The sequence below is a fragment of the Cottoperca gobio genome, chromosome 10 (genome assembly GCF_900634415.1).
Source record: "Cottoperca gobio chromosome 10, fCotGob3.1, whole genome shotgun sequence".
Classification (NCBI taxonomy): domain Eukaryota; kingdom Metazoa; phylum Chordata; class Actinopteri; order Perciformes; family Bovichtidae; genus Cottoperca; species Cottoperca gobio.
The window spans coordinates 11,819,976-11,887,475 of record NC_041364.1 but is presented as its reverse complement, the minus strand read 5'-3'; the positions used below and the strand labels follow the sequence as shown (position 1 = coordinate 11,887,475).

Here is a 67,500-nt window from a genome sequence, read left to right as displayed (position 1 = left end):
AGGGCCCATATGATCGGGGCAGCGATCAGGCGAGATGGTAAGATGCCCTCCGGCTCTTCGACGCACTCCGGCGCGTCATGGATGCGAGAGAGAGCGTCCGCCTGGATGTTCTTGGGTCCTGGACGGTAAAATTAAATCGGGTGAAGAAGAGGGCCCACCTGGCTTGTCGGGGGTTCAGACGACGTGCCTGACGTATGTACTCTAAGTTCTTATGATCTGTGAGCACGACGAAAGGATGACGCGCCCCCTCTAGCCAGTGTCGCCACTCCTCTAACGCTAGTTTTATTGCCAGGAGCTCTCGATTCCCAATATCGTAATTTAGCTCCGCCGAGGTGAACTTCTTTGAGAAAAAGGCGCATGGATGGTGACGAGGTGGAACGCCCGAGCGCTGAGACAGCACCGCACCCACTCCCGTGCTGGAGGTGTCTACTTCCACTAGAAACGGAATGCTGGTGTCAGGCAGGGCGAGAATGGGTGCGGACATGAAGGTTCTCTTCAGCAGGGCGAATGCGGCGGCTGCCTCAGGGTTCCATAACAGGGACTTCGGCTTACCTCGGAGAAGTGTGGTCAGGGGAGCAGTAATCTGGCTGTAGCCCTTTAGGAACCGGCGATAGAAGTTGGCGAATCCCAAGAATCGTTGTAGCTCTTTTACCGTCTTAGGTGGGGTCCAGGTGTTGATGACCTCCACTTTCCCCTCGTCCATACTGATTCCGGAGGCAGTGACGTTGTACCCTAGGAAAGACATGTGATCAGAGTGGAAGGAGCACTTCTCAGCCTTGGCAAAGAGGTGGTGTTCACGGAGCTTGTGAAGAACGAGGGACACATGATGGGAATGTTCGGTCTCGTTCCGAGAGTAGACCAGGATGTCATCAAGGTACACTATCACAAACCGATGCAAATACTCCCGGAACACCTCGTTCATAAAACCCTGGAACACAGAAGGGGCGTTGGCCAACCCGAAGGGCATGACGCAATACTCGTAGTGGCCACTAGGGGTGATGAAGGCCGTCTTCCACTCGTCCCCCTCACGTATCCGGATCAGATTGTATGCACTCCGGAGGTCGAGCTTCGTGAACATCTGTGCTCCTTGTAGTTGTTCCAGAGCCGATGGAACGAGGGGAAGAGGGTAACGATTCTTGATGGTGATCTTATTTAAACCACGGTAATCAATGCAGGGCCGAAGTCCACCGTCCTTCTTCACGAAGAAAAAACTAGAAGCAGCCGGAGAGGTGGAGTGACGAATGTAGCCCTGCTGAAGAGCCTCAGTCACGTACTCTTCCATGGCCTTCAGCTCAGGCAAAGCGAGGGGGTAGATTCTCCCACGAGGCACAGGCTCACCGGGCAGCAGGTCAATGCAGCAGTCCCCTGGTCGGTGTGGGGGGAGGTGTGCTGCGCGCAGAAGACATCTTTAAACTGGGAGTAGCGAGGAGGAATGTCAAGGCTGACCTGGTCGACGGGACTCTCGATGGAGGTGGCGTGCAGGCCAATACGTGCAGGAACAGGTGCGTAGCGTGAGGAATGGCGGCGTGCAGCAGTGCGGCGTGGAGTGACAGCAGGCAGGCACCGGCCGAAGCATCTCGGACCCCACCGAGTCACCTCTCCCGTCTCCCAGCACAGCGATGGAGAATGCAGGATCAGCCAGGGTCGCCCGAGGATGACGTCAGCAGTTGACCCCTCCAGTAGGAGAAATTGTATCTGCTCCCTGTGGAAAAGGCCGACTTCGAGCAGGACTGGAGAGGTGCCGTACTTGCTTAGTGAGGGGGCGACCAGTGATGGTGTGGACAGAGAACGAAGTGGGGCTCGAGGACTTAGGCAGACCTATCTGCTGGCAGAGAGCCCCGGAGATGAAGTTGCCGGCGGACCCCGAGTCGATGAGAGCCTTGGCTGGAAAGGAACCAGAGGGAGTAGTCAGGGTTACCGGGACCAACAGAGGTTTACAGACAAAGACATCTTCTTGAAACGCACTCACCCGGGCTTGTGGGGGTCGTAGAGGACATGTCACCACGACATGTCCTCGCGCTCCGCAGTAAAGGCATAAGCCCTGAGTGATGCGGCGGCTTCTCTCCTCAGGGGTGAGTCTCAGGGAGTCCACGCTCATGGGCTCGGGCTCCTCTCCCTGGTAGGCGGGGTACCGGGCTGGCGCAGGGAACTGGGCGGTGGGCAGCGCTCGGGACTGGACAGTATGCAGTGGCTGGTCTTGTAGGCAATGTTCACGGCGGTTGGCGACCCGAATGGCGAGCTGGATGAAACGTTCCAGCCCGACCGAGTCGTCATAACCGGAGAGATGGAGTCGGAGGGTTGGCTCTAATCCTTGCCTGAAGACGGTCAACAGGGCCGCCTCGTTCCAGCCACTTTCGGCCCCCAGCGTGCGGAACTGCAGGGTATACTCCAAAATCGGCGTACGGCCTTGACGAAGTCGGAGAAGGCGCACCTGCGTCGAAGTATCGCCTGGTGGTGCGTCGAAGACCTCCTTGAAGTGCTGCACAAAAGCAGCATAGGAAGCAGTGATGGGCCCGCTCTGCTGCCACACGGATTCTGCCCACTGGAGTGCTCTACCCTGGAGTAGAGAGACGACGAACGCCACCTTCGATCTCTCGGTGGGGTAGCGATTGGGTTCCATCTCCAGGATGAGGTCACATTGGAACAGGAATCCGCGGCACGCAGATGAGGAGGTCCCGGTGAACGGAGGCGGTCGCACGGCTCGGTCGGTGTGGGCGACCGGGGCAGGAGCAGGCGCTGGAGCGGGCGGAGCGGGCATGGTGTTGACTGCGGCGAGGAGACCGCGACGCATCTCCTCGACGAGACCCTGGAACGGGTCTCCCGTGGCGGTGGGAGCGGGGGTGACAGAGGAAGCGGAGGTGGCTCCGCTGGCTGAATCCATCGTTTTGTAGATCTGGCCTTCTGTCACGGACGTCAGGACTCAGAGATGGAATTGACAATAGTTTATTAGGCTCAGCCAGCGAGCAGATGGAAACACCATACAGACAGGGGAGGGGTGAACACAAGGATCAGGAACTCAGGAATACTCAGGCTCTAAGCACTGGAAAATAAGGAGACTGGCGTAAAAGCACAGTGAACTAAAAGTACAAAACAGGGAGCGTCAAAACAAGGTACACGAGTCGAACTCGGAACAAACGAGAACCAACGGAGCAAACAGAAAACGGTACGATACCGGGATCAGGCAGACAGACGGGCAAAAAGCAGGAAAATCGCGTTGCAGAATCTGGGGAGGAAGTCCATGGGGTTTAGTCCACTTTGTACGAGGCCAGATGCGGAGTGAAGGGAGTGAGGAGACTTTATGCTGTGAACACAGGTGCTGGCAATCAGTATTCCGGTGATTGTGGATGCAGTGCAGGTGAGTGAGTGGAGACAGAGGGGGGGCGTGGCAGGTGCGAGTTCAGGCACAGACGTGACAATATACATATATATATACATATATATATACATATATATATATACATATATATATACATATATACATATATATACATATATACATATATACATATATATATATATATACATATATATACATATATATACATATATACATATATATATACATATACACATATATACATATATACATATATATATACATATATACATATACATATATATATACATATATACATATATATATACATATATACATAAATATACATACATACATACATACATACATACATACATACATACATACATACATATATATATATATACACACATATATATATATACACATACACATATATATATATATATACACATACACATACACATATATACACATACACATACACATATATACATATATATATATATATATATATATATATATATATTCACAATACAAACCATATACTAAGTAAAACTATAATTATGTACTAATAAAACCTATTACAGAACCCACTCTATTAAACCCCTTAATAAATACATACTAATAAAATCCGCCACAACAAAACCACACACACATCAACACCTCACAAATGCTTCAGGGATACATCAAGTGTAGATAGATTATTTCCTGCTTTTAGTTTTTTCCCCTCGCAAAAGTACAGTGAACTTTTTTCATTAAAAACATTTTTTTTTTTAATTATGCATTAAAATGTTGTAGGTGAATTTTAAAATCTAATATAAGAATCATCAACCGATGGATACATCTTTGAGATTCAGACTTTAGACAGATGAAGTCTGTGTGCCACCTTAAATTGAATGAGGTCATGTGCGGCAAATATTGATGAATGTATTCTTGAGAATAATTCTGACCTCTAAATTGTACTTTCAGATCAGCCTGCCACGCCTCTCTGAATGCATTTTAAAGAGTTACATTCTACATATTCCAAAAAATTAATTCATGTGAGAATGTGGCAATAAACCAGATTCTCATTCTGCTGCATCAAGAAATTCCATCTGCACAGATGAAGTTTCATATACATAACAGATATTGTGTCTTTGAGAGATGGGAGTGTTGGGAAATTAAAATAAAAATGATTTTAAGGTTTGGAGGACTCTTTTGCAGAACACTTTCTGGTATGTGCTCTTTGCTAGAAGTGCTTGAAAATGCAACAGAGCACTGCAGTTTACAGTAAAAGTCAGTATACTCAAGCAAGAAAGACGTCTTGGGTGTGGATGTAAAGTCTGAGTGAAAATGCATAATTAATTATCAAAGAACTCCCACAATGCCCTCAGTCTGTAGCTCACACATTGTGACCTTTGACCTTTGCCAGGATGACCTGCGGTAAATCAAAGACTCTGATCTCAGAGCTGACAACAGCGAATGGTAACTCACTGGACGTCAACAAGGACGTCCCTGTGAAACAAGGTTTGTTCACTTTACTGTGCTTTACTGTAGTAACATGGTTTAATATTACAGAATAAAGTAATAAGAATCCTATTTTCTTCATCTTTGTTCTTTACTCGTCTCTCTCAGAGAAGAGTTTCCGTGAGTGTGTGATGTCCAGGCTCTTTGTGTGGCACGTGCTTTGGCTGTCGGTGATGCAACTCAGGCATTACTTCTTCATCGGCACCCTCAACCCCATGCTGCAGCGGCTGACGGAGGGAGAGCCTTCACTAGGTACACACACACACACACACACACACACACACACACACACACACACACACACACACACACTACTGTTAGAGCCATTTACGCAATAGAGAAGTAGTTGTAAATAACTTATATTTTGCTGTATCTGATTTTCTAAAGATAAGCAGCTCCATGGTGTCATTGCAGTTTGCTTCATTAGGACCAATAATGACTGCAGTCAGCCCTGGCTTCTGATTGGTTAAAAGCTATAAAATGCTGTGTTTGCTTGCTAGATGAAGCTATGGAGCCTTGAGGGCACACTAATCTTTGACCGAGCTTACGGTTTGTCATCATGCTTGTGTAGTAGAATTTTGTTACTATTTTTCATTTTGAACGAAGGTTTTCCAGTAAACGGTTGAAACAAAGAACGTAGATTTGGGAGTTTTATTGAAGCAACTATATGCTTGGACCCTCAAGTGGGCACACGGAGCAACATTAACAATAATCAAAGGCTGTGTTCAAAGTTGCATACAAACGTACTGCCTACTAAACTAAGGATTAAGTACGCCATTACCAGCAGACCGTTCACACTGAAGTAAAGCAATACATCTTCTCTTCATCACAACGTTACCGGTCCGAGTAATCAATTCATTAACATTGTTTATCACAAATAAAATCAACATTATCTTTTCTACTCAATTTGATATTTTTCAGTGTTATTTTCCAGCAAATTAAAACGATTAAATATGTATTTTCTACAGTACATTATATATGTGAGTTCCTGTGCTTGGGGTGCATACATTTATCCAATAATTTCACTACCCATAATGCTCCAGTACACATCCAGGCATTTCTCACGTAATCCACATACTATGTATTACATACTCAATTTTACGTCATATGAATAGTTTGTTTGTATTCGATTTTGAACGGAGACAATGACTACAGTATGCTTATAAAGGATACAAAGCATATGGACAGACTCCTCGTTAGGGAGAATAGGATTATGGAAGCAATTCTTCACTTATCAAGGAGTAAAAGAGCCATGTTGACTTTCATTGCAGCGCACTAGAGGAAAGTTTGTACATGAGTATTTGAGTAAGATTAAGTGTCTCAGTGAGCGTGACAGTGAGCAAGCATGCACGATACCAGGAAGCTCAAATCAAAGCATGCAGCTAAATGGAATTCAGCCGGCATTCATTTCATTATCTACACCTGGTCTATTCAGCCTGAAACTGTAATGTAATTAAGCTGCAGTAGTCTTTAGTTAAAGTTTAAACTCTTGAAAATCTCTGTCCAAATATTGTAGAAGAGTGAGAAGCTGTCGTTTTGGAGAAAATATGAGTTTTTGTGTATTAAAAATTTAAGAAGAGAGTGCCACCGCAGGAAATGTAAATTACAACAGACAGCCAGAAGAGGATGCCAAAGCCCAGGCAAAAACTGGAGAAGAAAAACTGAAGTCTTGAGAATGAGAGAAAAGGCAAGCTAGCTCAGCTCCACAAAAGAAGGATTTTCCTACAAGCAATCAAGGAGGTAAAGGCAATGACATTGGTTTGGGTGTTTGTCAAGTTGATTCCATCTGGGGGCCTACAGAAAATAGCTACATGAATGAATAGCTACAGAGATTTTTAGACCTACAATTTCAGAAATACATTCGAAGAAAGATTGCCAGAAGGTAGATAATTTAGGGCACAACCAGAACATGTGAGTCAGGTCGCAGGGGGCCTGGGAGCATCTATCCCACCTGTCATCCAATCTATCTGGAGAGCTTAGCCTTGCTATAATGTAGTCTATGGAGAACTTTAAACTGTATTAGGCTAAGTCTAGCGCAACTAGAGGATGAGTTGACGGCTCTCAGGGCCTCCCTCCAAAAGTCATCAGAGAGGGTGATCTGTAGTTCATTTTCCCAATTAGTTCTAATCTTATTAATGGCAGATTCATCAACCGGAGAAAAAAGATCATAAAAATAAGAAACATGGCGCCTAGATAAAGTTCTTGCTTTAAGTACCAGATCCACTCCACTGGGAGGCAGAGTTTGGGGGTATTGTGGAGAGTGGGTCTTAGCAAAATCCCTTAGTTGAAAGAATCTGAAAAAATCAGATCCTTTTAAATGAAAGCCAACCCGTAGTTGGTCAAAACTGGCAAACAGGCCATCAATGTATAACTCCCCTATGCAGCGGAGGCCTTCCCTCTGCAGTAATGGTCTACTAGCTCTAGCATGTTTACCAGCCCAAATAAATGAGGAAATAATATTATCAATAGAAATGTAAAAAAAAGATTTAGGCAAAAAAATAGGTAGGCATTGGAAGATGTATGCTATGTGATGCTTTTTAAAAGGGAAAATAAGAGATCCAAATGGAAAAGTGAGCTTAAAGGCACAAAAAGAGCAGTTGGAGCGTGGAGTATATTTTAAATGATGCTGCGCGATATAAAACTGTCACATTCCTATGGAGTCGAGGGTTAAGGGCAGGTCATAAGCTCGATGTAATCAGGCGTACATTTACCACAGGCCACAGAAAACAGACAACAAAGACCGGTGCCGAATAAGCAACACACAAAACAATCTACATATACTAAATCAAATTCACAGCTGTTCAACTGGTTAAAAACCAAAGGAAAATACAGGTGAAACAAATACCTGCCTATTTATATTGATTAAAGGCACAACAACAATGTTCAATAATAAAATGACAACACCCAAAACAAACTAATCCCTGCCCAATCCTTAAAACAAATCCTAAAAACTTCCGATTGGAGCCGGTCTGGGAACGCCTGACCAATCCAGACAAAGGAATCCCCAATAAGCAACACACAAAACAATCTACATATACTAAATCAAATTCACATCTGTTCAACTGGCTCAAAATCCTAATCCTATCTAACAATCCTAAAAACAAATCCTAAAAACTTCCGACAAATCCCAGTGGGGTGAGGCTGAAAAGTGCATCCCTGACAGAGGCTGTAGAAGAAACACTTGAGTCTTATTCAATAAAAAAGCGGAAAAGCCTTCTCAGTAGAAGTATATGAAAACAGCAGACAACCCTGCAGATCAGGCTAGACCGCATGCGGCCTTCGCCCTCACTTTGTGCAACCCGCGAGTCAATTTCCAGAAATCAATATGTCGGAGCTCCGCAATTCTGGCGCATTTACATTCCCTCCTCCCCTCTGTTTCGCTCCCACACACAAACACACACACACACACACACACACACACAGACAGACACACACAGACACGTGCAGAGCGGAGGAAAGGAGAGGAAAGAACTACGCAGCAAACAGGCGGGTTTTGTTTGAGGGGAATATGGGTCCCACTCGCAGTGAGGGAGTGGCGAGCCGATTGGCCGATGCAGAGCAAAGTGAACTCTCTGAGGTGTATGGTTCGACCATGGCCTGGATGTAGGAAGGGGCTGATCCATTCACAGCACAGTGGACCAGTACCAGAATCTTGAAGCAGATTCGGGCCACCACTTAAGGGAGCAGAGAAACAGTGTAGTGTGGGAGAACTTGGGTAGATTGAAGACCAATCGGGCTGCTGCATTCTGGATAAGCTATAGAGGTCGGATGGCACATTTAGGCAGTCCAATCAGGAGGGAGTTGCAGTAGTCAAGGTGTGAGATTACAAGAGCATGGACAAGAACCTGAGTCAGTAGGGGATGTATCCTACTGCTGTTGTACAGAGTGTGTCTGCAGGAGCAGGTTGTTGCAGCGATGTTGGCACTGAAGGACAGTTGGTCGTTCAGTGTCACACCCTGATTCCTTGCAGTCCAAGTCGGGGAAACAACAGAGGTGCCGATGTTGATTACAAGGTCTTGTATGGGAGAGCCCTTTCCCCGAAGGAAAAGGAGCTCGTTCTTGTCAAGGTTGAGTTTCAAGTGATGTGAGGACATCCACCGAGAGATATCAGCCAGACAAGCTGAGAACCGTGCCTTCACCTGGGTTTCAGATCTGGGAAAAGACAGAAGCAGTTGAGTGTCATCTGCCTAGCTGTGGTAGGAGAAGCCATGGGAGAGAATGACAGAGACAATTGAGTTGGTGTACAGCAAAAAGAGGAGGGGACCCAGGACGGAGCCCTGATGTACCCCGGTGGTGAGTTGACAGGGGTCAGACATAGCCCCTCTCCAAGTTACCCTGTAGGTGCGGTCCTTTAGGTAGGAATCGAGCAGGGAGAGAGCAGAGCCTGAGACTCCCAGTTCTTGGAGGGTGTAGAGGAGTATCTGGTGGTTCACTGTGTCAAAAGCAGCAGAAAGGTCCAAAAAGATGACGACAGAGGAGAAGAAGGCTGCTCTAGCAGCACAAAGTTCCTCAGTGACAGCAAGGAGAGCAGTCTCAGTTGAGTGGCCTGCCTTGAAACCAGATTGGTGAAAACAGACCCGAAGCAAAGGTGAGGCAATGTTTCACCTTCAAGCTGTTCCCAAGACGTGACATGGTAAGCATTGTGATTAAATGAGAAGGACCAGAGCAAGTAAGTGGGATGTTGTGTACTCACATATAAAGGGTCTCCACCCAGAGGGCCATTCACCAGGGCAAAGAAGGGAAAGAGAAAACACTGCAGACAGAGCCAGGTCCAAACCACACAGCTTCCCAAAGTGGCAAGGCATGAAACTACACACACACACACAGACACACACACACACACACACCGCCGGCACCGACGTCGGAGGAGCAACTCTACACTGCAGTTCTAAGCCATGATGCTACAGTGCTTCGTCACGAGGCTCTCTTGTCCCACCAGCAAGGGGTTCTGCAGAACCTCCAACAGTTCCTTGTGGATCTACTTGCTCGTCTACCATCACCTCCATCTGCTCCACTGACGCCAGCAGTTCAGCAGTCCAGCTCCACGGGTGCCCGCGGTCCGCTTCCGTCTGAACCACGGCTCCCTGCTCCCGAGAGATATGGGGGTAACCACAAGGACTGCCGGGCTTTCCTAGCCCAATGCTTTCTCACCTTTGAGCTTCAACCTTCCTACTTCCCTTCAGAGCGCTCTCGTATCGCCTACATCATCACTCTCCTGACTGGAAAGGCCCGGTCATGAGCTACAGCCGTCTGGGAACAGCAGGGCCCTTCCTGTAATGACTACAGGGCCTTTACCGATGAGATGCGCCGGGTTTTCGACCATCCAGTAGGAGGTAAAGACGCTGGTAACAGACTGTTCCAGCTGCGTCAAGGCGGCTCTAGTGTGGCAGAGTATGCTGTGCTCTTCCGAACCCTGGCTCCTGTGAGTGGGTGGAATGAGAGGGCCCTGATTACAGCGTTCCGGCATGGCCTCTGTGGCGGAATCAAGGATGAGCTGGCAGCTAAAGATCCAGTGTCAGACTATCCGTCTCGATAACCGTCTGTGGGAGAGGCGTCGTGAACGACAAATGGACAGTCGCCCCAGTTCCGGAGTCACAGCTTCAACCTCCGTTCCGCTTCAGTGGCCTCGGGAACCTCAGAATAACCCACCTTGTCCTGAGGAGCCGATGCAGCTTGGCGGTACTCACCTGTCCCAGGCAGAACGGAACCGGAGGATGAGGGAGAGACGCTGCCTCTATTGTGGAGGTCCTAACCACTTTTGTTCCTCATGTCCCGAGCTTGTGGGAAGCCCAGCCCCGTCCAGGAGAGGGAAAACTGACGGGTGCGACCCTTACTCCCTCAGCCTCGACTTCGTGCCTGCAGCTCCCGGTCACCATCTCCTGGGGGAACCAACATCATCCTCTTCAGGCCCTCATTGACTCTGGCACTGCAGGGAATTTCTTGGATCTCACCCTTGCCAGGGCCCTTCACCTGCCCATCTCCAGGCTGGACCATCCACTCTCAGTGACCGCCTTGGATTGTAGGCCCTTGGGACAGGGTACTGTGACTCATATTTCCTCTCCTGTTGTCTTGTCTATGTTTGGCAATCATCACGAAAAGATTCAGTTTAATCTTATTCATTCTCCCGAGTTCCCTGTTGTGCTAGGGTTCCCCTGGTTATCTCACCACAGCCCTCACATCAATTGGTCTTCAAGAACTGTGGTTGAGTGGGGTCCCAATTGCAAGTCCTCCTGTCTCCTCACTAGGGCTGTGCCTCCAGCCCCTAAGCTTCCTAGCTCTCTCGAGTTGTCCCGAGTCCCCTCAGAGTACCACGACCTAGCTGAGGTATTTAGCAAGAGGAGAGGCCACTTCCCTGCCCCCTCATAGGCCCTTTGACTGTGCCATTGATCTCCTTCCAAGGCTCTTTCCCTACACGAGGTAGGATCTTCTCCCTGTCACCCGCCGAGACCCAAGCTATGGAGGATTATATCAAGGACTCCCTGACTGCTGGGATCATTCGCCCCTCGTCCTCCCCGACTGGTGCCGGATTCTTTTTTGTTGAGAAGAAAGACGGCGGCCTCAGGCCATGCATAGATTACAGAGGGTTAAACAAGATCACGGTGAGGAACCGTTACCCCATTGCCTTTAATGACCACCGCTTTTGAACTCCTCCAACGGGCAACCGTCTTCACCAAATTGGACCTCCGTAACGCCTACCACTTGGTCCGGGTCAGGGACGGTGACGAGTGGAAGACGGCGTTCAACACACCAACGGGCCACTACGAGTACTTAGTGATGCCGTTTGGCTTAACCAACGCCCCGGCAGTGTTCCAGGCACTCATCAACGAGGTATTGAGAGAGACGTTGAACCGTTTTGTCTTTGTTTATTTGGATGACATTTTGATTTTCTCCAAGTCCCTCCATGAACATGTCCATCATGTCAGAGTCGTCCTCCAGTGCCTGTTGGAAACCCACCTCTTTGTCAAACCTGGGAAGTGTGAATTCCATGTCTCCGAGGTGTCCTTTTTGGGCTTCATCCTGTCCAAAGGGAGTCTCAGCACGGACCCCAAGAAGACTCAAGTTGTCCGGGATTGGCCCCAACCCTCTTTGGTCAAGGAGGTACAACGGTTCATTGGCTTTGCCAATTTTTATAAGAAGTTTATCAGGAACTTCAATGCTGTTGCCGCCCCCATGACCGATCTCACCAAGAAGAAATCTGCCCCCTTTAAGTGGTCTCCAGTGGCAGAGCGGGCCTTCCAGGATCTGAAGGGGAGATTTTCCTCCGCCCCCATCCTTACCTTACCCGACCCCTCCCTCCCCTTCATGGTTGAGGTGGACGCTTCGGATGTGGCAGTGGGGGCTGTGCTCTCCCAGCGTCCGGCTGATGGCAAACTCCATCCCTGTGCCTTCTTCTCTGCTCGCCTTTCACCTGCTGAGAGGTAACTATGATGTTGGAGATCGTGAGCTCCTGGCTATCAAGATGGCTTTGGAGGAGTGGCGCCACTGGCTGGAGGGGGCCCAACACCCTTTTGTTGTTTGGACCGACCACAAAAACCTCGAGTACATTCAGAGGGCCAAACGTCTCAACCCCAGGCAGGCAAGATGGGCTCTTTTTTTTAATAGATTTGATTTTGTTTTGTCCTTCCTCCCCGATTCGAAGAACCAGAAGCCTGATGCACTCTCTAGACTGTTTCACAGGTCAGATGGTGAGAGAGTTCCAGTACCCATCCTCCCGAGCTTGCAGGATTGTGGCTCCTGTCCGATGGGGAGTCGAGTCACTGGTTCGCCAGGCCCAGAAGAGGGAGCCAGACCCCGGGAATGGACCCTCCAACCGGGTATTTGTCCCAACTGTGGTGCGATCCCAAGTTCTGCAGTGGGGGCACTCTTCACGCCTTACCAGCCACCCGGGAGCACGCAGGACTCTGGAGTTTGTCAAGAGACGGTTCTGGTGGCCTGGCATGAATGCGGATGTGAGGTCCTTTGTTGCTGCTTGCTCTGTCTGTGCCCAGAGTAAGAGCGCCCGTACCCCGCCTCATGGTTTCCTTCACCCTCTACCCATCCCCAAGCGGCCCTGGTCCCACATCTCCTTGGACTTTGTTACAGGCCTTCCCCCCTCTCAGGGAAACAGTCATGTTGGTTATTGTCGACCGCTTTTCCAAGGCGTGTCGGGTCGTTCCCCTGCCCAAACTCCCTTCGGCACTAGAGACCACCGAGGCTGTGTGCCAGAATGTCTTCAGGTTCTTTGGTCTCCCCCTGGATGTGGTCTCGGATCGTGGGCCCCAGTTTACCACGCAGTTTTGGAGGGCCTTCTGCAAGCTGATTGGGGCTACGGTCAGTCTCTCCTCAGGGTTCCATCCTGAGTCCAATGGTCAGACTGAGAGGCTAAATCAGGACCTGGAAACCACCCTCCGATGCCTGGCCTCCTCCAATCCATCATCATGGAGCAGGTTTGTGATCTGGGCTGAATATGCACATAATACCTTGTGTTCTTCTGCTACAGGTCTCAGTCCCTTCGAGTGCCAGTTTGGTTTTCAGCCTCCACTCTTCCCTGACCAAGAGACTGATGTGGGTGTTCCCTCGGCCCAGAGCTTTGTCCGACGGTGCAGGCGGGTTTGGCGCAAGGCCCGGTCTACCCTGCAGTGGTCCGCACGCCAGTACCAGCGCCATGCCAACCGCCGCCGCAGACCTACACCACCGCTACGTCCGGGGCAGAGGGTCTATCTGTCGACACGAGATCTTCCTCTGCGGGTGGAGTCCCGCAAGCTGGCGCCACGGTTCGTGGGGCCCTTCAAGATCTTGAGGAGGATCAACCCAGTGGCTTACCGTCTCCAACTTCCCCGGTCCATGCGGGTCAATCCCACCTTCCACGTCTCTCGCCTACACCCTGTCGCCACAAGTCCTTTGGTTCCTCCAGCTAAACCCCCTCCGCCCCCCAGAATCATTGATGGTGGCCCTGCTTATTCAATCCACCGCCTAATGGATTCTCGCTGGGTGGGGAGGGGCCTTCAATACCTGGTGGACTGGGAGGGCTATGGTCCTGAGGAGAGGTCCTGGGTCCCGTCTCGGCATGTTCTCGATCCGGGCCTCATCGAGGCCTTCCACCAGAGCCACCCTGATCGCCCGTGTGGGAACGTCAGGAGACGTTCATAGGGAGGGGGGTCCTGTCAGGGTTTTTGGACTGCAGTTCCTCTTTGGACCATGTGGGGTCGCCACCATTCATTTCTGTGTGTCATGTGCTTGTCTTTATTGTTTCATTGGTTGCACCTGTTCCTTGTCTGCTAGCCTTTATAAGCTGCCTGTTTTCTTCTGTTCATTGCTGAGTCTTGAATTGTTGCCGGAGCCCAAGTTTGTGAGTTTTTGATCCGTCTCTTGAAGTGTCCGTTTTTGTGCCCTTGTCTCGAGTTCCTAAGTTGACTGCCTTTTTGCTCTTTAGCTCTTAAGATCCTTTTGCTGCCTGCTTTTCGTATATCCTCTGTTGATCCTGTTTTTGCCCAGACTTTACCTGTTAGTTGTCTGGAGGTATTTTGAGTTTTGTCCTGCCACCTGTTTGCTCTAAAAGTAAAGACTCCTTTTCCAACCTACTCCGAGCCTGTGTCTGTCTCTGCATCTGAGCCTATCACCCCTGTGGCTAGCACAGTGGTAGAGAGTTTGCCTACCACGCAGGAGACCCGGGTTTCGATTACCCAACAGACCCTGTCAATTTTGAGACAGGATGTGTCTTATTTTTGAAATGTTACGTAGATGAAAGAAGGAGATTTGAGATTTGTTTTATGTGTGAGTTAAACGACAGATTTTGATCAAAGATGACGCCAAGATTCCTTACAGTGGTGCTGGAGGCCAAGTTAATGCCATCCAGAGCTTCTATGTCATTAGAAAATGCGTTTCGGAGGCGTTTAGGGCCAAGTATAATAACTTCAGTTTTGTCTGTGTTTAACATCAAAAAGTTGCGAGACATCCAAGTTTTTCAAATCAAATCAAATCAAATTTATTTGTATAGCCCAATATCACAAATTATACATTTGTCTCAGTGTGCTTTACAGACTGTACAGGTTACGACATCCTCTGTCCTTAGACCCTCGCATCGCACAAGGAAAAACTTCCTAAAAGAAACCCCAAAATTAAAGGGGGAAAAATGGAAGAAACCTCAGGGAGAGCAACTGAGGAGGGATCCCTCTCCCAGGACGAACAGACGTGCAATAGATGTCGTGTGTACAGGATAAACAACATAGTACAAATACAACATTTGACAGAAATTATGTTGTGTTGGAAAAAAAAGAAATAGAAAGTATGGATAAATCCAGGAAAATGTCAATAAGGCTTCCCGGTGTCCAGCAGGACCAGGTCAGCAGGCGCTGTCACGATTCATGATCCTGACGTAAACTTTATCAGAGGCAACCTGCCACATGAGAGACAGACACTCCGGGGATGATACCCCGGATGGTGAGTTAGTAACATACATTTACATAAATGCATACAGATAGAGAGGGAGAAGAAGAGAGAGGGAGAGAAGGAAGAGAGCAGGGAGGTGCCTTAAGGCATGCTTGAAGTTTAGCCAATTGATTGGTTTCATCTGGTTTAATTGATAGATATAATTGGGTATCATCCGCATAACAATGAAAGTTTATAGAGTGGTTCCTTATAATATTGCCCAAAGGAAGCATATATAAGGTGAATAGAATTGGTCCAAGTACAGAACCCTGCGGAACTCCAAGACTGACTTTGGCTGTCATGGAGGATTTATCGTTAACAAGTACAAATTGAGATCACTCAGATAAATAGGACTTGAACCATCTTAGTGCGGTTCCTTTTATGCCAACACAATGTTCCAGTCTCTGTAGTAGAATGTCATGATCAACAGTGTCGGAAGCAGCACTGAGGTCTAACAAGACAAGAACAGAGACAAGTCCTTTGTCTGATGCCAATAGAAGGTAACTTTCACCAGTGCCGTCTCTGTGCTATGATGAACTCTAAATCCAGATTGAAAAACCTCAAATAAACTATTATTATGTAAAAAGTCACACAACTGTTTTGCGACTGCTTTCTCAAGGATTTTAGCGAGAAAGGGTAGGTTAGATATCGGCCTATAGTTGGCTAAAACCTCTGGATCAAGACTAGGCTTTTTAAGAAGTGGTTTTATTACAGCTACTTTAAAGGATTTTGGTACGTAGCCAGATAATAGAGACAGGTTGATCATATTTAATAACGAGGTGTTAATTAAGGGTAAAACTTCTTTAAACAGTTTAGTTGGAATCGGGTCTAAAAGACAGGTTGATGGCTTTAGACGATGAGATTGTTGAAGTTAGTTGGTTAAGGTTGATTGGAGTAAAACAGTCTAGATATATTTCAGGAGTTACAGATGTTTTTAAAATTCCAACAGTTGAAGTTAAGTCATTACCAATTGAGGTCAGGAGGAGATTAATTTTGTCTCTAATAATTATAATTTTATGGTTAAAGAAGCTCATGAAGTCGTCACAACTGAGAGATATAGGAATAGAAGGCTCTGTAGAGCTGTGACTTTCTGTCAGCCTGGCTACAGTGCTGAAAAGAAACCTGGGGTTGTTCTTATTTTCTTCTATTAAGGAAGAGTAATAAGCTGCTCTGGCATTACGGAGAGCCTTCTTATACGTTTTAAGATGATCTAACCAGACTAAACGAGATTCTTCCAATTTAGTGGAACGCCATTTACTTTCAAGATTTCTCGACTTTTGTTTTAGTTTGCGGATTTGTAAATTAAGCCATGGAGCTTTCTTTTTCTGTTTTATGATCTTCTTCTTTAGAGGAGCGACAGAGTCGAGTGTTATTCGCAGTGAGGCTGCAGCGCTATCAACAAGATAATTAATTTGTGAGGGACTAAAGTTAGCATTGGAGTCCTCCATTATATTGATATTGAGTCCTGGTATTGAATTAAGTGCTGATGGAATCACTTCCTTAAATTTAGTCACAGCACTTTCAGATAAACATCGAGCGTAGGATATTTTGCCTACTGGCTTGTAGTCCAGTAACAGGACTTCAAAAGTTATTAAAAAATGGTCTGATAAAAGAGGATTATGTGGACACAGTGATAAACTTTCAATTTCAACACCATATCCCAGAACAAGGTCCAGAGTGTGGTTTAAACAGTGAGTTGGTTCATGTACATTTTGACTGAACCCAATTGAATCTAATATTGAGATAAATGCATTATTAAGGCTATCACTATCAACATCCACATGAATATTAAAGTCACCTACAATAATTACTTTATCTGTTTTAAGGACTAAATTTGATAAAAATTCTGAGAGAAATTCAGATAGAAATTCAGAATACGGACCAGAAGGGCGGTACACAGTAACAAATAAAACTGGCTTTATTGTTTTCCATGTTGGGTTTGAGAGCGTAAGAACAAGGCTTTCAAAAGAGTTATAGTTTAGTTTAGGCTTATGATTAATCAAGAGGTTTGAGTCAAATATGGCTGCAACTCCACCTCCTCGGCCAGTACCTCGAGGAATGTGAGTATTAATATGACCAGGTGGAGTGGATTCATTTAGACTGACATATTCTTCATGTCTCAGCCAGCTTTCAGTGAGACAAAAGAAATCAATCTTATTATCTGATATTAAATCATTTACCAATCCAGCTTTCGTTGATAAAGATCTGATGTTTAAGAGCCCACATTTAATTTTTCAATTTAGTTGCACTTTTGCAGCGGTGGTGTTTATTTTAATTAGGTTTTCATGTATAACTCCTCTTCTGTTAACCATAGACTTGATTAGTTTCAGTGGTCGTGGGGCAGACACAGTCACTATGGGGATTTGAGTGGGTACTGCCCGGAAAGAAGCACAGAGAAGTGTGTAAGACTGCAACTCTTTGTCCAAAAAAAGGAATCAATGAAAATTTACAAACATGACTTTTTAACAAAGTAACCTCCTGTGAAGCAACACAAAATAAACAGTTGTAAAGTTGTAATATTCTCCAGTCTACTTCTGTCTAGTACTCACAGTTCAGCCTCTGTAGCTCTCCCCGAATGTTCTCACAAACCACACCTCTGTACTCTTGCTCCACTCTTTCTTAATACAGGCCAGTTCGTCCTCCCTTTTCCTCACCAGTTCCCTCCTTCTCCTCACTCCCTGATAAGAAAATCTGCATCTTTCTCTGCGTGTCATTGCTGGATGTATTGGTACAAAGCATTGTAGTTTTGGATACTGCGGAATAAAAGTCTGCATTCCTCGGTCTCAGCTGTGAAGACTTTCCACACTCTTTTTTAAATCTGTCTCTCGCAGGTCCCAAAAAAAAAAATGTATTTGTAATAGTCCATTTTTATAATATTTTTGTACAAAGGGAATCTTTTTTACCTTTTTCAGTTATAAACATAAACATCTTCATAAAACATTTGAACACATCAGTATATAATTAAAGGAAAACATTTATTTTATAATGAAGTCTGGAGAGATATCCTGGGATGAACAAATGCCCTGATACAGTTTATTACTATGTGCAATAGACCTTCATTACCGTCTAAAAGAACTGTTAAAATCGGTACTCTGTCTCACATATTTTAACCACACATGCCCAGTCAAGCTCAGCTTTCAAACCATCATGCTGGTTATTGTCTTCCTGCCCGTCCGCCCTGCCTCCTGTTCCCCTCCAGACTCGCTCCACTCCATTCTCCTGTCCACCAGATGCTCTCATACTTTTTTAACCAGACTTCCTCTTTCACCTGCTCAACTGTTCTTACTTCCCTCATCAGTCACTCAGTGTCCTGGGCCAGGCTTTCAAAATTATGTTACCTGTTACCTGTGTGCCTATTCACAGCCTGCTCTTCATTTGTATGACTGCTTGTGAAATCGTCCTGCTGCCTCGACTGCCATAACTAATGGAAGTTATGGTACTTATTTGTTATGGCCCTAGACACCTCAAAAACACATCACATAAAAATATAGTTACTCTGGATGGCATTACCTCCAGCTCCACCGTGAGGAATCTCTGTGTTATCTTTGATCAGAATATGTCCTTTAACTCCCACATGAAACAAACTTCAAGGACTTATTTTATCTATGTAACATTGCAAAAAGCTGGCGCATCCTGTGTAGAAGCCGTTTTGCGTTATTGTTGGCATTTATTATTATTAAGCCCTGCAATATTATTTTGGACACTTGGTGGCAGTGTTTAAAGGCACTATGCTGTCAGTATATAAGGGTGCACAGGTGACATGGGAAATGGGTGAGAGGACACAGGTAGCGAGAGCTAACAGTTCTCACCAGTGAGCGACCCGAAAGAGTCAGTGAGCGACCCAAACGAACCGGTGAGCAACCCAAAGGCATCAGTGATAGATCAGTGACAGTGATCTACTAATATAACCGAACGAATCAGTGATAACCTAAAACCGAACCAGGAACTCAACCGGAACAGTGACAGACTACAACAGCAACAGACAAGCAGACACGAACAGACATCCATAGAACTGCAAACCATCCATATCTACAACCGGAAGCTCCATCTGAGTAAGACACCACACACCTACCTGTGTAGATGGCATAAGAACATTGGAACATTGGGAATTGGAAATTTGCCATTAAATCCTGTATCAAAAAACTGCTGAAAACTAGTTCATGCATGTGTTACTTCTAAGCTGGACTATTGCAGAATGCAGAGTTACTTGTTGTTCCTAGAGTCTCTAAAAGTAGGAGAGCCTTCAGCTATCAAGCTCCTCTCCTGTGGAACCAGGAGGGAGACACCCTATCCACATTTAAAAGTCAGCATTAAGATTTAAAGCTCATATTTTGGCTCAGACTTGCATGGAACCAGCCCCTAGTTATGCTGCTATAGACTTAGACTGTTTGTTTTCATTCACATAATTGAAATTATTTTTTCCCCTTTTCTTACACATGCTCATAGGGTGTTATGTTTATGTTTTTTAAATTAAAGAGTACAGTGTAGATATGCTCTTTATGAAAGGTGTCTTGAAATAACGACTGTTTTGATTATGAGCTATATTAGTAAACTGAAAAGATGTATCCAGGAAATCTCACATGAGTTCACGTTATATGCAACCTGCAGCAGGCTGCATACCAGAAGCTTTATATTATCATGAATGCATTTAATTTGACTGTGAACATGATTCGAGAGTGTGATGAATGCGCTATGACGCTACACGAAAACCACACTTCATAGCAATCTGAATAGCACACGATACATATGGCAACACAACACAGACATATGAGTAGTACAGTAGTACACTACAGGTCATTTAGCAGACGCTCTTATCCAGAGCGATTTACAGTCAACTAACTACAGGGACAGTCCCCCTGGAGCAACTCAGGGTTAAGTGCCACTAGGCCACCACCACCCTGCACTTTTAATCAAACAAGCTGAACTTTAAGAGGAGGCATTGATGGCTCGCTGGGAGGCCAGACTTCGACAGTGCAAGAAGACAGAGAGGGGATGGATGAAGGCGAGCAGGCTGAGCAGCGTCAGACCGATGTTCACCTACAGACACATGAAGGGAGAGAGGAGGAAGCAGTGAGAGGAGAGTTAATAAATAAACATTATGATAAAATGAGAAGGACCAATGTATAGTTGTATCAGTTATATGTTGTGTACTCACATATAAAGGGTCTCCATCCAGAGGATCCATTCACCAGGGCAAAGCAGGCATACTGCAGCAGAGAAAACACTGCAGACAGAGCCATGACTACACCATAAACCTTCCCAAAGTGGCACGACGGGAAACTACACACACACACACATGGTGACATGGCAAAGAGAAGGAAGTGTTGAAAAAGACGTATGGCATAGAGTTTTTAAGTATTTAAAACATTCTTTAACCCCATCCTACCAATTTATTTAACATACAAGGACTAACGTTACCGCCAAGAATAAACTACTATAAGAGACAATCATCATCGGCTAATTACCTGTCATCTATCTAAACCTATACTTGTACTTCCTAAGCACTTACAACTCTCTCCTTATCCTCCTTCTCTTAGCGACTCTCGCTAAATCCTCAATTCTTTACGCTCCTTTCGGCTCTGCTAACGTTAGCTGCTGTAGCTCGGCAGCTAGCGAGGGCATCTTCCTCTTCCTGTTATGCTCTCTCCTGCTCGGTGTGTTTCAAGTTTAGCTATTACTCTGCCTCCTTTAGTGATAATGGTACGTGTATTAAATGTAGTTTATACGCAGGGTTGGAGGCAAGTTTTAGAGGGATAGATGAGCGGCTCCGCACCATGGTTAGTCAGCGGTTAGCAAGTGTAGCTGTTAGCAAGCCCCCTATAAGCCGGTGCGGGTTGACCAGTGGTATCTCCTGTTAGCTGTCCCCCGGCGGGGCCCGAGCAGCAGGGAGACTGGGTGACTGTCCGAAAGAAGTGTTATCAGAAGCCCACGGTTCACTAACAACCGCTTGCTGTTTCTAACAGGTTCTCCCCACTCAGTGACACACCAGCTGAGAAGCCAACTCCAGATTATCGGTAGCTCAATTTTGAGATACGTTAATTTTGAGACACCAGCGACGACAGTCACGTGCATTCCTGGGGCCAGAGCGGGCGACATAGAAGCACATTTGAAACTGCTGGCTAAGGCTAAACGTAAATACAGTAAGATTGTTATTCACGTCGGCAGTAATGACACGCGATTGCGTCAATCGGAGTGTACTAAAGTTAATGTGGAGTCGGTGTGTACATTTGCCAAAACAATGTCGGAGTCCGTAGTTTTCTCTGGTCCTCTGCCAAATCTTTTGAATGATGACATGTTTAGCCGTATGTCATCATTCCGTCGCTGGCTCTCATGGTGGTGTCCAGATAATGATGTGGGCTTCGTAGACAATTGGCGGACTTTCTGGGGAAGACCTGGTCTGATTAGGAGTGACGGCATCCATCCTACTTTAGCTGGAGTAGATCTCATATTCAATAATATTACAAAGTTTATTAGTGGACTTAATCCATGACAACCCAGAGTTGAGACCAGGAGAAAGAGTTGAAGTCTTACACACTTCTCTGTGCTTCTTTCCGGGCAGTCACCCACTCAAATCCCCATAGTGACTGTCTGCCCCACGACCACTGAAATTAATCAAATCTATGGTTAACAGAAGAGGAGGTATACATGAAAACCTAATTAAAATAAACACCACCGCTGCAAAAGTGCAACTAAATTGAAAAATTAAATGTGGGCTCTTAAACATCAGATCTTTATCAACGAAAGCTGGATTGGTAAATGATTTAATATCAGATAATAAGATTGATTTCTTTTGTCTCACTTGAAAGCTGGCTGAGACATGAAGAATATGTCAGTCTAAATGAATCCACTCCACCTGGTCATATTAATACTCACATTCCTCGAGGTACTGGCCGAGGAGGTGGAGTTGCGGCCATATTTGACTCAAACCTCTTGATCAATCCTAAACCTAAACTAAACTATAACTCTTTTGAAAGCATTAGTAACTCCTGAAATATATCTAGACTGTTTTACTCCAATCAACCTTAACCAACTAACTTCAACAATCTCATCGTCTAAGCCATCAACCTGTCTTTTAGACCTGATTCCAACTAAACTGTTTAAGGAAGTGTTACCCTTAATTAACACCTCGTTATTAAATATGATCAACCTGTCTCTATTATCTGGCTACATACCACAATCCTTTAAAGTAGCTGTAATAAAACCACTTCTTAAAAAGCCTAGTCTTGATCCAGAGGTTTTAGCCAACTATAGGCCGATATCTAACCTTCCCTTTCTCGCTAAAATCCTTGAGAAAGCAATTAGCAAAACAGTTATGTGATTTTTTTACATAATAATAGTTTATTTGAGGTTTTTCAATCTGGATTTAGAGTTCATCATAGCACAGAGACGGCACATGGTGAAAGTTACCAATGACCTTCTATTGGCATCAGACAAAGGACTTGTCTCTGTTCTTGTCTTGTTAGACCTCAGTGCTGCTTTCGACACTGTTGATCATGACATTCTACTACAGAGACTGGAACATTGTGTTGGCATAAAAGGAACCGCACTAAGTTGGTTCAAGCCCTATTTATCTGAGCGATCTCAATTTGTACTGTGTTAACGATAAATCCTCCATGACAGCCAAGTCAGTCTTGGAGTTCCTCAGGGTTCTGTACTTGGACCGATTCTATTCACCTTATATATGCTTCCTTTGGGCAATATTATAAGGAACCACTCTATAAACTTTCATTGCTATGCGGATGATACCCAAGTATATCTATCAATTAAACCAGATGAAACCAATCAATTGGCTAAACTTCAAGCATGCCTTAAGGACATAAAAACTGTGTGTCTTCCAAGAAATTGTTAGAAGTGTTTTAATGTATTTAACATGACATAGTTGTAGTTTCCTCTGGTTTCCTTCCACAGTTCAAAGGCATGCAGATCATTTATCATTTTACAAATAAACCACAGTATCAACACAGTAGATAAATGAACTGAACTAGAAAACATAGTGTTCTTTGCAGCGCCTTAGCATTATTTATAAACATGTGTCTCTATGTGCTGCCCGCCTCATGAACATACTTAAGACAGTGTGTGCTGCGTGTATTTGTTTGTGTGTTTGATACTCACGCCACACTGACGAAGGCTGCGTGGCCACCAAAGAGGAAGGAGCGGTTGATGACCTGCAGGACGAAGGTGAAGTACTGAAGTGGCAGGTACGGGATGCACGCACAAACTGAGAACAACACACACTGCAGCACCGTCACGAAGAGAGAAAGCACAGAGGCGCGCAGATCTGCTTCCTGTTCACTCTCTCCTACGAACAGACACAAAGAGAAACATTGCTGACATGTCCACACAGACAGAACAGAGCATCTATTTGCTGCACTGTTTGTAGGCTTTCATTCCAACTAAACGCTAGAGATTAGGCTTCAATGGTTTCCTGGGTAATGTGTGCACATTTCATGATATGTATTACCACATTTAACACACATTCTTTATTATTCAAAGTGTAAAATATATTTGGTTGAGGTGTATGACATTAATGTTGAAAACTAAATAGTGACTTTAAATTTGTGTAAATTAATTATAATAAACATTTGAGTTCCACTTTCTAATTAGCCTTTTTTATTATTAATGAGTTTAACGCTTAATAAACTATTTATTAATGCTTTATAGGTCAGTAATAAGTCATCAATAAGAATGCCAAGCTCTGAAAATTACCTTTGGCTGTAGTTTATTTTTCTCCACCTGTAAACTGTGAATGTTTCATGAGTTTCTCACTTTATAATGAACCATCAGTTGTGCAGTCAAAACATTTTTAATTGTTTGGTTTGGTGTTGCCAGTATTAATAACTTGTAGGTAAATGGTCCAGATGCTCAGCAGATGAATAAAAGAGCGAGATAAAAGGATAACGTTTTTCAATGACAATAAATATGAATATTAATTTTTCACAATTTCCCAATCCAAACGTTTTCCTAAAAATGACTTGTTACTGTTCTATAAAGCATTAATAAAATATTTATTGACCATTAACCATTCATAAAGTAAGCCTTATTTTGGAAATATGGTCCCAAACTAAAATCATTATACCAGTCACAGCTCTCAAAGTAAAACCTTTTCTCACAAAATTTAGTTTTGTACACTAACTATTAAAGGGAACATGACGTGACATACATTTGGACCGCTGTTTATCCATAACAGTTAGTAATGGGACTTTCTCAATGAATATTTATTGTATCTTTAGACATGCTAGAGCCCAGAGAGCACACCTGGGACACACTGATTAGGTCTGCCAGGCTGTGTACCTTTGGATTAATTACTCGTTTTTATCAGCATTAGATTTTTACCTTCAGCACGAGGTTTGCCCTTTAGTCTGTCTATGATGAGACCGTTCCAGGGAGCACACAAGATGCCACACAGCTGTGTTATAGCAAAGGCATTGGTGTACTGGCTCACTGCAGGGACACACAAGCAAGGACAAGATGGTTAGAGACAAAAGGCTCAACAACAGAATATGGCTACGTTCAGACTGTAGACGAATCAGATTTGTTTCTCAAATCTGATCTTTAAAACAAACTCTCTACACTGTTATTTGCAAGTGATCAGATCAAATGTGTGTGTCCAGAAATCTTGAACCTATCTGCATGGGTTGCTGTGGTAACGAGGTATAAGTGACGCAGGTTTCCAATGTGGAAGCATTCACCCTCCAAACAACCGGGCTGTCATGTGCAGAACTCCTCCGTCGCACCAGACAAACTCAACAATGGAGGTGGCTGGTATACATTGTGATGTTACGGGGAGGGAGCAGAAAGTGAAAGCAGACCATTTATTTCAACGTCTGTCCAAGGACTTTTGTTCTTCTCCATGTTGTCCTCCATAGGGCTTTGCTAGTAAAAGAATGGAACTTCTGTCATTGTAGATTTGACGTTGTCCTGGTGTGTTGCAAAAAACACTTATGATCCGTACTAAGACGCATCTGTAGAAATCATTGGAAGCGCATTTCACACAACCTGTAAAAATGGTTTGGATCTGATTTGCAAACATAACATTTCATTAGCTGTTTTGCTGTCCAGACTTTCTAAAATCAATCTGGATATGCAAAAAAATAATTTTGGGCAGTCTGAAAAGGTCTATGAGATAACAGTCTGTTTGAAAGATATTCTTAAAGAAACCCACAATGTCAGGTTTAAAATCAAATAAGGGTTTTAATCATATTGATATCACATGCATATTCTTGCAAGGAGCTGAGTTTATACATACACAAGATGATCAAACTCACACATGTAATGCTATCGTGTTACTCAAAGGAGTGACTGTCCCCTCCGAGATATATATATGCATAGATCAAAGGAAAGAACTGATACAGATCAGTTCTTTCCTTTGTTTATTCCTTGTTTACAGTAAAGACTTCTTCTATGATCTATAGTTTAGCAGCAGTTCACACTCCTGTCCTCTGCTGTGGCTATACACTCAGTATTTTTCCCATCACAGTCCTTCCTAGTTGAAGTGGTATTCATGAAACTTCATGGACCTAAGAAGGAAGTCTTGCTCAAACTTCCATTTTTGCTAAGACAGTCAGACATGTTGTACTGTTAGTGTGCGTTTACCCAGTGAAGGCTCTCCAGCCGTCAGACGCAGCAGCATGGGGTTGAGGGTGCCCATGAAGAGGTAATGTCTGAGCTGCATCACCGAAAGCCAAACCGTGTGCCACACAAAGAGCCTGGACATCAAACACTCACGGAAACTCTTCTCTGAGAGAGATGAGGGGAGAACACAGAGATGGATAAGTGAAGAAGAAAGACTAAAGATGAACAGAAATAGGCATAATGTATAATTATTTTATTATGTTACATTTAACTATGTAGGCTATTAATCCATGCCACAGTAAAGTGAACACACCTTGTTTCACAGGGACGTCCTCGACTTCCTCTGCCGTCGTCTGTGAGTTACCATTCGCCGTTATGTGCTCTAAACTCAGACTCTTTGATTTGCCGCAGGTTATCCTGACAAAGGTCAAAGGTCACAGTGGATTAGCCGTTGGATTTAACCGTTCTTTGATAATTATTTACCTAAAAAAAATAGGTTTCAAGTCATAACCAGCTATAATCACATAACAGGATATAAAGGATATTTATAAGTAATGTGGAACGACGATGATGTGAAAATTAAATGTGCTGGTAAGATATTAAACATTTGATTGTTTTTGCTAGAAACTTTAATTCGACAGTTGTTTGTTTGCCTTTCAATATTTGCAAGTTAATTTATTAACTATTAACAAGTTTTTTTGGATGGAGGAAGCTCAGTGTTGGTTAGACTTTGTTGGGTTTATCACTGACGACGTGTCCAGGTTGGACCTCATGATATCAAAGAACTAACTAAGTGTACCGAAGCCAGTGACACCCAGGAAGAGGCTGGATGACAACTGCAAATAGTATGTTGACGACTGGAGAGACAATGAACAGACGGCAACCGGAGCAGGATGGGTTAGCAGCTCTCGAGAGGGAGCACCCACAAATATGCTACAAAAAGCCTTTCAGAGATAAAGGGGGAGGTGTAGGGTAGGATTAGCACCCTGTGCTGTGGCTGGATCTTGCTACACCCAAAACTTGTTTTTTTCAAACTGTAAGAGTACACTGAAAATAACATGCCCTATTTACATTTGATGTATCCCTGTATGTATGGTGTTGATGTGTGTGTGGTTTCTTGGAGATTTGTACCCGTATGTGTAGTCATCAGGCAGCGGGTAGGGAATGTGGTCTCTGGGGAGCAGGAAGAAAGTCCTGAGCAGGTGAATGACACTGCAGGCGGACAGGAAGAGGAAGGAGGGAAGGAGAAAGACGCCAGCTTCATCTAACAGCTGCAGAAGACATTAAGATCATTGATAAAAAATGTGATGGGACAAATATATTTCATATTAAGAGCAGTGTGTGAATGTTTCTCACCTTGATGACAAGGAAGACTGCTGAGGAAGAGTCAACGGCCCCGTTTAAGAAAGTGATGACGGTGGAGCGACGTGAGCCGAACAGGTTTCCTACCTTTAGGAGAGAATGTTGCATTTAATTTAAGTGTCTGTTGTTTTTTGTTTATTGCATCTATTTTTATGTCATTCAATGTCAAATTAGTTCTTGTCGAGTTGCCTGTTTGAACATGAGGATGTGGTCCCAGAGAGGGCTTCGTATTTCTTTCCCCACAAGATTATGAGCTCAGTTTAAGAAAAGCGCTGCAGCTAACAAAAGTGCACTGAGGGCAGACCCTCTGTTTTTTATCCAGTGAATATTGCGACCTTGAACATCAAACTTCTGCATTTTCAAAGAAAGCTCTGACAACTCAGTCTCAGCTTTCCTCAAAAATGGGGGATAGGACAATTGACAGAGAATGTATAGAAGAAGGTAAAAAAAAAGGTTATGTGACAGAATCTTACAGATTATTTATTTTTTACAGGAACAAATAATAAAGGTTAAAAGTTAAATAGGACATAATTCAAAGAATCAAAACTTTCTCTTGCAAACATTTCCAGTTAAATTTTAGAGCAAATATCAATCATCAAGTGTTCCTTAAACCTAAACATGTATCGATTAATCAATCAAAATGAATCAAAAATGTTGGTTTGATTTGATTAATCGCTAATCAATTATTATGAGCAAATATTTTTCAATATTTGGATCCAGTTTCTCCAGTTTGAGGATTTTCTGATTTTCTCTGTTTTCTATAATGGTCATTGGGAATTTTTTAACTTTTACATTTTTCTGACATTTCAATTGAATAATCGGGAAAATAATAGATTAATCAAAACTGACAATAATCTTTTTAATCTTATTTTTTAACTCAACAGCTTCAGTACCTGCATGTTGGTCAATATAAACAAGTTTCCACCCGCTGCCAGGAGGGAGAGAGCTGGGAAGAGCAGGCCGGACAATGCTGATGGGAAAAGGAAAATGAGCATCCACAGCTGTTAGAGTCACTGTTACTTCTTGTCAGTATTTCTTTAAACAATGTGGATCCTGAGAGAGCACAAAACAACGAGACAGAGAATTTTTTTTCACCTGTAGTTGAGAAGGCCACCATTAAGGTCCCCGTGGTGTAAAGAAATCTGGAGGGAAAAGAAATTCCAGAGATTTCATGTCATTTTATTGGCATGAGACCGAGACATTTTTCCAAGAACAAGATATTACAAAACAAAGAATTTGAGATGGCAAAATTAATATAAATAACGACACTTTTAGCAATTCAATTAAAAGAAAAAGTGACATTCGATAAAATAACAAACGTCTTATCACAGTAAATATAGTAAATACATATTCAAATGTAGCTTGTCATTCATTTCCTTTTCTTGGCCTGTCCTAAGCAAAGATCTATCCTCATCTTCACTTGCCGCATCTTGTCCAACTATTTGCGTTCCTTGGCCTTTTATTTTTCCTTGACCCTCTTCAAGTGGAAACTAAAAACTAAACTAGTGAAAGTTTGCTAGTATGGATTAAGATATATATAGGGCAACAAACTGGGCGCTCTGTGGTGTTAAGTTATATGAAATTCTCTGAGGCTTTGGGGGGGCTTCTGCACCAAAACATTTCTTTCTGGTATTCCTCAATCCTCTGGAAATTAATGGTCCTGACCTTTCTGTTCTCTTAATTTTCCTCTTTACAGTTCTATTGCCTTTTACTGCTTTGTTTTCTGTCTCTACATTTTCTTTTGCTAAGTGTCGCCTCTGATATGTAGGCGTTTCTATTGCTGTCTGGAGACACAGTGGCGGTTGTCGACCAATATCACTAGGGGGTCTGGCTGGGGCCAAGTGTTTTGTTAGAGGGGCACATTCAACCTGAGGTACATTCAACCCGGGACAAAAGAGACAAAGCAGTATTCTAGCCTTCAATATTTTTAGTTAGGTATAAATGATAGCGCACAACGTGTACCTGACGTGTACCACTACACTCGCTGTCTTTGGAGCGTCCGCCACCGTTCCTTCTTTTACATAATGGTATGATCCTAGTCTGTCCTTGCATGTGATTGACCGCATGGTGTGCTCATCAAAATAAAGTCCCACCCCTGCCTGGATCATCGCAAAAAAAATCAGTACTTTTTATTATTGTACAATCGTTTTTCGTAGGGGGGGCCCCCCACCCCCCAGAACCGCCTCTGTGGAAACGTCAGCGACTTTACACCCCTTGAGGGAGCTACTGTGATCTCTGTATGTCTTCTTGCTTCTATCTGTCATACATGCCCCTTTTTACTTCACAAGAGCATGTATACTTATCCACATACACACCAACATTTCACATAAACACAAATAAAAATAAATTCCATATGAGAAAACAATTGTTTTTGTAAGCAAATAGATGTGGGAATCCCTCAGAGGGATCAAATCAAATCAAATCAAATTTATTTGTATAGCCCAATATCACAAATTATACATTTGTCTCAGTGTGCTTTACAGACTGTACAGGTTACAACATCCTCTGTCCTTAGACCCTCGCATCGCACAAGGAAAAACTTCCTAAAAGAAACCCCAAAATTAAAGGGGAAAAAATGGAAGAAACCTCAGGGAGAGCAACTGAGGAGGGATCCCTCTCCCAGGACGGACAGACGTGCAATAGATGTCGTGTGTACAGGATAAACAACATAGTACAAATACAACATTTGACAGAAATTATGTTGTGTTGGAAAAAAAAAAAAGAAATAGAAAGTTTGGATGAATCCAGGAAAATGTCAATAAGGCTTCCCGGTGTCCAGCAGGACCAGGTCAGCAGGCGCTGTCACGATTCATGATCCTGACGTAAACTTTATCAGTGGCAACCTGCCACATGAGAGACAGACACTCCGGGGATGATACCCCGGATGGTGAGTTAGTAACATATATTTACATAAATGCATACAGATAGAGAGGGAGAAGAAGAGAGGGAGAAGAAGAGAGAGGGAGAGAAGGAAGAGAGCAGGGAGGTGTCCCCCGGCAGTCTAAGCCTATAGCAGCATAACTAGGGGCTGATCCAGGGCAAACCTGAGCCAGCCCTAACTATAAGCTTTATCAAAAAGGAAAGTCTTTAGCCTACTCTTAAATGTGGAGAGTGTGTCTGCCTCCCGAACACAAACTGGAAGCTGGTTCCACTGGAGAGGAGCTTGATAGCTGAAGGCTCTGGCTCCCATTGTACTCTTAGAGACTCTAGGAACCACAAGTAACCCTGCAGTCTGGGAGCGTAATGCTCTAGTTGGTTTATAAGGTACTATGAGATCTTTAAGATATGCTGGAGCCTGACCTTTAATTGATTTGTAAGTCAGGAGAAGGATTTTGAATTCTATTCTGTATTTTACCGGGAGCCAGTGCAGAGCAGCTAATACAGGAGTAATATGATCCCATTTCCTTGTTCTAGTCAATACACGTGCCGCTGCATTTTGGATCAACTGAAGAGTCTTAACCGACTTTTTTGGACAACCTGATAACAATGAGTTGCAGTAATCCAGCCTTGAAGTAACAAATGCATGGACTAGTTTTTCTGCATCATTTTGAGACAGGATGTGTCTTATTTTTGCAATGTTACGTAGATGAAAGAAGGCAGTCCTTGAGATTTGTTTTATGTGGGAGTTAAACGACAGATCTTGATCAAAGATGACGCCAAGATTCCTTACAGTGGTGCTGGAGGCCAAGTTAATGCCATCCAGAGCTTCTATGTCATTAGAAAATGCGTTTCGGAGGCGTTTAGGGCCAAGTATAATAACTTCAGTTTTGTCTGTGTTTAACATCAAAAAGTTGCTAGACATCCAAGTTTTTATGTCCTTAAGGCATGCTTGAAGTTTAGCCAATTGATTGGTTTCATCTGGTTTAATTGATAGATATAATTGGGTATCATCCGCATAACAATGAAAGTTTATAGAGTGGTTCCTTATAATATTGCCCAAAGGAAGCATATATAAGGTGAATAGAATCGGTCCAAGTACAGAACCCTGCGGAACTCCGAGACTGACTTTGGCTGTCATGGAGGATTTATCGTTAACAAGTACAAATTGAGATCGCTCAGATAAATAGGACTTGAACCAGCTTAGTGCGGTTCCTCTTATGCCAACACAATGTTCCAGTCTCTGTAGTAGAATGTCATGATCAACAGTGTCGAAAGCAGCACTGAGGTCTAACAAGACAAGAACAGAGACGAGTCCTTTGTCTGAAGCCAATAGAAGGTCATTGGTAACTTTCACCAGTGCCGTCTCTGTGCTATGATGAACTCTAAATCCAGATTGAAAAACCTCAAATAAACTATTATTATGTAAAAAGTCACACAACTGTTTTGCGACTGCTTTCTCAAGGATTTTAGCGAGAAAGGGAAGATTAGATATCGGCCTATAGTTGGCTAAAATCTCTGGATCAAGACCAGGCTTTTTAAGAAGTGGTTTTATTACAGCTACTTTAAAGGATTTTGGTACGTAGCCAGATAATAAAGACAGGTTGATCATATTTAATAACGAAGTGTTAATTAAGGGTAAAACTTCTTTAAACAGTTTAGTTGGAATCGGGTCTAAAAGACAGGTTGATGGCTTAGACGATGAGATTGTTGAAGTTAGTTGGTTAAGGTTGATTGGAGTAAAACAGTCTAGATATATTTCAGGAGTTACAGATGTTTTTAAAATTCCAACAGTTGAAGTTAAGTCATTACCAATTGAGGTCAGGAGGAGATTAATTTTGTCTCTAATAATTATAATTTTATCGTTAAAGAAACTCATAAAGTCGTCACTACTGAGAGATATAGGAACAGAAGGCTCTGTAGAGCTGTGGCTCTCTGTCAGCCTGGCTACAGTGCTGAAAAGAAACCTGGGGTTGTTCTTATTTTCTTCTATTAAGGAAGAGTAATAAGCTGCTCTGGCATTACGGAGAGCCTTCTTATACGTTTTAAGATGATCTAACCAGACTAAACGAGATTCTTCCAATTTAGTGGAACGCCATTTACTTTCAAGATTTCTCGACTTTTGTTTTAGTTTGCGGATTTGTAAATTAAGCCATGGAGCTTTCTTTTTCTGTTTTATGATCTTCTTCTTAAGAGGAGCGACAGAGTCGAGTGTTATTCGCAGTGAGGCTGCAGCGCTATCAACAAGATGATTAATTTGGGAGGGACTAAAGTTAGCATTGGAGTCCTCTGTTATATTGATATTGAGTCCTGGTATTGAATCAAGTGCTGATGGAATCACTTCCTTAAATTTAGTCACAGCACTTTCAGATAAACATCGAGCGTAGGATATTTTGCCTACTGGCTTGTAGTCCAGTAACAGGACTTCAAAAGTTATTAAAAAATGGTCTGATAAAAGAGGATTATGTGGACACACTGATAAACTTTCAATTTCAACACCATATCCCAGAACAAGGTCCAGAGTGTGGTTTAAACAGTGAGTTGGTTCATGTACATTCTGACTGAACCCAATTGAATCTAATATTGAGATAAATGCATTATTAAGGCTGTCACTATCAACATCCACATGAATATTAAAGTCACCTACAATAATTACTTTATCTGTTTTAAGGACTAAATTTGATAAAAATTCTGAGAATTCAGATAGAAATTCAGAGTACGGACCAGGAGGGCGGTACACAGTAACAAATAAAATTGGCTTTATTGTTTTCCATGTTGGGTTTGAGAGCGTAAGAACAAGGCTTTCAAAAGAGTTATATTTTAGTTTAGGCTTAGGATTGATCAAGAGGTTTGAGTCAAATATGGCCCCAACTCCACCTCCTCGGCCAGTACCTCGAGGAATGTGAGTATTAATATGACCAGGTGGAGTAGATTCATTTAGACTGACATATTCTTCATGTCTCAGCCAGGTTTCAGTGAGACAAAATAAATCAATCTTATTATCTGATATTAAATCATTTACCAATCCAGCTTTCGTTGATAAAGATCTGATGTTTAAGAGCCCACATTTAATTTTTTGATTTAGTTGCACTTTTGCAGTGGTGGTGTTTATTTTAATTAGGTTTTCATGTATAACTCCTCTTCTGTTAACCATAGACTTGATTAGTTTCAGTGGTCGTGGGGCAGACACAGTCACTATGGGGATTTGAGTGGGTGACTGCCCGGAAAGAAGCACAGAGAAGTGTGTAAGACTACAACTCTTTGTCCTGGTCTCAACTCTGGGTTGTCATGGATTAGGTCCACTAATAGACTGTGTAATATTATTGGATATGAGATCTGCTCCAGCCAAAGTAGGATGGATGCCGTCACTCCTAATCAGACCAGGCCTTCCCCAGAAAGTCCGCCAATTGTCTACGAAGCCCACATCATTATCTGGACACCACCGTGAGAGCCAGCGACGGAATGATGACATGCGGCTAAACATGTCATCATTCAAAAGATTTGGCAGAGGACCAGAGAAAACTACGGAGTCCGACATTGTTTTGGCAAATGTACACACCGACTCCACATTAACTTTAGTACACTCCGATTGACGCAATCGCGTGTCATTACCGCCGACGTGAATAACAATCTTACTGTATTTACGTTTAGCCTTAGCCAGCAGTTTCAAATGTGCTTCTATGTCGCCCGCTCTGGCCCCCGGAATGCACGTGACTGTCGTCGCTGGTGTCTCAAAATGAACGTATCTCAAAATTGAGCTACCGATAACCAGAGTTGGCTTCTCAGCTGGTGTGTCACTGAGTGGGGAGAATCTGTTAGAAACAGCAAGCGGTTGGTGGTGAACCGTGGGCTTCTGATAACACTTCTTTCGGACAGTCACCCAGTCTCCCGGCTGCTCGGGTCCCGCCGGGGGACGGCTAACAGGAGATACCACTGGTCGACCCGCACCGACTATAGGGGGCTTGCTAACAGCTACACTTGCTAACCGCTGACTAGCCATGGTGCGGAGCCGCTCATCTATCCCTCTAAAACTCGCCTCCAACCCTGCGTATAAACTACATTTAATACACGTACCATTATCACTAAAGGAGGCAGAGCAATAGCTAAACATGAAACACACCGAGCAGGAGAGAGCAGAAGAGGGAGATGCCATCGCTAGCTGCCGAGCTGCAGCAGCTAACGTTAGCAGAGCCGAAAGGAGCGTAAAGAATTGAGGATTTAACGAGAGTCGCTAAGAGAAAAAGGATAAGGAGAGAGTTGTAAGTGCTTAGGAAGTACAAGTATAGGTTTAGATAGATGACAGGTAATTAGCCGATGTGATCAAGAATATAATAACATTAACTGGGTCAAACTGGAGCTGCCGAAGTATGCTACCAACAACACAGAAACATTAACAACCGGAAATGACGCGCTTACCGTAACCATACACGCGGATATACCAGACAGATGAAATAACAGCAATAATTGCCTCTTTGCACTGCAGCATTAGTTTAGGCCCACAGGCAGAGACAGTCACAGCCATGCCTGGAGGTGAAGAGGACAGAAGCCTAATTGTCTTTAATGAAAATATGTTTGGTTTACTAAAAGGTATTTTATATTATTTATTATGTCATGAGTTAGCCTGCTTTGAGGTAACCTTTTTAAAGTCAGCAAACTAAATTGGTTGGAAAGTCTGAAGTGATTCAAATAAATTAATATTACATTTAAGTGTGTTTTTTAATTTTATTGAAATGCTAAATTCTGGCTACTGTCTGCACAGTTTAGAGACACACCGACTTTGACTGAATTTCTCTGTTCTGCAGTGCTACTAAAGTATCTTTGAAGAATCTTGATGTTTGATTGTCAGTTATTACTCTTCTTTTATATTTGTATGTGATATTTGATGATGCAGAGTTAGGCGATGCATTAAATCTTTGCTGAAAGAACAAAAGAATTTAATGTATGTTGGATTAAACCATCACACCTCGAGTCAAGTGCAACCAACCAGGAGAGGTTCTCACTGCACTTTGCATTAGTTCATTAATAATGAAAAACCTCTTGTTGTTCTTTAATAGTCAATATTTTCCATTTCATTCCTGTTAACTACCCAGCTGTTGGGCTTTTAGTCCTCTTGTGCCACCTATTTCTATGTTTATAGAGTTGGGACATGTTTTTTGGCTCAGAGTGAGCGCTTACTGCTTTGCAAGGATCTTTGTAAACAGAGCATGGAGATCAACACGTGGAGCAGAGACGCCATGTAAACTGTGTTCGTGTCTGTGATGCTTGAGTCTTGGAGACTATTTGTCTGAGAGTTATTCATGTGCAATTTGGATGTGTTGGAATGTTTGAAGTTTGTAACTTTTGGTCTGAAACTAGTTTAATGTGTGCTAATTTAGCTAATGGTGATCTGTGCTATTTATAGCTAATTGTGATGCAAATGATAGCTAATTCTTTTAATAGTAGTATGTGTGTCGTTTGTACAGTGCTACTTATATGTTATGTAAAGCCTGCATACTTATATGTGTTTTATTTCTGTATTGTTACAGTTTTACAAAGTAAAAGAAGAACAGTAAAGTCAAGAAAGCAAACCTTGCATCTTTATTGGAGGACTTATGAATGTTAGCTAACTGTCTAGCTACGCATAGGGATACGCGCTATAAGGGCAGAATAGTAAAAAGACAAGAGCACGGCGGGTCCAAGTAATAGTACACTACACAGCCAATATGAGTCTACACTCAGGGAAAAACTATAATAATGAAGACACCACCACGTACAAAGAAGCAAGTGGAGAACAGCAATCAGAGACTGTGGATCAAACAGCCAAGTGGCAAGAACATCCTCAAGCCTCTGATACTAAGTCATATTCATCCAGAGCAGCCTCTAGATCGTTTCAGCGATCATCAGCAACAAGTTTGTCAGCCACGAAAGCCTATGCCAAGGCAAAAGCAGCTCATGCTCAATTAGCTTATGCTAAAAAAGAAGCCGACGTAATGAAACAGAGGGCAGACCTGGAAGCAGGCATGCTAAAGCAAAAAGCAGGAGCCTTCAAAAGGAGCCTTCAAAAGGAGCCTACACAGGAGCCTACACAGGAGCCTTCACAGGAGCCTACGCAGGAGCCTACGCAGGAGCCTACACAGGAGCCTACACAGGAGCCTTCACAGCAGCCTTCACAGGAGCCTACACAGGAGCCTTCACAGGAGCCTACACAGGAGCCTACACAGGAGCCTTCACAGGAGCCTTCATAGGAGCCTTCACAGGAGCCTTGACAGGAGCCTACACAGGAGCCTACACAGGAGCCTTCACAGGAGACTTCACAGGAGACTCCAGAAGAATCTTCAGAGGGTCAAGAAATGGTGACAAATGCTGAACCACAGGTGGCAAATGTTGAACCACAGGTGGCAAATGTTGAACCACAGGTGCCAATGGAGACGGAAGTGGTGAAAGAACCAGTTGTTGAGGAATTAGCTGTCATAGTGGAGCCAGAACCAGAGCCTGAACTAGAAGAAGTGTTTCACAAGAGATTTTAGGAGAACCTCCCTGCTCACCTGCCGCCCTGCCGATACAACCCCCACTCTCTCCTTTTCTAATCAGAGGAGAACCCGCAGCTGCAGTTCTAACCCCTCAATGCTCCTGACTCAGAAAATGAGTGCAGTTTCAGCACCTCCTGGAAACTTTGATACGGCTCAGTGCTCGGAAAGCAATGGAAGAAAGTTCAGTGCCTTGCTGACACCTTTTGGAAGAGATGGAAAGGAGAGTATGTGTCTACTCCGCAGAGCCGCAGGAAGTGGACACAAGCTGAACGTCAAAGAAGGAGACGTCGTCCTTCTCAAAGACAGTCAAGCCTATAGGAACGAATGGCCAATGCGGATTGTGAAGGACGGGACAGCCAAGGTGTTCCTTAAGCCTGTAACAGAAATGGTTGTCGTTCTTGCAGAGTCTTAGAGAAAGAACTCTTAATATGTTGTTTTCAGAGGACATTCCCTTTCAAGTTCAATTGTATTTGTCGTGATATAATGTTATTATCTCAAGTGGGGAGTGTGCTGCATATCTCTATGTTTATAGAGTTGGGACATGTTTTTTGGCTCAGAGTGAGCGCTCCTTGGTTTGTTGGTTTGCTGGGGGCGTGTCAGAGTGAGCGCTTGCTGCTTTGCAAGGATCTTTGTAGACAGAGCATGGAGATCAACACGTGGAGCAGAGACGCCATGTAAACTGTGTTCGTGTCTGTGATGCTTAAGCCTTGGAGACTATTTGTCTGAGAGTTATTCATGTGCAATTTGGATGTGTTATGTGCAGAATGTTTGAAGTTTGTAACTTTTGATCTGAAGCTAGTTTAATGTGTGCTAATTTAGCTAATGGTGATCTGTGTTATTTCTAGCTAATAGTGATGCTAATGATAGCTTTTTATAGTAGTATGTGTGTCGTTTGTACAGTGCTACTTATATGTTATGTAAAGCCTGCATACTTATGTGTTTTATTTCTGTATTGTTACAGTTTTACAAAGTAAAAGAAGAACAGTAAAGTCAAGAAAGCAAACCTTGCATCTTTATTGGAAAACTTTTGAATGTTAGCTAACTGTCTAGCTACGCATAGGGATACGCGCTGTACGGGCAGAATACCTCTCCTGAGTCACTGTTTTGATGAGACTTTACATGGGTAATATTATAAATCCACTGATCATTAACGTATCATATATTGTTGGACTTACATTCCAAAGAGCCGAGCCACTGTTGTACCAAACTGGTCTAAGAGGAAACCATTTGGCAGCGTCAGGAAACCAAACAGAAAGGATGCGATGGTGAAAACAAGAGAGAACTGTTCGTCCTGTCCACTGCAATCTGTGGACACATCGAACATAAAGAAAGAGAGCATGCCATGGTTGTGAAATATTTTGTTAAACAGGAGACAATTAAGGTCAGAGAGGCCTGCATAGAGAGATGTAATCAAATAAAACTCTTTATGCATGCGTTCAGTTTCTAAGCACCTTGATATCTAAAATCAATTACAACTCTTCATGCCGTCCTCTCTGACCTTCATTGTCGTCTGTCTAACTAAGGGTGACAATGAAGGTCAGAGAGCGCTGCATACATAGTTCTGAATGAAACTTGCCTAATTCCTGCGTTGCATTTACTCCTGTAGTGTTGGCGCCTGTAGTGTTGGCGCACAGAGAGCTGAAGTAGCCCTCCTTCTTCAGGACAAAAACAAGAGAAGCCCATCCGAAAACGACTCCGGAGAAACACAGACACTCCAGCAGACCCGTCACTAAGGTGAGGCAACGTTTCACCATCAAACTGTTCACGAAACCCGGCATGGCACCTCACACACACACAAACACATACACACAGGTGGTTCTTGTCAGTCAACCTGCCAAAAAAATTAAAAAATGAATGAATGAAATATTATTGAAAGAGTAACCTCCATCAACCCGCGGTGCTGGATTATACTCCGGCCATATCCGAGCCGGATTCGTTCGCTCGTCTCTGCTGTCTAGAGCCAAGCCAACATACAAACTATTGTTGGGTTTTGAAGCCCAAAGGGCGCTGTGATAGTCTTTCAATTGAATCCAGTAAACTTCTAGTTGATCAAGATACTTATTTATTTAAAGTGATGATGACAGCATTTCAAAAAATACCCACAGTCCACAGTCTGAATCAATAAAGAGCCAGTTAGCTGTCTGTTGGTAAAAGTGAAAGTGGTACAAAAACATCATAAACATTTTGCCATATTCTCTACAGAAGGGTGTCGTCGTCCCTCATTGGTCCATGTTGGCGCGGTTATGCCCCTTGGTGGGCCGTCTTGTTGTGGCGAGATGGAGGTAGACCTGAAACTCTTTGAAGAGAACCTACAGTGCTTCACATTCATAACTAATATAGTGCTCATTATACATTTGTGCAGAAATACATGTTGTGCAATAATACATTTTGATTGAGGTGGACGAGTACATGTGATAATCATTAAATGTGACACAATACAATCAGGAGTTTATTTACTTCACACTATCAAAACACAACGTTACACAGACCATAGAGCCCCGAGTGCCACAGTAAACGTATATGATTAAGCTACACGTGAAGATGATGAGATAGCAGTGATATTTAGATGGGCTCTCAGAGTTTCAGTAGCTTGGTGTACACAGGTTTACACAGGAGTGAAGAAATACACAGTAAATATGTCAACACTAGAAGAGAGAGATGTATAGCTGTAGAATACAAGAAACAATATAAAGAATACACTATAATACTCTAAAACTTAGAATACAATGAATATAACAAACAACTACAACTAAAATATAAACAGGTTAATTTCGGACATGCACGTGAGCCCACAGGTACGTGTTGCTGCTGTTCTTCTACGCAGACACGGTTGGCGCCAAAAAGCTAGCTAAAATCAGAGTCAAGTGCACTGTAGCAGCCAAAGATATATCTAAGCTTAAACAATTCTAAAAACTGGACTTTCAATCAAAACAGGAGGTGATAAATAATGGAAGACCAACGCAGGAGTTAAAAGGTTTGCTTCAAACTTTGGGACATGCTGGACAATATCAATAAATGACAGCTAGGTTTGATCATTTCGGTGAGCTAGCTTTCCTTAGTTTGGTCAATTGTACAAAATGTAATGAAATGTCACAACATTTTGATGACACCAAACTGCAGAGCCTGTCAAAATATGCTAAGTTCTTTGACTTTGTTAGACTAAAGGCTGATCTCATCGGACTGTTTAGCTCACAAACGGTGAGGAATGAATGTAAATCTCCTGGACAGCTTCTCAACCTTTTGGCCCAGAAGGATGTGATGCAGACTGGTCCTGAGGCGACAAAGTTACTCCAGCTGGTGCTCACTGTAACAGTGTCAGTGGAAAGGTCATTCTCGGCATTGAAAAGACTCAAAACATATTGTCGGAATAGGACTGATCAAGGAAGACTTTCATCCCTGGCAATAATCTCCATTGAGACGGGGAGACTTTTAAAACTAAAAGAAGATAAGGAGAACTTATACTAAAAAGTAATGGAGATTTTTGTCCAGAGGGATAGGTGCATGGACTTATTTTTTAAGTAAAGGTAAGACCACAATTTTTTATTGAAAATGGGATCTGACAAAGAGAAAACAATCAAATATTTAAATAAAAGTTTAAATTTTGACCTTAAATAAAATTGTATTTTGTTTTTTGTCTGTATTCAAATTTATCAAAGCATCAGACTAAAAAAGCTTTTAAAAATAACTGAAAGTTTTGATTAAGGTTAAAATTGAAATCCATTTTTTGGCACACCACTCTATGTTTAAATTGTATTGAAGGAGAATGATTTGTGGAATTGCGACAGAAAATTTTGAACAAATGGAGGGTGCAGAGCAAATACCTCTCTGAGCTGCTATACATGTAGCTTATTTTTTGGCTAAATATGTACCATACCTGTGTGTTGGGTTCATATATTTGTAAATCTGCCTCTGAAAGAGTCAGTGCCTCACCAGCCATGAACCTCACCGCACGTCACTGACTTACACTAGTTGTTTTTTTAATTAATAACTGATGGTTTTGATGATTGATGAATTTAGATTGTATGGACCCAGTAGAAGAGATGAAATACTGCTCTTCTATTTATTTGGAGCAGGTGGCTCAGAATTACACATTGCACCTTTTAAAAAAATTACCTTTTAAAATATAAAAAAACAACTTGCATGGCACGTCAAAAGCACTTATATGGAAAATCTTAAACATAAGCTAAAACATCCAGGCATAAAATGTCCTGCTTGAGTCCCGGCCAGTAGGTCAGTCCTGTTCTGCATAGATTCAGATTCATCGGATAACAGGAACACGTTATCTTTGTTGAGACAATGGTAGGTCATAAGACTCCCATTTTAACATCAAAGTGAATCAATTAAAATGTACAAACATGACTTTTTAACAAAGTAATCTCCTGTGAAGCCACTAAAAACATGCAGTTAAGTTGTAATATTCTCCAGTCTACTACTGTCTAGTACTCACAGTTCAGCCTCTGTAGCTCTCCCCAAATGTTCTCACAAACCACACCTCTGTACTCTTTCTTTATACAGGCCAGCTCGTCCTTCCTTTTCCTCACCAGTTCCCTCCCTCTCCTCCCTCCCCAATAAGAAAATCTGCATTTTGCTCTGCTTGTCACCACTGGGTGTTTATGTACAAAGCATCCATCGGCCTGATCACACACAGCCCGTCAGAAAGTGTGCTGCAGTAACTCATGACTTCCCATGATGCTACAGGCTTCTCCAGAGGAAAAACTCACAATTGTCTTTTCTTTATCCTCTGAGAAGGTAAACATAAGTTAAGTTAAAAGTTAAAAATAGGTTAAAAGTTAGAATGAGAGACAAGAAGTCTGCATACCTCAGCAAGGCAACTATTCAACACACTTGGTTATTAAAACAACATTGAGTTTTCACATTAATCCAATTTCACAAGTAAAAGATTAGACAAGGTGAAAATGAGTGCAGTGCTAGCAGAGTGTGTAATAGTGGCATGTTGTTGCTCTATATTGTAAACTGGACATTATGCATCTCTGTAAAATATCATGTGAATTGAGTGGAGACTTTTATTTTGGCACGTATAGGTTAATTCAAGCATTTAGGTTCATCCAAATATTTGGGAAGATGCTTGATGCTTGAAGGCAATGTGCCTCAAAAAAGTGGTTCCTTCTATAATTCACATAAACCGGGTGGGTTTCATTGCTGGCCTTCATGCCTCCAATATGAGGAGACGTTTCCATGTCATGTTTAGATCTACATCACTTTAGCATACAGCAGTAGCAATGTGACTGAATGCTAAAAAGGCATTTGGCACACTAACACACTTTGGTTTTGGTCCAACTGGTCTTGCTTTGATTCAGTTCAGTGGTGCAAACTGAGGACGAAGGTGTCGGCAAGACTTCCTAAAGATGAGCTGCTGAATGTATTACTGCGCAGTGGCTTTCTATTCTGCTACCAGCCTGTTTGCAAGCTGTTGCAGTAATCTATCCTAATAGAAATGGGGAAATCAGCCCCTTTTTTATGGGCTCTAAATGTCAAGTTTGTGTTCCTGATGCTGTAATAAATATTATGATAACTTCTGCTCCCAACACATAACAGCTGCACTTAGATCCAGCTACAACGTAACCATTCTGCCCAGCTCTAACATTTATGTTCATAGAGCCTCACCTTTACACCCAACTACGTTACTCCCATTAATATATTTGGATGATGAGTTAATTATGTGTGATTATGAAACACTAATAAACAGTTACATCACCTAGGCTTGAGTGGATGCAAACTCCTATTCCAAATGTTGATTACATTTTATTTTGTGATGGCTCAGCAATGACACCCTCAAACACCCATTAAATTAAAGGTTATGCTGTCACTATAGACACAGATGAATCGTCGGCCTGATGGAACATCAACAATCTGATCAACAATCTGAGTTGTATCTACTAACACATGCCTGTATTTTTAGCTGAGAGCCAGACTGCTTCTCTTTATACTGATTCACGATATGTGTTTGGAGTGACCCATGTCTTTGGTTGAACGTGGAAACATAGAGGTTTTTATCTTCCCGGGAAACTAATCGAACTGTTGAAAGCCATTTTCTTGTCTGAAGGTAAGGACCTATGAATCATGTGATTCATTGTCATAAATCACTGTCGTTACTGAATCGTTGGTAAATAAATGCATGTTATGCCTGCAAAACAACGAGGATAAAGTAGCTGTAAAACATGACCACATAAGGCAACCATCAGGACCGTTGGTAAATATGTAAATATATTTTGTCCTCATGAGGGTTAAACATTGTCTATCTTCTTGTGTCCATTGTGTTTTTATTTTAATTGAATTTGCATGTATATGTATAAACTTCAAATTAAAAGTATTTAACTGGAGTAAACTGAATTAGGTTTCCATTTGATATAATTAACCTGTTGAATCCACACCTCCACTAGCAGACTGTGAACAAATCAATCTGACTGGGGTTCACACACCTGGAAGGACAACCTGGTAGATGTTTTAAAAGTTCAAGAGCAACACATTTCAACCCCAGAAAAACACTTCTGTTAATGAGTCAGTTTATTTACATTACTTATATAGAGTGTGGCTTCACCAGCAACAGCCACAGAGACTGTCCACCTGCAGAGAGAGCAACAGAGGAGCTTAATTCTCATGAGGAAAACTTACACTTGAATAGATTTCCTGTAGAGCATGGGTCTTCAACAAGAGGTCAGTGACCCCCTAGGGATCCTCAGAGCCTGTAAAAAATCAGTCTATTAGCCTACATAAGAAATACTAGAATGTATTTCTTACCGTGTGAGCGGCCCGCCAGCGGGTCGTGTGTTTCGTTACATTTTCACAGAGGTTGTATCAATGCATACATCGTTACAAAGCTTAGTATCTCGTCTATTTAGTGAGCAAAAAGGTTCTGAGATCACAACCACAACAGCAGATACAAACAGCTCCTCAAACTAGCAAGCAAAATCAAAATCATAACATTGAGCCAACTCACCCATGAAGCCTCAGCATAATCCTGTAATCAGTAATAATCCAACAAAAACCCTCCTGTGTCATTGCCAAATGTCCAATAGATCGATTCCAGTAAAAATATATTGATCGTCAACATCATCACATCATAAATGCCCATGAAAAGCTGTTGCAATCTTTGAAATCAGCTGATCGATGTGTGTTATTTTCCGTTTATACTGGTAAAAACTTTATTTCCCGTGCATGTAGCACTGATACCATGACTATGATGATCCAAAATGGCTACCGCACTCTAAGCTATTGATTGACACCTCATTTGAGCCAATAGGAGCTTCCATGCCTTATCTACAGCCTTCAATAGCCAATGAGTGTCAACTTGATAAGGAAGTGCCAGCCCCTCTTCTTTTGTTTACAGACCGAGCTAATACCAACCAAGTCTCCCGGTGACTGACGTATCGTGTAGCCAATGAAATTCTGAACAAGTAGATATGCTACTTCAATGTTTTTCTTTTTTACAAATGTTATTTTCTTGTCGTTTTTAGGTATTTTCTGGTAAATTACCCCACACTGTAAGAGGTTAACAGTTAATAAATTCACTTGCAAATATTGAATGGCAAACAAACAACTGTCAAATTAAAGTTTCTTGCAAAAACAATCACATGTTTAATATCTTACCAACACATTTCATTTTCACATCATCATCGTTCCACATTACTTAAACTTAATTTGTTAAGTAAATAATTATCAAAGAACATTTGTGGCTAACCCACTGTGACCTTTGACCTTTGTCAGGATAACCTGCAGCAAATCAAAAAGTCTGATCTTAGAGCACATAACAGCAAATGGTAACTCACAGACGACGGCAGAGGAAGTCGAGGACGTCTTTGTGAAACAAGGTCTGTTCATTTTACTGTGGCATGGATTAATACATTGTAAAATGTAACTTATCCATCTCTGTGGTCTCCCCTCATCTCTCTCAGAGAAGAGTTTCCGTGAGTGTTTGATGTCCAGGCTCTTTGTGTGGCACACTGTTTGGCTTTTGGTGATGCAGCTCAGACATTACCTCTTTCCTGAATGTATATACCCGTCCTTTATGTATTTACATTTACATTATATAGGGGCTGGGTGGCTGCATATATATATATATCTCGGAGGGGACAGTCACTCCTTTGAGTAACACGATAGCATTACAACCTGTATGTATGAGTTTGATCATCTTGTGTATGTATAAACTCAGCTCCTTGCAAGAATATTGATTAAAACCCTTATTTGATTTTAAACCTGACTTCGTGGGTTTCTTTAAGAATATCTTTCTAACAGACTGTTATCTCATAGACCTTTTCAGACTGCCCAAAATTATTTTTTTGCATATCTAGATTGATTTTAGAAAGTCTGGACAGCAAAACATCTAATGAAATGTGATGTTTGCAAATCAGATCCAAACCACATTTCTAGCTGCTTTGAAATGAACTTCCAATGATTTCTACAGATGCGTCTTAGTATGGATCATAAGCATACCTGTCAACATTGGATTTTCAAAATAAGGGAAATCTTTTGCCGGACTCCGCCCATATTTTAACAGCCACCAATGTAAATGTAAACACATAAGGGACAGGTATATACATTCAGGAAATACATGTTTATTTAAAGTATGTATTACTTGTACAGACATGTGACATGATGAGTTATTATCATCAATTTATTTGATGATGGATGAGTTGTGTGGCTTTCGTTTCTCCCGACGAGGACTTCCTTGCGATGGCAGAGTCGGAAACATGTCCGCTACACTGCGACTGAAATCATCGCAGAAGCTGAAGGCTACATTACCTTTGGCGCAAAGCATCGACATCTTCCCCTCAGCTTTGGTCACTTGGTCTGGTCATTGACAGTGTAGGTTTTGTGCCTCTTGGCTTGGCTTGCTTGTGCTTGGACGATGTTTCATGCTGACAAACACCGCTTATTCCACCGTGTTCGATGCTAACATCTGAATGGCACACTTTACAAAAAGTACGAGTTTGCCCGACTCTGCTTTTATTAAATAAGGGAAGGTCTCCTCTCATTTGGTACTTGCATAAAGTTTTAAAACGGGAGGGTTGACAGATATGATCATAAGTGTTTTTTGCAACACACCAGGACAACGTCAAATCCACAATGACAGAAGTTCCATTATGCTACTAGCAAAGCCCTATGGAGGACAACATGGAGAAGAACAAAAGTCCTTGGACAGACGTTGAAATAAATATACATACCAGCCACCTCCATTGTTGAGTTTGTCTGGTGCGACGGAGGAGTTCTGCACATGACAGCCCGGTTGTTTGGAGGGCGAATGCTTCCACATTGGAAAGCCGCGTCACTGATGCGTACGTACACTAATGCTTTTGCTTTAACACAGCTGTGTGGCATCTTGTGTGCTCCCTGGAACGGTGTTATCATGGACAGACTAAAGGGAAAACCTCGTGCTGAAGGTAAAAATGTAATGCTGATAAAGACGAGTAATTAACCCAAAGGGACACAGCCTGGCAGACCTAATCAGTGTGTCCCAGGTCAAATAAAATAAAATAACATTTATTTATATAGCCCAATATCACAAATTATACATTTGCCTCAGTGTGCTTTACAGACTGTGCAGGTGACTCTCAGGTGTGCCCTCTGGGCTCTAGCATGTCTAAAGATACAATAAATATCTATTGAGAAAGTCCCATTACTAACTGTTATGGATAAATAGCGGTCCAAATGCACGGCATGTCATGTTCCCTTTAATATTTAGTATACAAAACTAAAAAGGTTTTACTTTGAGAGCTGTGACCATATTTCCAAAACATGGCTTATGTTATGAAGGTTTTTTTAGGACAACCTTTGGATTGGGAAATTGGGAAATATTATTATGGTTCATATTAATTGTCCTTGAAAAACGTTATCCTTTTAGCTTATCTTTAATTCATCAAACCCCCACCCAGGGGCAACATCTGGACCATTTACCAACAAGTTATTTATTAATACTGACAACACCAAACCAGACATATTTAACAGTTTTGGACTGCAGAGCTGATGGTTCATTATAAAGTGAGAAACTCATTCAGTCCAGTCCAGTTCAAACTACAGCCAGAATTATAAGGGCAGCCTGATAATAAGGAATTGCAATAGTCCAGCTTAGAAGTAACACAGGCATGGACTAGTTTTTTTTATACAGGATGTGCCTGCTTTTTGCAAAGTTTTACAGATAAAAGAAGTCCTTGAAGTTTGTTTTATGTGGGAGTTAAATTACATATTTTTACACGTTTTTATATGATGTGTTTTTGAGGTGTTTAGGGCCAAGTACCATAACTTCCATTAGTTATGGCAGTCGAGGCAGCAGGACGATTTCACAAGCAGCAGAATTTTGAAAGCCTGGACCAGGACAGTGAGTGACTGATGAGGGAAGTGAGAACAGGTGAGCAGGTGAAAGAGGAAGTCTGGTGAAAAAAGTATGAGAGCATCTGGTGGATAGGAGAATGGAGTGGAGCGAGTCTGGAGGGGAACAGGAGGCAGGGCGGACGGGCAGGAGGACAACAACCAGCATGATGGTCTGAAAGCTGAGCTTGACTGGGCATGTGTGGTTAAAATATGTGAGCCAGAGTACCGATTTTAAGAGTTTTCTTGGGCGTTGATGGAGGTCTATTGCACATAGTAATAAACTGTATCAGAGAAGTTGTTCATCCCAGGATATCTCTCCAGACTTCATTATAGAATAAATGTTTTCCTTTAATTATATACTGATGTGTTCAAATGTTTTATGAAGATGTTTATGACAGTTTTATTGTCAAAACATTGTCAAAATTGTGTTTTCTTTTACTTTGTTTGAGTCATCAGAGCATTAATAAAAAACTGAAAAAGGTAAAAAAGATTCCCTTTGTACAAACATATTATAAAAATGGACTATTACAAATACATATTGCTAAACACCAAAACAGCTTACAAAGACATAAATATAACACAACCATAAACAATTAGGTTCTGCTTTAATGGATCTATTTAAAGATTGCAATCTCCTGCCAAGTTATAATCTTTAAAGTTACACTCCCACTGTCTTACAAACTTTAACATACTTCAGACTAAAGTAAGACATGTAATAGCAATTTAAATGTCTACTGTTTAAATAATGTACAAGTTCCCTTTGTCAAGCAAGCCAACTGCCATTTCATGTTAATATGGGGATGTCATTTAGAAGACAGGACACAGATGTTCCTTTCATCATTAATTAACACCCTGATTAAACTGATAAACTCACTGAGACAGAATATTGAGTGTACCACTTCCTTTAGTGTTTACATAACTGTTACCTTACAAAAATCAAAAGGCAGTTTGGCCCTGTCCCCTGTTGCTTTTTATCACCTAGTCACCAAACCAAGTTTGTATAAAAAGTCTGTGTGTTCTCTTTCAATCTGCAGCCTCCTGCAGACTACATCAGTGCTCTGTAGGACTGGTGTCTTTGAGATCTCAAATAAATGTACAAAGACAACTCTGTCTCTATCGCCATTTATTTGACTTTATATACATCTCTCCAGAGTAAAGCAGGAAAAGTTCCACAACAGACACAGGACTCAGCAAAGTAACAATGCTGAGCTGCATATTAAAATGCTCTATGTTATAGTTTATTAAATGAGTAATCCAGCCATTTAACACACTCCCAAATGATTCGGGGACCTGCGAGAGACAGATTTGAAAAAGAGTGTGGAAAGTCTTCGCAGCTGAGACCGAGGAATGCAGACTTTTATTCCCCAGTATCCAAAACTACAATGCTTTGTGCCAATACATCCAGCAATGACACGCAGAGCAAGATGCAGATTTTCTTATCAGGGAGTGAGGAGAAGGAGGGAACTGGTGAGGAAAAGGGAGGACGAGCTGGCCTGTATAAAGAAAGAGTGGAGCAAGAGTACAGAGGTGTGGTTTGTGAGAACATTTGGGGAGAGCTACAGAGGCTGAACTGTGAGTACTAGACAGTAGTAGACTGGAGAATATTACAACTTTACAACTGTTTATTTTGTGTTGCTTCACAGGAGGTTACTTTTTTAGTCAAGTCATGTTTGTACATTTTCATTGATGTCGTGCAGTACAGGTTCTTTTAATATAAAAATGTCAGACTCATGTCAACATGTAGTCCTCTCTAAATGTATCGGAATAATATTTATGTTCTTTGTAAAGCAGGTTCAGTGACAGGAGCCACCTGTGTGTCTATGTCCATGCAGGTGAAAATATATTGTTTGTTAATTGTCTGCCTGTGTGTGTGTGTGTGTGTGTGTGTGTGTGTGTGTGTGTGTGTGTGTGTGTGTGTGTGTGTGTGTGTGTGTGTGTGTGTGTGTGTGTGTGTGTAAGGCACCATGTCACGTCTTGGGAACAGCTTGAAGGTGAAACATTGCCTCACCTTTGCTTCGGGTCTGTTGGAGTGTCTGTGTTTTGCTGGAACCTTGTTCGGATGGGCTTCTCTTGTTTTTGTCCTGAAGACGGAGGGCTACTTCAGCTCTCTGTGCGTCAACACCACAGGAGTCAATGCAACGCAGGTCTTAGGTCAGTTTGATATCCTCATCTCCACTACTTTCTACGAACCTCAATTTCTAAAATAAATTTCAACTGTTTATGAAGGCCTCTCTGACATTTATTGTCATCTGTTTAATAACAGGTGACAAATAAGAGGTCAGCTTAAATAATCAATTACAACTTGATGCTGGGCTCTCTGACCTTCAATGTCACCTTCAATGTCACCTTTGGTTAAACAGATGATATGCTTGCATAAAAAGTTTTTTTTATTACATCTCTCTTTACAGGCCTCTCTGATCTTAAGTGTATCCTGTTTAACCAAATATTTCACAACCTTGGCGCTCTCTTTCTTTATGTTTGATGTGTCCACAGATTGTAGTGGACAGGATGAACAGTTCTCTCTTGTTTTCACCATCGCCTCCTTTCTGTTCAGTTTCCTGACACTGCCCACTGGTTTCCTCTTAGACCGGTTTGGTACAACAGTGGCTCGGCTTTTTGGAATGTAAGTCCAACAATATATGAATTACTTAAAGTTTATATATATATATATACACACATTTCTAATTCCATGCTCCTTCATTACTATTTTCCATCCATCCACCTGATGTTCTAAGTCCACACTTTGCCGATCACCTGACTGCCCCACCCATCTTCCCACCTGTTTCCACTTCCCTCATCTGCTCTGCAGTTGCCTTGCTCTTCCCCGCCCACCCTCATCATCAACATCCTCTCTGTATATACCGGCCCAGATCCTTGTTCCTCTGCTAGTTCCTTGTAGTTACAATGTTGCATAATCTTGTGTTTGCTTTCAAGCCACCTGAACCAGTACCCTGCTGCGTCGACTGTTTGCATTTGAGTCTTTCACTTATTGCCACAGTTTACTTTGATGTTATTATATTGAATGTCACTTTTTTTCTTTTAGTTGCTGAAAGTGTATTGATTTTTGATACCTTTTGAGAGAAATCTTCCATTGTTTTGTCTTTATCTTGTCATTGAAAGCATCACTCTTGCGCTCATGCCAATAAAATGACACAGTACTGGAATTTATTTTTCCCACCAGATTTCTTTACACCATGGGGACCTTGATGGTGGCCTTCTCGACTGCAGGTGTGGAACATTTATCTGTCTTTTTGTTCTGTTCCTCATTGCCTAAAGAAATACTGACAAGTAACAGCTGTGGATGCTCATTTTTATTTTCCCATCAGCTTTCTCCAACCTGCTGTTCCCAGCTGTGTCCCTCCTGTCAGTGGGTGACATTGTGTTTGTAATAACCAACATGCAGGTACTGAAGCAGTTTTTGGATTTGAAAGATTTAAAAGATTACCATCTAAAACCATCTAAAAGTCAGAAACCCCAAAAATATTGAATTCACCATAATTGTAAAAGGAGAAAAGCAGCAAATCCTCAAACTGGAAAAGCTGGATGCAAGACATGTTAAGCATTTTTGCTAAAAGGTTGAGGAAAGCTGAGTGTTCACCAGATAACTAATCCAAAGTCTATGTCTAGTCGGTCGTGTATGGTCAATGTGCTAAAGTGTTGCCAAATTGTTGATGGCAGGGATTGTCAGTGGTGTCTATAATGTATATTCCTGGATATTAAATGTTCATCTGTAATTTTCTGTGGTGGTCCCAGTAAATATTTGTTCTTAAAGTTGATCACATATCACATGACATGGTTAAGCTTTAAGTCAATTAATTGAGAACTACATTAATTAGATAAATCAACAATACAATCCTTCTATTTTTGCAAAACTTTATGGGCGAGATGTGAATCGGAGAGGGGGCAGATAACAGCTGCAAGTGATGCGCAATTCACGTTACTGTCAGCGGTCACTGCCCTCAGTGACCTTTTTTTTTGGCTGCGGGGCTTTTCTCAGACCAAGCTCAAGATCTTGTTCAGGAAAAAAAGAAATCCCTAAACTGTGACATTTGAATGGTGTAGCTGTGAATACAAAAAAAACATCCTCATGTTCAAACAGGCAATTCAACTCGTCAAGAACTAATTTGAAATTAAATGGGAGAAAAGTAGACATATAAAAAGGAAGGAAAAAAACATACAGACACGTAGACACGTACTCTAAATCTGTTTTAATAAAACTTCTTTCCTAAAGGTAGGAAACCTGTTCGGCTCATGTCGCTCCACCGTCATCACTCTCTACAACGGGGCCGTTGACTCTTCCTCAGCACTCTTCCTTGTCATCAAGGTGAGAAACATTCACACACTGCTCTCATTGTGAAATATATTTGTACCATCTCATGTTGTAACGATGATCTTGTGGTCTTCTCCTGCAGCTGTTACGTGAGGCTGGCGTCTCTCTCCGCTCCTCCTTCCTGTTCATGTCCGCCTGCAGCGTCATTCACCTGCTCAGGACTTTCTTCCTGCTTCCCAGAGACCACATTCCCTACCCGCTGCCTGAAGACTACACATACGGGTACAAATCTCCAAGAAACTATTGTGGATAAAAATCTGTCCTCTGGGCCAGTGAAGAAGACTGGACTCCTACCACTAATATTTACTTTAACTTATTTAAACTACCGCAAATCTAGTATAACTCAGTCTCTATAACATAATACTTAGTCAGAAAAACGATCTCTATCCGAGAAAAGAAGATCACTGGAGAAGTCCAAAGTTAGTTACAAGTGGAGTTTATTACACACGTAAGTACATAACAAACTCTGAGTACCCAGCCAGCTGCGCACTGACCAAGTACTGATCTTGCTCCCCTCTTTATACCTTAGTTCACATGGTGAAACCAAGGCTGTATTCTAAAAGGTTGTGCAGTGGTACTGAGTTTAGTAAATCAACCTGACATATTCTGGCCTATGCCCTCTGACTCATCACATGGTATGGCTGTTCTGTCCCCTACACGTGTGTCTCTGGGTCTCTTCTCCAGTTAGCTCTGCCATTGTAGCAGGTGCCTGGCCTGTTTATCTCACCCTCATCATATACCCAGGGCCTCACAACTCTACCATTCTATGAGGTTGAACTGGGAGACTCACTCTTCACTTTTCCCCCCACTAATACTGTTTTGCACGCCATTCTCCAAATGTTTACAGAGGCTGTTCTCTCACACTTACATTGATCATGATTGAATATTACATATATATATATATATATATATATATATATATATATATATATATATATATATATATTCATAATACAAACCATATACTTACTAAAACCTACTACAATTATGTACTAATAAAACCTATTACAGAACCCACTCTATTAAACCCCTTAATAAATACATACTAATAAAAATTAAAATTAAAATTAAAAAATGATGCATTAAAATGTTGTAGGTGAATTTTAAAATCTATTATAAGAATCATCAACCGATGGATACATCTTTGAGATTCAGACTTTAGACAGATGAAGTCTGTGTGCCACCTTAAATTGAATGAGGTCATGTGCGGCAAATATTGATGAATGTATTCTTGAGAATAATTCTGACCTCTAAATTGTACTTTCAGATCAGCCTGCCACGCCTCTCTGAATGCATTTTAAAGAGTTCTACATATTCCAAAAAATTAATTCATGTGAGAATGTGGCAATAAACCAGATTCTCATTCTGCTGCATCAAGAAATGCCATCTGCACAGATGAAGTTTCATATACATAACAGATATTGTGTCTTTGAGAGATGGGAGTGTTGGGAAATTAAAAATAAAATTATTTTAAGCTTTGGAGGACTCTATTGCAGAACACCTTCTGGTATGTGCTCTTTGCTAGAAGTGCTTGAAAATGCAACAGAGCACTGCAGTTTACAGTAAAAGTCAGTATACTCAAGCAAGCAGGACGTTTTGGGTGTGGATGTAAAGTCTGAGTGAAAATGCATAAATAATTATCAAAGAACTCCCACAATGCCCTCAGTCTGTAGCTCACACATTGTGACCTTTGACCTTTGCCAGGATGACCTGCGGTAAATCAAAGACTCTGATCTCAGAGCTGACAACAGTGAATGGTAACTCACTGAAGACGACAGAGGAAACGTCCCTCAACAAGGACGTCCCTATGAAACAAGGTTTGTTCACTTTACTGTGGTTTACTGTGGTAACATGGTTTAATATTACAGAATAAAGTAATAAGAATCCTATTTTCTTCATCTTTGTTCTTTACTCGTCTCTCTCAGAGAAGAGTTTCCGTGAGTGTGTGATGTCCAGGCTCTTTGTGTGGCACGTGCTTTGGCTGTCGGTGATGCAACTCAGACATTACTTCTTCATCGGCACCCTCAACCCCATGTTGCAGCGGCTGACGGAGGGAGAGCCTTCACTAGGTACACACACACATACACACACACACACACACACACACACACACACACACACATACACACACACACACACACACACACACACACATACACACACACACACACACACACACGGTTAGAGCCATTTTTGCAATAGAGAAGTAGTTATAAATAACTTATATTTTGCTGTATCTGATTTTCTAAAGATAAGCAGCTCCATGGTTTCATTGCAGTTTGCTTTATTGGGACCAATAATGTCCGCAGTCAGCCCTGGCTTCTGATTGGTTAAAAGCTATAAAATGCTGTGCTTGCTTGTTAGATGAAGCTATGGAGCCTTGAGGGCACACTAGTCTTTGACCGAGCTTACGGTTTGTCATCATGCTTGTGTAGTAGAATTTTGTTACTATTTTTCATTTTGAACGAAGGTTTTCCAGTAAACGGTTGAAACAAAGAACGTGGACTTGAGAGTTTTATTAAAGCAACTATATGCTTGGACCCTCAAGTGGGCACACAGATCAACATTAACATTAATCAAAGGCTGTGTTCAAAGTTGCATACAAACGTACTGCCTACTAAACTAAGGATTAAGTACGCCATTACCAGCAGATCGTTCACACTGAAGTTAAGCAATACATCTTCTCTTCATCACAACGTTACCGGTCCGAGTAATCAATTCATTCAAATTGTTTATCACAAATAAAATCAACATTATATTTTCTACTCAATTTGATATTTTCCAGTATTATTTTCCAGCAAATTAAAATGATTAAATATGTATTTTCTACAGTACATTATATATGTGAGTTTGTACATGAGTATTTGAGTAAGATTAAGTGTCCCAGTGAGACTGACAGTGAGCAAGCATGCACGATACCAGGAAGCTCAAATCAAAGCATGCAGCTAAATGGAATTCAGCCGTCATTCATTTCATTATCTACACCTGGTCTGTTCAACCTGAAACTGTAATGCAATTAAGCTGCAGTGGTCATTAGTTAAAGTTTAAACTCTTGAAAATCTCTGTCCAAATATTGTAGAAGAGTGAGAAGCTGTCGTTTTGGAGAAAATATGTTTGTGTGTATTAAAAACTTAAGAAGAGAGTGCCACCGCAGGAAATGTAAATTACAACAGACAGCCAGAAGAGGATGCCAAAGCCCAGGCAAAAACTGGAGAAGAAAAACTGAAGTCTTGAGAATGAGAGAAAAGGCAAGCTAGCTCAGCTCACTTGTAAACGGAAGCAGATTGAAATCTTTAAGAAAAATCAAGCTAATGCTGAAGTGAGTAAAGAAGAACTATGTTTGGGAAGTTTAAGAAAATTAGAGCTTAATGACGAAATATCACCACTTCTTGAAGATAAAAAAGATGATCCATGTAACTGGTCCATGCCCAAATGTGTGGAATTTGAGGACATTGTTCAAGGAAGAGGATTGGATTAAAAAGGTAATGAGAAGTTCTAAAGAAGAGAACAATGATGACAATAATAAGGATGAAGGTGACATACAGCCAAGTGATATCATCTCAGAGGTCATCAGCCGTACATCCAAAGAAGGTTCTCCTCATTTGAAGCTGTAGGCAGAGCGTCAAGAGCTGTTTGCATGTCATGCTTTTTAAAAGGTAAAATAAGAGATCCAAATGGAAAAGTAAGCTTAAAGGCACAAAAAGAGCAGTTGGAGCGTGGAGTATATTTTAAATGATGCTGCGCGATATGAAACTTTTACATTCCTATGGAGTCGAGGGTTAAGGGAAGGTCATAAGCCCGATGTAATCAGGCGTACATTTACGTTTTTAAAAGGCCACAGAAAACAGACAACAAAGACCGGTGCCGAATAAGCAACACACAAAACAATCTACATATACTAAATCAAATTCACATCTGTTCAACTGGCTCAAAATCCTAATCCTATCTAACAATCCTAAAAACAAATTCTAAAAACTTCCGACAAATCCCAGTTGGGTTAGGCTGAAAAGTGCATCCCTGACAGAGGCTGTAGAAGAAACATTTGAGTCTTATTCAATAAAAAAGCGACAAAGCCTTCTCAGTAGAAGTATATGAAAACAGCAGACAACCCTGCAGATCAGGCTAGACCGCATGCGGCCCTCGCCCTCACTTTGTGCGGCCCGCGAGTCAATTTCCAGAAATCAATATGTCGGAGCTCCGCAAGCCTGGCGCATTCACATTCCCTCCTCCCCTCTGTTTCGCTCACACACACACACACACACACACACACGCACACACGCACACACGCACACACACGCAGAGTGGAGGAAAGGAGAGGAGAGAACTACGTAGCAGACAGCTGAACCAGCCCCGTCGCACGAACGTCAGACAGCGGACAGCAGAACCCCCCATTCTTCATTCGCAAAGGTGCAGTCGAAACAGGGGAGTTTTCAGTCTGTGGCGGAAGGTGTGAAGACTGTCTGCTGACCTGACATCAATGGGAGGTTGTTCCACCATTTTGGAGCCAGGATAGCAAACAGGAGGGTTTTGTATGAGGGGAATATGGGTCCCACTCGCAGTGAGGGAGTGGCGAGCCGATTGGCCGATGCAGACCAAAGTGAACGCTCGGAGGTGTATGGTTCAACCATGGCCTGGATGTAGGAAGGGGCTGATCCATTCACAGCACAGTAGACCAGTACCAGAATCTTGAAGCAGATTCGGGCCACCACTTAAGGGAGCGGAGAAGCAGTGTAGTGTGGGAGAACTTGGGTAGATTGAAGACCAATCGGGCTGCTGCATTCTGGATAAGCTATAGAGGTCGGATGGCACATTTAGGCAGTCCAACCAGGAGGGAGTTGCAGTAGTCAAGGTGTGAGATTACAAGAGCATGGACAAGAACCTGAGTCACCTTCTGAGTCAGTAGAGGACGTATCCTCCTGATGTTGTACAGAGTGTGTCTGCAGGAGCAGGTTATTGCAGCGATGTTGGCACTGAAGGACAGTTGGTCGTTCAGTGTCACACCCTGATTCCTTGCAGTCCGAGTCGGGGAAACAACAGAGGTGCCGATATTGATTATAAGGTCTTGTATGGGAGAGCCCTTTCCCCGAAGGAAAAGGAGCTCGTTCTTGTCAAGGTTGAGTTTCAATTGATGTGCGGCCATCCACCGGGAGATATCAGCCAGACAAGCTGAGAACCGTGCCTTCACCTGGGTTTCAGATCTGGGAAAAGACAGAACCAGTTGAATGTCATCTGCGTAGCTGTGGTAGGAGAAGCCATGGGAGAGAATAACAGAGCCAATTGAGTTGGTGTACAGCGAAAAGAGGAGGGGACCCAGGACGGAACCCTGAGGTACCCCGGTGGTGAGTTGACAGGGGTCAGACATAGCCCCTCTCCAAGTTACCCTGTAGGTGCGGTCCTTTAGGTAGGAATCGAGCAGGGAGAGAGCAGAGCCTGAGACTCCCAGTTCTTGGAGGGTGTAGAGGAGGATCTGGTGGTTCACTGTGTCAAAAGCAGCAGAAATGTCCAGAAAGATGACAACAGAGGAGAAGGAGGCTGCTCTAGCAGCACAAAGTTCCTCAGTGACAGCAAGGAGAGCAGTCTCAGTTGAGTGGCCTGCCTTGAAACCAGATTGGTGCGGATTGAGAAAGTTGTTCTGGTGAAGGTAAGACGAGAGTTGATTAAAGACTGCACGCTCAAGTGTTTTGGAAAGAAAAGAAAGAAGAGAGACAGGTCTGTAGTTGTTCACTTCAGAGGGGTCGAGTCAGGGTTTCTTTAAGAGAGGGTTCACTCTTGCCTCCTTAAGATTGTTAGGAAAGCAACCAGTTGTTCAGGAAGTGTTGATGAGATGGGTGAGAAAAGGAAGGAGTTCAGGAGCAATAGACTGGAGAAAGTGAGAGGGGATAGGGTCCAGAGGGCAGGTGGTAGGTGGTAGGACGGGCAGAGATAACGAGAGATAGAACTTAATTTGAAGAGAGGGGGGAGAAAGTGGTAAGAGTGGGGGGGAAGTGATGTGGATGGTGAACAGTTGATGTAAGTCGGAAAATGAAGAGGGTATGTCATCTATCTTCTGTTTAGAAAGTAGTTGACAAAGTGGGATGGTAATAGGGAAGAAGGAGGTGGGGGACTGGGAGGATCGAGGAGGGTGGAGAAGATAGAGAAAGTCTTTTGGGGTTGGAGAAAGAGGATTGAATTTTTGTTGGAAGAAAGTGCTTTTTGCTTCTGAAATAGAAGAAGAGAAAGAGAAGAGAAGAGTTTGAAAGGCAAGGAGGTTGTCAAGGTGTTTTGATTCAGCCATTTTCTTTCAGCTCCTCATAGGATGGTTCTGTTAGCACGCACAGAGTCATCCAACCAGGGAGCTGGAGGGGACTGGCGAATCTGCTGCAAGGTGAGAGGCCAGAAAGAGTCCAGAGAGGAGGACAGAGTAGAGATGAGAGTGTATGTGGCAGAGTTGGCAAGCATGAATGAGAAGGAGTCAGGAGAAGGAAGAGCCGTAAGGACAGCTGAGGCAAGAGAAGAGGGAGAGAGGGAGCGAAGGTTATGATGGAGAGGAACAGTTTTCCGGGAGATAAGGTTGTTAGATTGGGAGAGAGAGAGTAGGATATGAAAAAGTGATCAGAGATGTGAAGTGGGGTTACAGAGAAGTTTGAGGTAGAGAAGTTTCTGGTGAATATGAGGTTGAGGTGGTTGGCAGCTTTGTGATTAGGAGTGGATGGACACAGGGAGAGAGCAAAATAAGATAGGGGAGATATTAAGTCTGTTGACTTCTCTGACTGGATGTTGAAGTCACCGAGAAGTATGAGCGGAGGGACATTTTCAGGGATGTTGGACAGGAGAATGTCCAATTCCTCCAAAAACTCCCCCAAAGGACCTGGAGGACGGTAGAGAACAACAATGTTTAATGTAATCGGCTTTGTTACAGTGACAGCATGAAATTCGAAAGATGAGTGGGTGAAGGGTAGCAATGGATAAAGAGAAAAACTCCATTTGGGAGAGATCAGCAGACCAGTGCCACCTCCTAATACTAATATCTATATAATCTAATATTCTGGCAGATTTGTTGAACTGTTGTTGAGTCTTTTGTCTCTAACCATCTTGTCCTTGCTTGTGTGTCCCTGCAGTGAGCCAGTACACCAATGCCTTTGCTATAACACAGCTGTGTGGCATCTTGTGTGCTCCCTGGAACGGTCTCATCATGGACAGATTAAAGGGCAAACCTCGTGCTGAAGGTAAAAATCGAATGTTAATAAGGACTAGTGATTAACCCAACAGGACACAGCCTTGGCAGACCTAATCAGTGTGTCCCATGTGTGCTCTCTGGGCTCTCGCATGTCTGAAGAAACAATAAATGTTTATTGAGAAAGTCACATTACTAACTGAAATGGATCAACACTAACCTCATGTCATGTTCCCTTTTAATTGTTAGTAATAAGCAACATAATTATAAGAAATTGTTTGGGACCAAATGTCCAAAATAAGGCTTACTTTATGAGGGGTTGATGAGTTTTAAGTAAGTGATTTCTTCATGGTCAATTAATCTTTTATTAATGCTTTATAGAACACTAATAAGCCATTTTTGTGAGAACTTTTGAATTAGGAAATTGAAAAAAATCTCTGACTCGCTTTTTTTATTCATCAAGCCCTCACCAATGGCTGTTCAACCATTAAACTAATGCAAAAGGGCTGCACAGCATCATTGTTTTTCTTCGGAGGAACAGGTATGCGTTTTATTTTGTGTGTGTCTGTTCGTAGGAGAGAGTGAACAGGAAGCAGATCTGCGCGCCTCTGTGCTTTCTCTCTTCGTGACGGTGGTGCAGTGTGTGTTGTTCTCAGTGTGTGCCGCCACCCCGTACCTGCTGCTTCAGTACCTCACCTATATCCTTCAGGTGCTCAACCGCTCCTTCCTCTTTGGCGGCAACGCAGCCTTCCTCAGTGTGGCGTGAGTATCAACACACAAACACACGCAGCACACACGTCTTGGACTACACTTAAGAATGTTCCTGCAAGAGAATCGTGTTTGTATAGGTGTAATGTGTTATCCTTTAGCCTTAAAAAAATGTTTTTATATGTACGGAAAGCATTTGAGACAGTTAACCTTAATGTCCTTATAACTAAGCTCTCCAGGTTTAACTTCTCCATTAATGCACTCAACTTAATGAAATTATACCTGGCAGACAATCAGTGTGTAAGGGTATACCATCAACACTCAGCTTTTATCAAGTCTTCTACTGGTGTCCCACAAGGGCCTATTCTAGGCCAACTCTTGTTTAGCCTGAACATAATGATCTGCCATCGGTTTGCTCTAACGTTAATGTTTAAATGTTTATAAGAAGCTGTGCCAACTGCCATACCGTCTCCGCACATTGTGTGTGTGTGTGTGTGTGTGTGTGTGTGTGTGTGTGTGTGTGTGTGTGTAGTTTCCCGCCTTGCCACTTTGGGAAGCTGTGTGGTTTGGACCTGGCTCTGTCTGCAGTGTTTTCTCTGCTGCAGTATCCGTGCTTTGCCCTGGTGAATGGGCCTCTGGGTGGAGACCCTTTATATGTGAGTACACAACATCCCACCTACTTGCTCTGGTCCTTCTCATTTTATCACAATGTTTATTTATTAACACTCCTCTCACTGCTTCCTCCTCTCTCCCTTTATGTGTCTGCAGGTGAACATCGGTCTGACGTTGCTCAGCCTGCTCGCCTTCATCCATCCCCTCTCTGTCTTCTTGCACTGTCGAAGTCTCGCCTCCCAGCGAGCCATCAATGCCTCCTCTTAAAGTCTGTAAAATGATACTTGCACTTAAGATGTCCTTAATATCACCATGTTACCTATTCAGTTTGTTTAATAGTTCTCATATGTCTGTGTTGTGTTGCCATATGTATCAAGTGCTTTTCAGATTGCTATGAAGTGTGGTTTTGGGTAGAGTCATAGCGCATTCATCACTCTCTCGAATCATGTTAACTGCCTAATTTAATTTATCCATAATAATTGTGCAGTTGACGGGTTGCAAAACACTAACATCTCTTTCCAGGAAACATCATTTTATTTTCACTGATGAATAGATCAAATCTTTTTACATTGTTCTAAAATTTTAGAGTGTAATTTGATGCAGCTTTTTTGTGCATTATTTATATATTATTTATATTACAGTTCATATCAGTGTGCACCTCTTCACGTTAACAATGAGTGGTAGGAAAGGTCTGAATGTAGTAACAGTGTTGTATCCAACATTTGAAGTCTCAGGTGTTCAGTGTGTCTCTGTAGTTTCTGTTTTTTAATGATGTGTAAAACATATATAGTTTAGATCAACTGTGTGTATTTATGAAGTGAAATTTAAAAAAAAAGACAATAAATTAAACATACTGTATGGAACTGTATGTTGAAAAACTAGATTATTTTAAAATAAACATTAATGGGATATTTTAGGACTGAACCCTGAATTCCCCATTTTCTTTCTCCAATGTTCAATTTACTGAGTCCATGCTTTAAACTTTCAGTGTATAATTCTGAGCCACCTGCTCCAAAGAAATAGGGGGAGTGTTTCACCTCTGAACTGGGTCCATACAATAATAATAATAATAATAATAATAATAATAATAATAATAATAATAATAATAATAATAATAATAATAATAATAATAATAATAATAATAATAAATTGTATTTATAAAGCACCCTTCAAAGCTAAAAGCAATCTCAAGGCGCTAATACAATACAATCATTAATGTTTATATTTTAGTTGTAGTAGTAGTAGTTTAGCATATTTATTGTATTCTAATGTATTCTTTGTATTGCATTTACTCCTGAGTAATGCCTGTGAGTCAGTCAGTCAATGGCAAAATGACCCGCATATTTGGCTCAGCCAGTCAGACCGAGCCCCAGTCAGTGACTGAAGACACTCGAGCTCAGCCAGAACAAGCCCCAGCACCGGCAGACACAGCGGGCTGGTGGACCTGTGTTACGGCCACGGCAAAAATCCATCTGTTTTAGGTATCTGTTGGGGGTTGCTATGTAGATGTCTGCACCGTTGTTTTCCCTATTAGGTATGCCGATTGGATGTGTGATCCCCGGCCCCTGATTGGCAGCACGCAGGTCCTCTCCTCCCACCTTGCCGAGCCGGGGCGTAACACCTGTGTAACAGGAGCAACAGGGAGTCTGTAGTTCCCCGGTGCTGTGGCTGAACTCAAGCTAACTGCTAACTGAAGCTACGCCGTTTCCCGGGGTGGTGCGGGAGGTTTTCTCGTTTCTGCCACTTTTAATGTAATCCAATAAACAAACTATAAAACAGACACGGAACATAGCTGTAATATTTACAAGCAAGTCAGGCAGCTATCTGGTCTGAGGGCAGACTGGCGCTACAGTGACTCACTATCACCTCTAGAGTGGTATTACAAGACTCTACTGTCAGTTAGCATGCTAATGTCATTAGATATCTCTGCAATACAATACATAGACGTCTTTGACATAACGTCAACGCTGTTACCTCTTCATATTCTGTTGATATTGTTAGTTAACTGTTTTACGTTTGAATTCTGACATAGTTGTTCTATTTTAGAAAATTCTACTCATTCTACCTTTAATGCAACATCATCTACACAAGGTAATATAGTCAAAATACAACGTGGGTCATTCCAGAATTGGAGGACAACACTTTTGAAAAATGAACCTTTATTATTTTTTGTTATGTATTTAGGAAAAACATCAAACCATCAAAACAAGTGATTTGCCCAGCGAAGGAATCAAATGTACACTTTTTATTAGATGTTTTATTTGTTGTGTGCCATGTTTTGTGCAACCCTGTGACACATACTCACTAAGCAGAATATTAAGTAAAGAAAGTCACATTTATATTAAATACTCGTGTAGTTTTGGATAAAACTGGTTTAATTTAAGTAGCTTTTTTCATTTCTTTTTACCAATTTCAGTATTTAATTTGAAATATTTGCTCAAATACATTATGCATATAATTAATCAAGCTATTAAAAGGACATTAGTTTAAACTTTTGTGAGCTGAGAAAATTATTTAAGGTTATTTTAATAGAAAATGATACAGTAACAGGATTGAAATTAGAGTAACAGGGTTGCGTAAAGTAACAGGGTTGAATGGCTACATTACTTTTGGTTGTAGATCATGACATAAATGTGACAAATAAATACTCAGGACCACAGAAATGTTGTTTGATAATATTTTATATATATTTTCCAATGAAGGATTAACAGGAAGAGTATCAATGATACATAAAAAACAAACAACTCCACATTGGAAAGGTTCCAAGGGTTGATGAGATGCGTCCAGAAATGCTGAAGGCTTTGGGTGTGGAGGGGCTGGCTTGGTGGACACGCCTCGTAAACATTGCGTGGAAGTCTGGGACAGTGCCTAAGGGGTGGCAGACCGGGTTCCCCTATTCAAAAAGGGGGACCAAAGAGTGTGTGCCAACTACAGGGGTACCACACTTCTCAGCCTCCCTGGTAAAGTCTACTCCAAGGTGCTGGAAAGGAGGGTTCGGCCAATAGTCGAACCTCTGATCGAAGAGGAACAATGCGGATTCCGTCCTGGCAGGGAACAATGGACCTACTCTGCACTCTCGCAAGGATCCTGGAGGGGGACTGGGAGTACGCCCAACCGGTCTACATGTGTTTTGTGGATCTGGAGAAGGCGTATGACCGGGTCCCCCGGGTGATACTGTGGGAGTATGGGGTGAGGAGGTTACTTCTGAGTGCCATCCAATCCCTGTACGGCCAAAGCGAGAGTTGTGTCCGGATACTCGGCAGTAAGTCGGACTCGTTCCCAGTGAATGTTGGCCTCCGCCAGGGCTGCGCTTTATCACCAATCCTGTTTGTGATATTCATGGCCAGGATATCGAGGCGTATTAGGGTTGCAGTTCGGTGGCCTGAGGATCTCATCGCTGCTCTTTGCAGATGATGTGGTCATTATGGCATCATCGGTCTATGAGCTTCAGCAGTCACTGGATCGGTTCGCAGCCGAGTGTGAAGCGGTTGGGATGAGGATCAGCACCTCGAAATCTGAGGCCATGACTCTCAGCAGGAAACCAGTGGATTGCCTACTCCGGGTAGGGAATGAGCCCTTACCACAAGTGAAGGAGTTCAAGTACCTCGGGATCTTGTTCACGAGTGAGGGGACGATGGAGCGAGAGATCGGCCGGAGAATTGGAGGAGCGGGGAAGGTATGGCATTCGCTTTACCACACCATTGTGACGAAAAGAGAGCTGAGCCAGAAGGCAAAGCTCTCGATTTACCAGTCGATCTTCGTTCCTACCCTCACCTATGGTCATGAAGGCTGGGTGTCATAACCCAGGCTCTAGGCCATGACAAACAAACGGTAAGGACACGAAATGCCAAAATATAGGAGCGATTTATTTACAAAAGAACATAAATTGCGAAGTAAATTAAAATATGAGACGTGATAATCAGTGATCAGTCATGTGCATGTTGATGTGTGTGGATAATGTGGTGTAAGGTGTTGTGAAGCAAATCATGAAACAAAAGACAAAGCAAAACAACGGGGTTTCCTGGCTCAGGCATGGAGCGAGAGAGCAGCATCGCGGATGCTGGGCCTTTTATGCGCACAGGTGCTCCCGATCTGACTGGATACTGCCATCAGCTCCACTGACACCTTAAAGATATACAACACAGTGACTGACACAAGACAGATTAAGCAGGGGCCGTCGATCTTCGTTCCTACCCTCACCTATAGTCATGAAGGCTGGGTCATGACCGAAAGAACGAGATCACGGGTAAAAGCGGCCAAAATGTGTTTTCTCAGACGGGTGTCTGGTGTCTCCATTAGAGAGAGGGTGAGAAGTTCAGCCATCCGGGAGAGACTCGGAGTAGAGCCGCTGCTCCTTTGAGTTGAAAGGAGCCAATTGAGGTGGTTCGGGCATCTAGTAAGGATGCCACCTGGACGCCTCCCTAGGGAGGTGTTCCAGGCACGTCCAGCTGGGAGGAGGCCCCGGGGAAGACCCAGGACTCAGTGGAGAGATTATATCTCCTCACTGGTCTGGGAACGCCTCGGGATCCCCCAGTCGGAGCTGACGGATGTGGCCCGGAAAAGGGGATTGGGGTTCCCTACTGTGGCTGCTTGCCCCGCGACCCGACCCCGGATAAGAGGTAGACGATGGATAGATGGAAAATACAGAAATACATTATATTATGCTAAATTATACATACACATGACATTTTACTATAAATAACAGAGTAAACTGAAGGAAATGCAACCCTGTTACTGAATGTCAACCCTATTACTCTAATTATAGTAACAGGGTTGCAAGTAACAGGATTGCAATTCAATGCTAATTTTGTTTTTAGGGTGTTTGATATTTAAAATAATATTTTTAAACAACTTTTTCTGCAACTTTATATACATTTTGTTTCAAGACAAGTATATTTAACACAACAAGTGCATGGTTTAGCTTTTTGGGCATGGATTATTAGATTATTTATATGTGGGACATGAAATGTCCTCCAATTCTGGAATGACCCATGTATTGATGGAATTAGTTTAGCATTTGTTGACATTGCAATGCTAAATACTAATGAGAAATCTTTTCAGGATTGGATTTTATTACTGAATTCCAAACCTGCAGGATTCACATTGAGAGGACAGTATCCCATCTCTTGTCAAACTGAGACTGTTGGCAGTCTGGGTAGGAGTTGCCATGTTGTTCATGGTGGAGAGGTCTCTGGCAGGGTATCTAAAATAACAGGGACACAGCAACCCCTACAACAGCCTCTCTCAAGTTTTCTTTACACCTGCTGTGTGACACAAAGTGAACCCAGAAAAACTAGATGCAACTGCACAGTCTGTCACATTGTGTGTGTGTGTGTGTGTGTGTGTGTGTGTGTGTGTGTGTGTGTGTGTGTGTGTGCGTGTGCGTGTGCGTGTGTGTGTGTGCAGGCAACATGTTCCTCTCGTGCGTCATTGATGATCAAAACCTCAGTATCTTGGCAATTTAAAAATTGCATAAACAGCATGGTGACTTGCATAAACAGACTGTATGACAGCAATAGAAGCGAAGGTGGGATAATGCAAATATGAAGCCAGACTATTAATTAATGAGATGTTATGTGTTGTTTTGCTCTTTTTAAATTGGACTGAATCTGTCACAGATCCTGAGGATGTCTTTATGACATATAGATTTGAAAGGCTTACTCAAAATAAACCAACTAACTCATGTCTGCTCTCTTTGATTAGAGCAACAGTAGAAACACTGTCATTGCCTCCCTTTATCAGCCTTAATGTGCTGTTTTCCATCTGCTGTGGGGAGCTGGTGGTAAAAAACAAATTGTCTCTGACACTGAATGACTGAAGAGGCTGCAACATGGTGATCTTGTTGATGCTCTGAGTTTTTGGTTGCAACTAAAGAAAAAGCTAACTAAACTGCTTGAGACTAATGAACATGGTGACTCTTAAGTTTCTCTTAATTGTAGTTCCTATTAAGGCAAAATTAATGAATTAGACTATATTCTCTTTTCGTCTCAGTTTGTTTTTTATGGGTTTTTTCAGTGGTGGAAAGTAACTTAGTACATTTTTCAAGTGCTGCACTTTATTTTGTAAAGTTTTGTGATATATGTTTTATATTTGTGTTCCAATTTTATGCCATTTTGTATTTTTACTTCATTACATTTCACAGGCACTATTTTTCTCAGACAAACAGATAGACAGAAAGTTACTTCATTTTTAGATCATTATTTTCAGACAAAACAAAAGATCTTATTAAACATTCTTAAAAAACGAGCCAACAGTAATTAGATGAATACCACCTGGACCAACTACAACAGCAAATGCTGCTCAAACATAAAAGTGTTTGTAATATTGTTCCAATAAGATAACCTATAATAATCTGACAATCTAACTCTTTACATTTATTTTTCTACTAATACTTTCACTTAAATAAAATTAATATTAAAATACTTTGTTTGCAATGGCATATTTTTTGCAATGTCGTATTGCCTCATTTGACTTTAGGATGTGAATACTTCATCTACCATTGCTTTCAATTAAGAAAAACTTTAACATTACATAAGTCTTTTCCACCAAATACATTTTGTCATGTCATGGTATAAGCTCACAGGTGTAAATAATAAAACATGAATGATGGCTGGATCCAGATATTGTGTATGCTGGATCACTGTCACACTGTCATGACTTACTGGGACACTTGAAATGAACAGAGCCATTGTTAATGTTGTTAGTAACAGTATTCAATATGTGTCTGTGAAAAAAAGGTGTGAGGCTTTAAGGCAGGGGTGTCAAACATGCGGCCTGGGGGCCAAAACCGGCCCACCAGAGGGTCCAATGCGGCCCGCGGCGTAAAAGTAAAATACTGTTCCAGATACCTGTGACGAAATGTTGTGTGCCTTTGTAGATACACTGTGATCTATAAGTTGTAATGTACATGTGTAAATGATAAACTGAGGCATACTATTGTTGAAATTGCACTTTTTTTTCTTAAGAAATTTCAGGTTGTTCATAATGTTTTGTAAAAAGATCAAATTTTAACATTTTCAGAATGTACTTAAAACGAAGGGTCAAATTTGGAGTTGTCGTTATATATAGGTTATTATGTTATGATTTTACTGGTCCGGCCCATTTGAGATTAAATTGTGCTGTATGTGGCCCCTGAACTAAAATGAGTTTGACACCCCTGCTTTAAGGCATCATGGATTTTTAAATACAACTGACTTGACTTGAATAAGTTGTTTAACACTCTCAATTGGAAGTAATGTTTTTGTGTCCACATAATTTTGGACATATAGTTTAACTTTGGGCACTTGAATTTAAATAGTATTTTAGGTATTTTATTTAGGATTTCTACTGTCTCAGTATGAATAACGATAGGTTACATGTCTTTAATTTTGCTGAAAATGAATCTTGAATACATTTTTCAGAACATCTGACACCCACATCACATTTAACTACAATAGTGAGCCCTTTAAGAACCTCAGTAGGCATATATTTAATGTGGTTGCAAAAATGAACTTTACACACAGAAGCGTCTTTTCTGACACTGCAACTAAATATCAAATGATTCATTATCTTGTTAACAAAGTCTTTGTCAGACCTTTGCTGTCTTTAATGACACCCACATTTTGACTGATTCATACACTTCTACTACACACATCAGCCTCACGCTGCATTTATTAGCTTGGATTTGAAGAATGTGGAAAACTTTGGCATTTAGCCAATGTTGAGATTTATGACCACTGCAGAATGTTTCACCATGTAGTCCCATTTCAGGTGAAATAAAAGTGTTCTGTATAACATGAAAATATGTCAATTCAGGGATCCATGTTCCAGCCCAAATTCT

At 42.2% G+C, this 67,500-nt stretch overlaps 2 protein-coding genes across 2 annotated transcripts; one reads left to right on the top strand and one right to left on the bottom strand.

Annotated features, from left to right (window-relative positions):
* Window positions 1-20,158: 20,158 nt before the first annotated feature.
* On the bottom strand, window positions 20,159-38,330 carry LOC115014613 (solute carrier family 43 member 3-like). Its single transcript, XM_029441608.1, is given in 13 exon segments — window positions 20,159-20,269; window positions 20,388-20,411; window positions 20,413-20,512; window positions 23,345-23,531; window positions 24,566-24,673; window positions 25,826-25,969; window positions 26,118-26,221; window positions 26,936-27,075; window positions 27,161-27,253; window positions 28,060-28,136; window positions 28,262-28,308; window positions 37,728-37,857; window positions 38,129-38,330. Coding segments are annotated over 13 exon segments (1,467 nt in total).
* On the top strand, window positions 35,250-60,477 carry LOC115014612 (solute carrier family 43 member 3-like). The gene is made up of 14 exons (XM_029441607.1): window positions 35,250-35,279; window positions 38,159-38,286; window positions 48,838-49,029; window positions 49,372-49,501; window positions 50,060-50,106; window positions 50,205-50,281; window positions 51,110-51,202; window positions 51,291-51,430; window positions 52,913-53,025; window positions 53,134-53,277; window positions 58,306-58,413; window positions 58,937-59,123; window positions 59,602-59,725; window positions 59,838-60,477. Exons 3-14 carry the CDS (start codon window positions 48,843-48,845, stop codon window positions 59,946-59,948), a joined length of 1,461 nt encoding a protein of 486 aa, XP_029297467.1. The 5' UTR covers window positions 35,250-35,279; window positions 38,159-38,286; window positions 48,838-48,842; the 3' UTR covers window positions 59,949-60,477.
* The last annotated feature ends 7,023 nt before the right edge of the window (window positions 60,478-67,500 follow it).

What these genes read in the sequence shown, in the direction of transcription:
- LOC115014612 (XM_029441607.1), top strand. Translation starts at nt 48,843, where the DNA reads ATGTCACGTCTTGGGAACAGCTTGAAGGTGAAACATTGCCTCACCTTT. An exon ending in TTGTAATAACCAACATGCAG is followed by an intron (nt 50,282 to 51,109) that starts GTACTGAAGCAG and finishes TCTTTCCTAAAG; the next exon opens with GTAGGAAACCTGTTCGGCTC. An exon ending in GGGCAAACCTCGTGCTGAAG is followed by an intron (nt 58,414 to 58,936) that starts GTAAAAATCGAA and finishes GTCTGTTCGTAG; the next exon opens with GAGAGAGTGAACAGGAAGCA.